General features: G+C 39.8%; 3 protein-coding genes across 3 annotated transcripts; 1 reads left to right on the top strand and 2 right to left on the bottom strand.

The window, feature by feature from the left end:
* Positions 1-28708: 28708 nt before the first annotated feature.
* On the bottom strand, positions 28709-41720 carry LOC128112373 (serine protease inhibitor Kazal-type 10-like). The gene is made up of 8 exons (XM_052741401.1): positions 41657-41720; positions 41041-41094; positions 40593-40630; positions 38266-38381; positions 33689-33765; positions 32475-32512; positions 29745-29860; positions 28709-28754 (listed from the first exon to the last, which is right to left on the bottom strand). Exons 1-8 carry the CDS (start codon positions 41718-41720, stop codon positions 28709-28711), a joined length of 549 nt encoding a protein of 182 aa, XP_052597361.1.
* LOC128113062 (U6 snRNA-associated Sm-like protein LSm1) lies at positions 29893-32347 on the bottom strand. Its single transcript, XM_052742745.1, is given in 4 exon segments — positions 29893-29904; positions 30665-30819; positions 30993-31233; positions 32333-32347. Coding segments are annotated over 4 exon segments (423 nt in total).
* A 20565-nt stretch (positions 41721-62285) lies between the features above and the next one.
* On the top strand, positions 62286-68573 carry Spink13 (serine peptidase inhibitor Kazal type 13). Its single transcript, XM_052741479.1, has 4 exons — positions 62286-62364; positions 67068-67105; positions 68129-68256; positions 68525-68573. The coding sequence occupies exons 1-4, from the start codon at positions 62286-62288 to the stop codon at positions 68571-68573; spliced, it is 294 nt and encodes a 97-aa protein (XP_052597439.1).
* The last annotated feature ends 3516 nt before the right edge of the window (positions 68574-72089 follow it).

Below are 72089 nucleotides of genomic sequence, written 5' to 3'. Positions count from 1 at the left end.
CAGACATTCAACACCATGCCCAGATCTTTTTTTATTAAGGTAGGGAGAAGGCCTTTGTAGCCAATATTTTGGTATTTCTAACTTTCTTTTTTCAATTAGTTTTTAAATGTGTTGGTCTCATATGGCATCTTTCGGAACCATATTCGTTTATTGCTGTTCCTCCTTTTTCTTTCCCGACCCCTTCCCTCCCTTGCACTCTCTCTCCTTCTTGTAGACACTTTCCCAGTCTCATGTCACATGTGATCTCCCTACCAATAACTCTTCTTCCCCTCATGGTCTCTTATCTAGTTTCATAATCTATACTCAGTCCGTTATCTATCTATCTATCTCTATATAGCATTAAATGTAGAATCTACATACAAAAAAGAACATGCAATGTTTTACCCCTGAGACTAGGTCATCTCACTTAATATAATACATTCGAGATTCATTCATTTTCCTATAAAAATCATTTTCCTTAAAAGCTGAGAAAAATTCCATTGTTTATATTCTAATTTCTAAATATGACCTATTTCAGACTGTGCCTTTGATAGGTCTCAGACGTAGGATTCAAGGAGGACACTGAGATGGATTGTTGGGAGTATTAGTTTTATTGAAAGGTTTACCAATACCATGGACAAACAGACCACAGCATTGCAGGGACCTAAGGAGATGCCAGGCCAGAGCACCATCACAGAGGAGGGGGCCCTGAAGAAGGGTCCATTCTTATAGCTCTCTGAGGAAGAGAGTGTCTTAGTTAGGGTTTCTATTGCTGCAATGAAACACCATGACCAAAAAGCAAGTTGGAGAGGAAAGGGTTTATATGGCTTACACTTCCACATTGCTGTTCATCATTGAAGGAAGTCAGGACAGGAACTCAAACAGGGTAGGATCCTGGAGGCAGGAACTGATGCAGAGGCCATGGAGGGGTGCTGCTTACTGGCTTGCTCGGCCTGCTTTCTTATGGAACCCAGGACCACCAGCCCAGGGATGGTCCCACCCACCATGGGTTGGGCCCTCCCCCATTGATCACTAATTGAGAAAATGCCTTACAGCTGGATCTCATGGAGGCATTTCCTCAATTGAGGCTCCTTCCTCTCTGATGACTCTAGCTTGTGTCAAGTTGACACAGAAAACCAACCAGTACAGAGAGGTTTCCCAGCAAGAGCCTGTAGCTAGATATTCTGATTCCTCAGCAGGCAGCAGGGAAGGAGGTTTGGGAAGAAGGATGCATGGTCACAAGTACCCATCTGATGTGTCTGAGCCTATAACACTGCCCCCCTTCCCCTGGTGAGGAATAGAACACGAAGGAATGGGAGCGCCTGGCAATCTGTTAGCTGGCGATTCAAAGGCACTGCTTTCATTAGGCTGCCCATCAGTATCTGTGAGGGCGACAGGGCTGCTGCAGGTGTTGTGACCTCAGTTGCAGTCTGGCCTGGATGGTAACAGTCCTCAGAGTCCCATTTTCTCCATTGAATTCTTGGTGGTACATGGGAATCCTCTTCCCTTCCAATCACACCTTCTCCCCTCTTCCACCCTTTCCTCTCTGTTTTGTTTTTGTTTTTTTAATCATCTAGAGGACCTGATTTTTCCCTCTGGCTTTTGTGTCTGTGGAGTGGCAGGGGTACCACTGACCTGAAAGCTGCCCAGAGAGAGTTCTCTGGGTGGCTCCAGCTTGGCCAAATTCCCTAGGTACCTACTATTCTAGAATCCCCCTGCAGAAGGTTCTTAGGGTCCGGATAGGAGAGGACCATACCAAGAACAGAGGAGAACCAGTCTGGAAGCTCCAACTCCACCTTCAAAATCATCCTTCCGCAGGGCTGCTCAGCTCAAGGGCCCCGCAGCCTTCCTCAGTCCTATAGTAACCTGGCATCCAGAGAGACAGCTCTCAGATCTGTGTGATCTTTGCTGAAGCAGAAGGACAGACGGACTTCGGGATTTCTCAGGCTGAACAAAGACAACTGGAGGCAGATGCTCTAGCTAGGGGAGGCGGGGGTCCTGTTTTCACTAGAGAGACAGAAAGAAAGATGAGGAGGGGCACAAGGAAGAAAGGAGGAAGGGAGGAGAGTGTGGAAGAGGCCATGGAGAGTCAGGGTGCACCAAGGAACAAGGAGCAGGGGTAGCATCTGAATCCTCCACAGGCTGTTCAAATCCTCTTCAATCCTCGACACAGCATGAGATCCCAGAGAAATGGCTGATCCACCCCCCTGCCAAGGAAAGCAGGTCTGGGACAGCTTTAAGATGACATCATCCAACCCACCTGTGCTCATGAGAGGTGCTGGCCCTTCTCTACAAGTCTCCCTCCCTCCCTGCCTTTTGTGTAAAGGGCCACCCAATACCTTTACACTGGGTACCAGGAGCTTCAACAACACACAGCTACGTGGAGCATCCTTTCCTCCTCGTAGTCAGCAAATATTCACTGCCTAACTAAAGCTGCATCATCTTGTGGGTTCAAGTCCGTGTTCAGAGAAGAAAATGATCCCCTCGGACAGGTCAGGATTGTTCATTGTTGTCCAGCCTTGAGGGACTGAGGCATTTTGGAAGCTCAAGCAGAAGTCTGTGGAGGTGGCTTGGTGACCGGTTCTGTGCCACAGCACAGATAGCAAAATACCTGTCCTTCCTTGGACAGCTTAAGCAACAGGCTTTCAGCCAAAAACAACTAGTATGTAATATCCAAAGAACTCCAGTAAAGATCTAAAATGAAATCCCAGCACTCAGAGAATTTGATACACAAGCATAGTGGAATTTTATTCCCCAAATTGGATTGAAGATATTTGCACAGTAGCGGATGGAAAGAGAAAACATATAAGTGAGGTGACCCAGGCTCTGAAAGACAAATACAGCACATTCTCTAATATGCCTGGTTGCCCCCTTTTGTACATGTGTATTTACACAGTAGTGAGTGTGGTTTCTAAGTCATGAAAGTAGTAAAGGAACGAGAAGGGGGGGGGTTAAGGAAGAGAAGGGGTGGGGCAGTAGATCTCACGTGATGTGAAAGTGAAAAGGGGGATGGTGAGAAGGCTAACAGTGGGGAGAAGGGCAGGAAGATTGGAGGGAGGAGGGAGGTGGAGGAGCAGCCAGAATGAAGAGTTTGCAAACACCGTGAGGGGTTGGAGAGCCGGATCAGCCATAACAGTACTTCCTGTGCTTGGAGAAGATCTACTGTAACAGTACTTCCTGTGCTTGGAGAAGATCTACTGTAACAGTACTTCCTGTGCTTGGAGAAGATCCAGGTTTGCTTCGCAGCAGCACCCAAATGGTGATTCACAACTGCCTGTGACTCCAGTTTCATGGCACCTGATGCCCTCTTCTGACTGCCTAGAGCCCCTTCACGCATGTGGTGTACACACACACACACACACACACACACACACACACACACACATACACACACACACACACACACACACACATACACACACACACACACACACAGGAATTTATTGGTTTTTGAAGAAAGAAAATGACACAAGGAAACTTGTTACTTTCTATCCTAACTTCTAAGAGTTTAAAAAGAAAAGAATGTTAGCAGAAGAATAAACTGTAGCAGGAATTTAAAAAATATGTATTGGTTGCCAGGCAGTGGTTGTGCATGCCTTTAGCCTTTAATCCTAGCACTTGGGAGGCAGAGGAAGGTGGATCTCTGAGAGTTGGAGGCTAGCCTGGTCTACAAAATGAGTTCTAGGATAGCTAGGGCTGTTACACTATCTCAAAAACCCGTATATATATTTATGGTTGCATGTATATGTGTGTATACATATGCATACAGGCACACTGTTTTCAATGACAGGTATAAATGTACATATTTCTATGTAGCTACTAATATTTTTGTTTTATATTTTCATTTTCTTTTCTATTTTTCTGTTTGTTTTCCTTTAACTGTTCACTCGGCGCTTGGGATGGAACCTTGGGCATCACACTAACAGCACTGATTCCACACGACCACCCCCAGCCCATTCTTTTCTGCTTTGTGCCTTAATTTTGAAGCCTTCTTTTTCTCTTTGCAAATATTTGATTTTTCCACATCTCCTTTCTTTCTTTCTTCTTCCTTTAAAACATTTTTATTATTATAGAACTTGTAAATTCTATATTGCCTTTTCTACCTTTCATGAATGGTGGTAGTGTGTCACTTGCTATTGGATTTATAGAGTTCCTACTCTTTTGTCTAATTTGTTTTGATTTATCATTGTTACTGTCCTTTGCCATCCTCTTGTAAAGTGTCAAGTTCACCACTTCTGACTGGACAGAGCTGGCTGTCCATGCTCCATCCTGGGCCATTCCACAAGCTAGCAGAAACAAAGCTGATACCATTGGGTCCACAAGTGTAATGCTCAAAAACTCTTGGTATAGACATCACGGATGCAGAGCAAAATGCATCCAGGCATGGGTCACACGTAGGCTCAGTCCAGAAAGGCGATGCTATGCCCGACTCTTGCTTAGGAGAATAGCCGGGGGAATGGAGCTGAGCATGGGCAGCCCAGGCCTCAGCTGCCTGGCGGGTGAAGAAGCCACACCTGGGCAGACTGCAGAGCTGTGCAGGAAGGCTATTCTTCTTGTGGTCCTGGTTCCTCTTTCTCACAGCCCTCTGCCTGCCCTCCTCTGTAGCATACTTTCAGCGGAGCCCTTACTGGGCTCTCACCTCAAGTAGTCCAGGGGTTGCAGGGAGGCAGACCCTGGGCCACCTTGATCAGAAGCAGCAGAGACAGTGCCAGCACAGCTTCACATTCCCTCCTTAGCCACCCCCCTTACCCCCCACTCCCCCCGCAATGGAATCTCTAAAGGAAGTGCCCCAGCCCTGACTGGCGCTGCTGGTTGCCTAGCCAGCTCTTCTATACTGGCCCTGTTGGCCACCATCTTGGAAACATGTTTTAGTAGTTTTCCTTATGTAAAAACTTCTTGCAGAGCCGGGCGGTGGTGGCGCACGCCTTTAATCCCAGCACTCGGGAGGCAGAGCCAGGCGGATCTCTGTGAGTTCGAGGCCAGCCTGGGCTACCAAGTGAGTTCCAGGAGAGGCGCAAAGCTACACAGAGAAACCCTGTCTCGAAAAACCAAAAAAAAAAAAAACAAAAAAACAAAAAACTTCTTGCAGAAAGTAATGGAGTGCTTTCAGTGTGGTGTGGCAGAGGAAGAATGCATACAGAAGATTAGGGAATTTAATACTTAGTAACCATTGTATATGACAGTTTGAGAAACTTGGCAAATAAGGACACTGTGATAAATACGATCCTGGCATCGCTGTCAGCTGTGGCCCGGCAGACTCACAACTCCAAGCTGTTGCCCGCAGCAGCCTCTGTGGCCCTGGACTCCCATCAATCCAGACATTTGACTTTGATACAAATCATTTCAGTAAGAGCCAGTAGGAAGCAGAGTTGGCATTTATCAGCCTGAGAGCATGGCTGTGGCTTCTCGAAGAAGGGGCTCTCTTGCCTAGCATTAGCCACGTGCGCCATTTCTAGAGCCCTCCCGTCACCATCTCTAAGGGGTGGTGAGACGTCTTCTCCCCTCCTCTTTGTTCTTCTGTTTTGGTAAAGTGAGATCACAGGGCGGCCCTGGGTGAGAACACAATGGCCGAAGATAAAACCTGGAGCCACCACGATTGCGCAAGAGCTTGGTGACAGAGAAACACAACTGTCATCTCAAAGAGGATGACAGATAGCTCATTCTGGAGCCAAACGTGAGGGACTGTGGCCCAAACCACAGGTTTAGGGTACCTCAAATTCCATGTTCCAATGTGAATGCAGTTTTCTGCTGTTTTTATGGTAGCATGACAAAGAAAGCCACGAATCAAGACTTTTTAAAAAAAATGTATTGGTGGATACGTTAGGTAGGCAGTTACAGCAAATCAGAGGAAACTGCTGGGGGCCGTTGATGCTATTTGACAGTGTTCTTAGCCCTTTAATGTGTGGAGACCAGGTATCTGTTCATATATTACAAAAGATTTGTGTCTCTTAGCCTGTGAGTGATGTGTGCATGTGTGTGTGGTGTGTGCATGTGTATGTAGTGTGGGCACGTGTGTGGTGTTTTGTGATTGTTTGCAAGTTCTTGTTGTATCTATCCAGTCCTCAATTACTCATTTACCTCCATGATCTAACCACAGCCTCATCACCTCCAGTACTTCACACAATTGGAAGCAGAATCCTAAAAGCCAGATGATTGGACTTTTGAGCTCATCTTCTTCTTCTTTTTTATTTAAAAGGTTTTTTTTCCATTTTACATACCAACCACAGTTCCCCCTCCCTCCCCTCTACTCATTCACCCTCCACCTTCCCCCCACCCCACCCCCATCCACTCCTCAGAGAGGATGAGGCCTCTCATAAGGAGTCAACACAGTCTGGCATGTCAAGTTGAGAGCCTATCTTCTTGTTGACTCTTGGGGGTTGAGGGGGCAAACAGAAATAATACTTTCCTCCCGTGGCACCAAACTGTGCTCACACAGTGAAAAGCCTGCTCCAAGGTCAACACAACGGATCCCCTTACTAAGCCAATGGTGCTGCTCTTCCGTGGCCACAGTTTTCTTTTGTAATTATTATTGTTGTTGTTAATGATATTGTTTTATATGGTGTGTGTGTGTGTGTGTGTGTGTGTGTGTGTGTGTGTGTGTGTGTGTGTGTGTGTGTGTTTATGAAGATGCATGTGAGAGTAGGTACCTGAGGAGGTCAGAGGCTTTGGATCACATTGAGCTTGAGTTACAGAGTCTGTTCTCAGTCATCTGACATGGGTGCTGGAAACCAAACTCAGGTTTCCTGCCAGAGCAGTAAGTGTTCTTCCAGGCTGAGCCATCTCTACAGCTGCCACAGGGCTTCTTTTTGCATGGTTCCTAAAGGAACAGGGTTGACAGGCTGTATCTTGGGGAGTGTGGCTGAGGAATGAGAGAGGGAGCTGTGTTTGGAATCTGCTGGTTGGCCTGGTGTCTAAACAGTTCTAGTATCTTGGAGAGCTGGAGTGAGAAGTACTTGGTGTCCAGGGAGAACGGGCCCCACTGCTCAGCCACTCTTTGGAAAGCAGAGATGTTCTTGGAGCTTCCAACACAGAGCCTTTGCCCACTCAGCCAGAGCCCTGGGTCTCATCACCTTTGAAATCTTTGTATGAGTATGTATCCAATGTACATCACCCTTTCCAGGACCCTGAAAAGATGCATTCTCTTTTTTTGAAAATATTTTAAATTTTATTTAAGTATATTTTACAATTAAAAATTGGATTTAATTGAGAGGCAGGACTTCCTTCTTTTTCTTTCTTGTTTTGTGTGAGTATAAGAGTATTTATTTGTACTTGTGTTCATGTGTGAGAGGGTACAACAGTGTTCACATACATATTGAGGACAGAGGTCAACCCCTGGTGCCACTACTCAAGTGCCTCTACTCTTTTATGAACCCAAATACATTATTGGCCTAGGCTTGAAGATTAGGCTAGGCTAGCCCACCAACCTGCTCCCACTGATCTACCTGTCTCCACATCCCCAGGGATTCCAAGGGCATGCCATTCATGCATTCTGGGGATTTGTGGATCCTGGTACTCACACAGCAAACACCATACCAACTGAGCTATCTCCAGAGCCCCGATTTCCATTGTTTTAAAGGCTGCATATTCAAAAATACAATTTGATGATTCAATATACATGTGTTGGTTTTGTTGTCTCTGTTATCAAAATACCTGATGACAACTGAATAGAGCAAGAACCAACTTAGGCTCATAGTTTTGAAAGTTCTGGTCCATCATGATGTGCAGGGCACCGTGGGACAGAGCAGAGAAGTTCATGCCAAAGACAGAAAGGATCAGAGAGGGAGACAGGAAAGGATCAGGAAAGACAGGCCCTCAAGGACACTCCCCAGCAATCTGCTCCCCTACATCTCCCCCTGAACAATATGAAATACATTTTTAATTTATGGACCAAATTCCCATATTTTTATAGACTAGATTCCCATATTTACAAGGTTCTGGTTTTTTAAGATCCATTTACACAGTTTCTAGGAATGGATATGTAAATACTACTAAACTAAAGAAGCAGTAATTACATTTGTTTAACTTAACATTTGTTGTGGCCTCTGCCAGACAAACGCTTTTACGAGGTTCAATTTTCAGTCTCAACACTCTAATACGATGCAGTAGTCATTGTTTTTAACAGGATTTCATGGAGCCTAGGCTGAGTTCTGGGGCTATTGGAGAAAAATGGTAATTAGAGGAGTTTATCTCAAAGTCCTGATGCATTGTGCCCCCTCCTTCAAAATGCTTATTAATTTAAAATTTTTCATTTATTACTGTGTATGTGCAAATATGTGATGATTCCCAGTCCTTCCTCTCCACCATGGGTCCCGAGGATTGAACTCAGAGTATTAGATTTGTGTAGCAAGTTCTTTTCCCTGCTGAACCATCTTGCTGATATCCTACAAATGTGTGTGTGTGTATATACACTCATATGTGTGTATAAATATGTGTGTGTGCATGTGTATTTTTCATACAAACATGTGCTGCTGCAGGAGAGCCCCCGGACCACACTATAGACAAGATGCTAAATATGAGGCTACCCTGAAGGCTATTAGCCCATGACTACATTCTGAAATGTTTTCCTTTGTTAACCCTCTAACAGTGTCAGAGTGGCTGGCCTTATGTTAAGGCCTATGGTTTGGGTTGATTTTCACGGAAAGTGTTTAATTTGGGGCATATGGTTCCAGAGGGTTAGAGTCCGTGGCCATCATGACAGGGATCATGACAGCAGGCAGACAAGCATGGTGCTGGAGCAGCTGTGGAGCACTCACGTCCTGATCCACAGGCAGGAGGCAGAGAGAACTAACGGAGATAGTATGTGCTTTTGAAACTTCAAAGCCCACCCTCAGTGATGCACCTCCTCCACCAAGGCCACACCTCACCATCCTTTCCTAAACATTTCTAACAGTTGGGGACCATTCAAACATTTGGGGCTCTGGGGGCCATTCTCATTCAAACCACCATGTGCTGTATTGTTTCCTATATGTATTTTTTCATCTTCATGAAACATCAGGCTGCTGTATTCGTAGTTGGGTATTCTATTCCAGTCTCTAGTCTATTCCATCCATTGATCTACGTGTCCAAGCAGTGAATTCATGCGGCCATTTCTCATGAATGATTTCATGTACATCTGTCTCATTCAAAGTCATCAGTTACCTTGTGACATCCAAGTGTTTAAATTCAGTGTTTGTAAGGATTTGGGTTACTCTGATATAATGGACTCTCCTTCATCTTTGACCCCTTTAAAAAGAATATTGGGGTGGGGTTTCATCTACCTCTTACTTTGTCTTTTCCACAGGTGCTCCAAGTGGTGGCTGGCAGGCATGAAACCAAGGGCTGTTTCTAGCTAGCTTGAATCCCACACTGGTTTACAGGACAAGGCACAGCGGGTTGCTACTGTCAGAAGAAGAAATCCCCCATGCCCAGGGTCATCAGGCTAAGAAGCAAGCTTGCAGACTCACCGCCTCCTTGCTCTGAAAGCGATACTCCTCTGCCCCCTAATGGCAAAGACCCACATCACACGGACTGTCAAGGCAGAGGCCGCGAGGAGGGCTGTTCTGAGACAGTGGCAGTGAGCAAACCAGGAGCAAAAGCAGTGTCCCTAGGGTGCTGTCACTTGTGGAGAGAGGTTGGGATGTATGTAGTTACAAGTCTGCTTGGGTCTGTGGGATAATGGCAGGGGTTCCTAGGAAGAATCCAAAATGATCCGTGGAGCAGGGAAGGATGGAAGGGAAAGGTATATTATGGAAAGGGGAGTTCCAGAACATACATACATGCATGCATACATACATACATACATACACACACATCTATCTATGTATCTATGTATCATGTATCTATGTATCTATGTATCTATCTATTTATCTATCTATCTATCTATCTATCTATCTATCTATCTATCTATCTTATTTAGAATTAGACATGAAACTCAAACAAACCATGGAACACTGTCAGCTGAAGCAACTTCTCCACAGGGAAGCAGGTGGCTCATTGTGCCCTCCCTGGAGAGGGGCCAGGTATGCCACCTGGGAAGGAGAGAGTTTTGCCTGCAGGTGGCAGTACACTTTGGGAACAAGATCACATGGCACTTCATGTATTTGTACGTGTGTGTGCCACACAGACAGTAATAACAAAAATGAATTTTAAAAACAAAAACACATGGAGTCCTTGTTTGATATTTTTTATGATGTCCTTTTGCCTTAACAAAAACAAAACCCAACCAACTAATCAAACAAACAAAAAAGCAACTGTACAACTAACTAACATATAGTAATGCCCAATCAGCTTGCAACCTTTCCTTACTGTTGACAGTGGCTTTTTCATGAATGTCCTTGTGTTTTTCAGAAATGGTGTCATGCTACCTGCAGACAGAAATAATCCATCCATTCCCTTTCTATACTTATTCCTCTCTATCAGAGAATATTTGCTAAAACTTTCACTATAACATTGTGTAATAGAACAGACCGCCACGCCAGCATCTCATTTATGCTTATTTATGAGGCTTTAAAAACATCACCTTCCTCCCTCCTGACCACAGGTCTGTGCATCGTGTAAAGAGCATCCCTCACGCAACAGGTGGGAGAACTCAGAGTGGTGGTCTTGCACTCTCTTCTGGCAAAAGGTCTTCACGCGAGTATCAGGATGTGCAAAGCAGGCCTCGCTCGCCACCTTGTGGAAGGAAGATTTTAGTGCACCCAGACAGTGCTGCCACACTTGGCTTTAGTCCATTCTAAAGCTGAGAGTCAGGGTAGAGCTGGGTCACCCTCACCATGGGCACATAGCCCCTCTCACACCCAGAAACCCAACCCTGGCCAAGAGGCAAAGGCACACTGGCTCTCTAGTGAGATCTACGCTCACCCCTTAGTCAGCCAAAAGTTCAAAGATAAGGCTAGGGAGCCCCAGGGCAATAGGCATTGGAGAACTTAAGGCAGTGTCTTCTGTGAAATCCAATGGGACATTGACCTCCGAATAGCCAACTTGACCTTCTCACGTCTACAAGCCATGCCAGAAGTCACAGTGGAGTTCAGTACAAAGTCAGTTATCCCGAATCCCACAAATGGCGTATTTTATAATGAGTTACGGTGGAGGCTTATGAGTTTTCTATTTCTTAAACTTCACTGTACATAGGAGATGGAAGTACATAAACACCATTTCACCTCAAAGAGTATTTTCATAAATTTCATGACAAGAGATAGGAGTACATAAACATCACTTCACCTCATAAGGTATTTTCATAAATTTCATCTGAGTTCGCGTTCAAGCCAATAGGAACTTAATCATCTATGGCTGTGGGACACTAAGAAGAAACTCCATGCAGGCATGATGGTTAGTCCCCCAGCTCTCAGGGAGGAGGGTGGGGCAGGCCAATCTCTGGGATTACAAGGCCATCCTGATCTATGTAACACATTTCAGATTAGTTACAAAAATGAACACAAACAAAAAGGAAGTCCTTCTGCTCTAGGATGTATTTTTCAGTAAGTGACAGATGAACTTGTCACTGCAGATACTGTGAAGAGAACTGGGTGCCGTTGTAGGCAGAGAGACTGGATTTCATCTCTGAAGCTAGACAACATTCATGACACATTTAGAAACCTAGCAATCACTGCACTGTCGGCAGAAATACAAACAGACCTCTTTTGATGTCAGTTCTATCCCCCATCCACCAGAGGTGACAACACATTAATATAAGAATGTAAAGCTTTGCAAGAATTGAGAAGAACTTAATAGCTCCACTCTTTAGTCCTAACACTTGCAGGCAAAGGTGGATTAATCTCTGTGAGTTCAAGACAACCAGAAATATGTAGTTGAGACTTTATCTCAATTTAAAAATATTACATACAGTCTTTCCTAAGCCACATCAGCTAAATTTATAATATAAGCAGAAATAAACTGACTAGAGAATTTTCATGTGTTTGCTTAGAAACATAACCTATGAACACGCCATTGCCCACTTAGCTTCAAATAAGGAAACGGGGTTGCTATTTACTTAAAGAATGACATTGATTATTCCCAATAATAAAGAGCACAACACATAGGAAGGACCAAGACAGTAATAAAAACTACTTCCAGTGTGGCAGGATCCATTGCCATTCATACAGGAAGAGTCTTCTGCAGGTTAGGGTGAGTCGCTGTGCATTCAATTTCCCTGCAAGCAATTCCAGCTATGTAAATGAGGACAAATCTGTGGTTTTGGATTGCAAGTAATTCTGATTGGCTGCACAATTCTGCCATTCTGTGTCTCTAGTTAGGCAAAGGGCAACACCCCATCTCCCCTCCTCCACACTCCCCAATTCTTCTTCCTAGGGAGTGCTTTTTGGATCATTTGCAAATGGGGCCTGTATTCTATCATGGTCTCTTTAAAATTTTTATTTTACTATTTTATGTGCATGGGTGTTTACTTTTATTTCTGTGAACCCCATTTGAGCCAGGTGCCCACGAAATAGAAATCTGTCTCCATTACTGCTCTATTGCTGTGAAAAGACACCATGACCAAGAAAACTCTTAGAGAAGAAAGCTTTTAATTGGGGGCTAAATGAAAAAAAAATAAGTCTATTGTTACCTTTTTTTTTTAAAGATCAATAGTATTTGGTTTTACCCTAGGTCTCTGGACTATCCAGTCTCTGGTTCTTGGTCATCCAAACAGTATTGGGTATGGGTTTCATCTCTTGGAATGGACCTTAAATCCAACCAGATATGGCTGGTTACTCCCACAGCTTTGTCCCACCATTGCACTAGAATAGCTTGCAGGCAGGACACCATTGTAGCTCAAAGAATTTGTAACTGGGTTGATGTTTACATTTGTCCTTCGGTAGCATGCAGAGTAACTTCCTGTATCAAAGACTCTAGAATGTAGGGGTGAAGGCTCTATGTAGATACTAACTTGACTTCTCCATGTTCTGTGAGTGTAGTGATATTTTAATTGTGCTGAAATGTGATTTTATTTGTATGTTAATAAATAAAGTTTGCCTGGAGATCAGAGGTCACATAGCGAGGTCACATAGTGAGCCATAAGCAGAGTCAGGCGGCGGTAGCACATGCCCTTAATCTGATCACATGGCAGGCAGAGTCTCTGTGTGGTCTAGGACACAGCCAGTGCTAACCATAGAGACCTGGAGGTCTATATAGACAGGCAGTGACAAGGAAGTCACGTGGCTGGGCTTAGAACCAATGAGAAGGCAGAACAGAAAGGTAATAAAAACACAAGTCAGACAGGAAGAAGCTCTCTCTGGGGAAGCAACGTCGGTGAGGTGGTAAGATAAGGTAGTCGTGGCTCTCTGATCTCTTTGGCTATTACCTCTGTATTTGGCTCTGCATTTCTTGTTTACTAAGACTGTTTAGAAATTCATCTACATGTGAGTTGTGTTAAGTGTTGTCTCCAGCAATGCAGCCCTGTCATCAGTTAGTGGAGAGCAACCCATAGTCTTGGCAACAGCCTGGCTTGTTTGAGGATTCCCTTGGGATCCCTTTGGCCAAAACTCAATTAGATGTAATCCAATCATTTGGTGACAAGAGATGTCCATCTGAGGCTCAGACTTCTTATTATTTGGCAATTTCAGTTAAGATTGCTTTCATCTATGTATATATTTTAGGAAGCTTCTACTGTATTGTTTCTATATTACCCTTTAAATGGCCCTTCATTTTAGATGTCTCTTCCTGTGTTCATCCATCGTGCTCCTTTCTCCCTCCCCACATAATCCTTCAATTCCATCCACCACGCCCACCCGTAATTATTTGTCTATTTCCCTTTCCTAAGGGGTTCTATATGCCACCACCACCCCTGCCCATGGAGCCTTACTCTATATTTAGTCTCTGTGGTTCTATGGATTGTACCTTGGTTATGATTGAATTAAGAGCTAATATGACATATAAGTGAATACATATCATATTTCTCTTTCTGAGTTGGGGAAACTTCATTAAGGATTATTGTTTTCTAGTTCCATTCATTTACCTACAAATTTTATGGCTTAATTTTTTTTTTAGCTGAGGAGTAATACTCCAGTGTATAAATGCACCTTATTTTCTTTATTCATTCTTCTGTTGAGGGACATCTAGGTTGTTTCCAATTTCTGGCTATTGTGAATAGAGCAGCAATGAACATGATTGAACAGGTGTTTAGTGGTAGGATGAAGCAGCCTTTCAGTGTACGCCCAAGAGTAGTATAGCTGGATTCCTATCTTCCCGGGGAGTCACCACAATGATTTCCGTAGTGGCTGTACAAGCTTGCATTCCCACCAGCCATGGATGAGTATTGCCCATAATCTGTATCCTCCCAGCGTGAGCTGTCACTTATTTTTGGATCTTAGCCATTCTTATAGGCATAAGATGAAATCTCAGAGTAATTTTGATTTGCATTTCCCTAATGGCTAAGGATGATGAACATTTCTTTAAATGTTTTATAGCCATTTGCGTTTCCTCTTTTGAGAATGCTCTATTTAGAGCTGTACCCCAGTTTTCAGTTGGGTTATTTGTTTACTTGAAATCCAGGTTTGTTTGTTTGTTTGTTTGTTTTAGTCTTTATATGTTTTAAATATTAGCCCTCTATCAAGTATGTGGTTGGTAAAAATCGTTTCCCATTCTGTGGGCTATTGCTTTGTCCAAATGACAATGTCCTTTGCAGTGCAGATTTTCAGCCAAGTCCCTGTTTTGATCTCACAATCAAATACTCAGTCACACCCCAGAATTACTAAAATGAACCAATTAAGTATGTGTTGAAACATGACCAAATAACCACGGACTGTTCTGTTTAAGGTGATAAATGTTTTCTAAACCTGGAGCTGAAAGAACAAAAATGTTCTACCAAGTTTGGCAAAACCACTAAAAATTTTAGTCAGAGAAAGGAGAATTCACATCATTCTATATCAGTGGTTCTCAACCTGTGGATTGTGACTCTTGGCAAACCTGTGTCTCCAAACATATTTACATTACAATTCATAACAGTAGCAAACTTACAAAGTAACAATGAAAATAATTTTATGCTTGGGGGGGTCACCACAGCATGAGGAACTGTATTAAAGGTCACAGCATTAGGAAGCTTGAGAACCACTGTTCCATATTATATTGTTTCAAGTATAAGATGTTTTCAAACTTAGTTTGATTCTGATCTGGAAAAAATTGATGTGTTATGAACTAATTAATTATGAATTAGTCATAACTATTCTTTTGAGAGTTGCTTTTATTAAAAATGTAATTATAGCTGTCTGGCATGGCTTTTATTCCCAGTACTCTGGAGGCAGAGGCAGGCAGATCTCTGTGAGTTTGAGGCTAGCCTGGTCTACATAGTGAGTTCCAGGACAGCCAGGGCTACATACAAAGACCTTGTCTCAAGAAACAAGCAAGGAAAGCAACTGTACAATGCCAAAAAGTCAGATGATGCAATGTAAATTTTTTTCTTTTTATTGGAAGGAAGTAACTGTGAGGAAAGTGCTCTTAAATTTTGCTTCACTCTTCTCTGTCCAAAGTTTAAGACAACTTATACTAGAGGGTTCACCTCACCTTAGCTAGAAAACCACAAATATCACTTTTCTCCCAGTCTTAGCCATATTGGATACCATGTGTCAAGTGCTGCAAGTGACTCCATCAAAAAAGGTGTAACGAGTCAATACAGCAGTGTTGCATTATAACTGTATATATTGCTACACATAAAATATTATGTGGCCATAGTTGTGTCACTAGGGTCAAAATTGTGTTTCCCATCTCTCTCTCTCTCTCTCTCTCTCTCTCTCTCTCTCTCTCTCTCTCTATCTATATATATATATTACATACATATATATTTAATAGAGTAGCACCATATGGCACAAACTGGCCTTAAACTTCTGGTTTGCCATGGCTTCACAAGTACTGGAATTAAAGCCAAGACTCACCATGCTCAACTTGTAATTTCTCTTACCACTCTCTCAACTTAGCTCCCAGAGCTTGCTGGTGTTTCCCTAGAAGAATGAAAAAAGAATTTTTTAAATACCCAAAATTCCAACTCCTTCTGAAAAAGTCAACAACATCTTCATTTTCCAAGAAAAAAAAATCAAATCTCTTTCATTTAAAAAAGAAAATGGATTTTCATGGTAAAAATGTGTGTTGCATACAATCTGCAATGATTTCATTTACACATGAAACCAATCTTGGCATCTGGTCTTTTTGCTTTTTTGCCACATGGAAGGTTTGTTCTTGTCCAGTAAACCGGCTATATGATGAGCCAGAACTTATGTGAATGTAACTTTTAAATGTTTCTTTCATTTCAAATCATAATGAATATTTTATCTTACTGCCGCAGTTTCAGCTGTGCTCATCATAACAGTTTTCAAAGCTGGAAGACATTAAAAAAAAATCCCAAAGCCACCTACACGTGGTATTTGTTTGGAGGAAAAAGGAAAGAATTCACAGTTACTACAGCCCAAGCACCCGTTTCAAATTAAATAAATATTCTCCTTTCACTTGCAAAATTATTTCTTTATAATTAAGCAAATAGTGGTATGAGACCCATGTTAATTATCAATTTGTGTTTCTTCCTGGAGGAAAACTGCATCCCAAGAGCATCTGTTTGTTGAATCTGAGAAGTAGAACATAGAGAAGCTGGATTTTCACCCTAAACCATAGGGTACTATGTAAAGAGGCACCTACATTTCACTAGGGACAGTGATGCCATGAAAAAATGAGGAATGCTTCCTGAGACCACAGCATACAAATTCTTCCTGAGTCCTGAGCTCAGAATTTTGAGAATATAAAAACAATGACTTATTTCTAATGCCAATATGTCTGAAGTATTCTTCTATGTATTACCATGTACCTTTTGTGAGCCACATTTTTTTGCAAGGTCAACATTTTTACAAAGAAACCACATGATCTTTTTTTATTTTAGCAATAGAAACTTATTTTTCCAATATTCATTAAATATAACCTGACCTTATATTTTTATAGGTTATTTTTAAAAGTACTTTATTGCAACTGATATATATATATATATATATATATATATATATATATATATATATATATATTTATACACACATACACATATATATTTATAGATAGAAAGATAGATAGATAGATAGATGATAGATAGATAGATAGATAGATAGATAGATAGATAGATAGATAGATAGAAGAGTCTCACTATGTAGCCCTGAATGGTCTAGAAACTCTAACATAAACAGGGCAAGGCTCTAACTCAAGGAGATCTGCCCTAAGCTAAATGCTGTGAGTAAAGGTATGGACCACCCTACCCATTCCCTATGTTAAGATTTTAAATACTTTTCTGCTCCCATTCAATATTTTACTTACCTTAATAACAGCTTCTTTTGCTGCATTGGTGGTGCTGATTCCAGCCAAAGATACAAGTCACCCCCACCCCCATTTTCCTTGGTATTCTGTATTGAGGCAATCACTTAATGAGTATTTAAAATAATGTTGAAGAATCAATACCCTTGAAACATGCAAGAATTTTTTATGCAGTTCAAACAAAAAAGTCATAGTAGTGCCTGGATATGCTCACATAAATTTTGAAGTTACAATGAATTTCAGTGTACATAATTTAGACATCAGTACAACAAATTACAGAAAAAGCTACTGCAGTACTTAATCCTATCTATCCAGAACAATTGACTCCTTGTCAAATTGACATGCAAACACATCCATGTTAAACTATAACCATTCATTTCTTGCTGTCCCCAATATGTCATATTAATAAATATCACAATATAAGACATATTATGAACTTTGAAATCCTACAGTTTAAACGTTCCATCTCTTTAAACTGTCCAAAGTCTCCTTAAAAGTCCAAGTCTTGCTAAAAATGCAAAATATCCTTATAAGTTCAAAGTCTTTTAACTGTAAGCACAACCAATATATTGATCACGAGTAATTTTGCTTCTCACTGACATTTACTGCACTTTCTACTCGAGATGCACATTTTTGTAAGGAACAATGAGATGATCCCTACACCCAAGACACTTCCCACATTCTTTCCATCACTGACAAAAACAAAGACAAATGTCTTTTATCCTCATATGGTTTTAGTTTTATTTGCCTTTTCTCTCCGGAATGACAAAACAGTAAGAATACCTGGTGGGAAAGACATCAGGAAAATGAAGCTATCCCTTTTGCCTCCATTATTTCCTTTATATCGTCTATTCAATTATCTTTCCCCAAGAACCTCTGCCTGTTTTTATGAATGTGGATGCTTTAATCAAATGGAGAAAAAGTCAATAGCCTTCTGTGGTAGACTTTGAGCCATGCTATAACCTGCGCTAGAACAAGATAAATACAACTACTTCAACACAGGGTGTTTTTAGGAATATTTACATATGTGCATTATATATAATGTGATCTGCATCTATGACTTTCAGAGTCCTTAGTCATTTAAACCAAGATCCTTGACTCCTAGTCACTTTTTCCAAAAGAGCACTTCAAAATTTGAACAAGTTCATTCCAGTTCTGAATATTTCCTAAGTTCTTGGATCTAAAAATCTCTTCCCTCTACCAACAGTTTAGGGTTGTAATCGATCAGAATCTCAAAGATGCCAGGAGCAGTTCAGGAGGCAGCATCAGACAAATGGGAATTGACTGTGTACCAGGTAAAGAGGGGTAATGATGATACTAAGTAATTGGTGACTGATCCTATTTTAGACCATTGATACCATTTACAATTTACTATATTCTCAAAGACCTCCACTTTAAGAACATTACATTTTACTACTTATCTTCACACTGAAAAAAATGGTACTTTAAATTTTAAAAATAGATGGAAAGAGGTTTAGAGTATTAAATTTCATCTAGTTTGAATAATTTTATTTCTGCAGTCTTCTATGTGTGCATACAAGTGAAAGGCATAGCTTTCCTATTCAGACTGCTAAGACAAGTGTTATTTTACAATAACTGAAAGTGGTCAAGTGATAAGAGTGCCCCTGAAGAGAAGGGTCTCTAAGCTTCGAGAGGTCAATCAGGAATGAACCGATGAATAGTAAAGCCATAAGATCAAAATTCTACAAGTCATTTATAAAAATTAAAACTACACATCCTTCTTAGTAAGTATCTACTTAATTAGGGGAAAACATATTTTCAGAAACTGGAACTGTGGCCATTCACATATAAAAACAGTTAAATAATAAATAACAGCACAGAGAAGACCATCCAAAAACTGAGAATCCCAGAGTCTTCCATCTTACCATATTTTCATCTTCAATACATTCTTCTACAATGAAGAATAAAGAAATACACCAAATTTGGAACATCAGGGTTTTAATATTTTTACCAAAGACAAGTGATTAAATATTTAAATAATGATAGTTTATTACAGACTTTGGTAAAGTTAGTAATAAGAAATATCCATTATTTTATACACAGAATAAAGGTAATTATTTAAAGTTTTATAAAAAAGACTATTTGGTAAATTTGTTTTGTTTTGTTTTTTGGAGACAGGGTTTCTCTGTGTAGCCCTGGCTTTCCTGGAACTTGCTCTCTATACCAGGCTGGCCTCAAACTCACAGAGATCTGCCTGCTTCTGCTCCCGAGTGCTAGGATTAAAGGCGTACGCCACCACTGCCTGGCAAATAAAGCTTTAACAACCTCTTGTATCATCAGTTCAAGAAATATTTTAATTGAACAAATCAATTATAATAAAATAGGCTTGTACTTTTATTTAATTTAATGTGAGGGAAGATAACTGTCTGAGCTTCCACAGCGAAAACTTTACCCACGAATACTACAGAAACGGGAATTTTCCCACAGGAGTTCCCAGATGTTCTTTCAAAGTAGTTCTAGGTTTAAAACATTACACACACACATACACATGTACACAGGGGCGGGGGTGGGGGGGTGGGGAAGAGAGAGGAGGGAGGGAGGGAGGAAGGAAGAGAGAGAGAGAGAGGGAGGGAGGGAGGGAGGGAGGAGAGAGAGAGAGAGAGAGAGAGAGAGAGAGAGAGAGAGAGAGAGAGAGAGAGAGAGAGAGAGAGAGAGACTAAACACAGATTTCACAAGCCTTTCTAGGACTGGAGCTGTTGTTAACCGTTATGGTGGTAAGTAGCCCACCATCAATCTGTACAGTTCTAACATTCAGTGTTTTCCACGTCCACAAAGTGCTGAGCATAAGCATAGAGTAAAACTGCACAGTGTAACTTAAAGAGAGGGCAGTAAAAGGCAAACGTTACTACTGACTTCCGCACCTTTTCCTGCCACTGACTTGATTTTAATTTCAATCCTTTATCAGGTGATGCTGAGACTGAGTATGCAACGGAGCCTTGCCAGCAGATGGTGCTCTTCTACAAGATCCACCATCACCTGTCCGGTGTGTCCAGTGGCAGTTCAGAGCCTCGCAGAAAATTCCATTGAGTATATTCTCTTAGACTTCTACCACACACACACACACACACACACACACACACACACACACACACACACACACACTTACAATTATCTTTGTCTTTTTTTCTTCTTCTTAGAATTTTTGTTTCTACAAACACTGTAGGGGAAACTTTGTAATTTGCATGATAAATTATATAGTTTTCTAATGGGCAAATATTCTCTGTAAGTGTAGCATAATGATTTTCCAATAATTCTACTATATCCATCATTTATATTATGAAATCAGTGCTTCAAATAAGTCTAGGACCACAAAGCTTTCATACACAGAAGGATGTTTTATTGTTCTGCACAGTGTTTGACCATGTAGTCCAAGCTTGTCCTAAACTCACATCATATTGCTTCAGTCTCCAGAGTGCTGGGCTTATAGGCATCTGTCACCAGCTTGGCTTTATAAATACACACAGTGTACAGTGTATTTCCACTTTATATAGAGCAGTGTTACACACATATGCAGGTTAAGAATTAGAACATTGCCGGGTGGTGGTGGCACACGCCTTTAATCCCAGCACTCAGGAGGCAGAGCCAGGTGGATCTCTGTGAGTTCGAGGCCAGCCTGGTCTACAAAGTGAGTTCCAGGACAGACTTCAAAAGCTACACAGAGAAACCCTGTCTCCAAAAACCAAAACAAACAAACAAACACCCCAAAACCCCACCCCCCCCAAAAAAATTAGAACATTACCAAAATGTCAAATGCCTCTGCACTTCCCAATCTCAGCTTTCCTCTCCTTCCTCAGAAATAACCATTTATGCTCAGCATGCTTTTCCATTTTGTCTTATTAAAGTGGTTTACTAAAATGGCTTACAGGCTGAGGTTCAGCTAGTCCAATAATGGTTATTTCCTGACTGAAAGTTCAATAATCCAATAGTTGTTCAATCTATGAGGCCGGATTGCTGTGGGATGGTCTGTATGTCAAATTGCTCTGATTGGTCAATAAATAAAACACTGATTGGCCAGTGGCCAGGCAGGAAGTATAGGCGGGACTAACAGAGAGGAGAATTAAGGGAACAGGAAGGTGGAAGGAGACACTGCCAGCCGACACAATGACAAACAGCATGTGAAGATGCCGGTAAGCCACGAGCCATGTGGCAAGGTATAGATTAATGGAAATGGATTAATTTAGGCTGTAAGAACAGTTAGCATGAAGCCTGGCACGGCCATACAGTTTGTAACCAATATAAGTCTCTGTGTTTACTTGGTCGGGTCTGAGCGACTGTGGGACTGGCGGGTGAGAGATTTGTCCTGACTGTGGGCCAGGCAGGAAAACTCCAGTTACACCGGATGCATCAACTGGTCTTCACTATACATCAGAATTTTAGTGACGTATGCTCTAATACCAATGAAGGAATTCCTCAGCCTCGGGATGTGTGAACTTGCCCATGAGAGCAAGGACAAGCAGGCAAAAATCAAAGTTTCTTTTTCCATGTCTTTTATATAGGCTGCCACAAGGAGGTGTGGGTCATTTGAGGTAGGAAGACCCACCTACCTCCAATGACCCAGTTAACTAAAATTCCTCACAGGTGTGCCCAACTGCTTGCGTTTTTAGTTAAATGCAGATGTAGTCAAGTGGACAACCAAGAATAGCCATTACACCACATCCCAACTTCCCACTGTTTCTACTTGCAGGGACAAGAAGCTAGTATCTTGGGGATCTGAGAATATAAATTTCTCCAGTTCTTCAAGAGGCAGGCTGGCAGGAAATCAGAAACCACCAGGGAAGCATTAGTTCCCATTTGTAAGCCAAAGCAAGTGGGCAAATTTGGTGGGGGAGTTGAGTGCTATTTTCCCTTTCTCCTTCCCAGCCCATTGTCTCTAGACATTTTCAAGCTTAGAGTATGGAAGACCACAGGACAAACTGATGTGACTGTACCTTCTGGACTCCAGCTTTGGTCAAGCTTAGAGTATGGAAGATCACAGGACAAACTGATGTGACCGTACCTTCTGGACTCCAGCTTTGGCTGCAGGATTGGTCCGTGTTTACCTGTGGCCCACAGCCCTGGTCACTAACAGCTTTGTCTATACCCCTTGTGAAGTGAAACTAAGATGGGAGAGATCTCTGGATGGTCACCTATGCCTTTTGCACTCTCTCAGTCCTATGTCTGGAGCTGGGGCTTTCATCTATGAAGAGGGTCATGATCACGATCGGGTTAAATTTTCCTCAGGTCTAGTACCCAGGATGGGAGTGACTTGCTTACCCATCCCATGGTTTTAATGCTTGACATTTTTTCTTGGAAACATATGATTTCCCTCCTAACCTTTTCCATGAAAGGATAGATCATGGAAAGGAGAGCCTGATGCTTGAAAGATATATTGATGCAAAACCACAACCCTCACCTCAAAGAGGATGAGGTAGTTTATGCTGGAGCCAAATGGGAGTGACCATGGCCTGGGTACAGATATTTAAATTATTACAACATCATAATCCAACATGAAGATAGTTCTGTGACATTTCTATAGCAACAGAACAGAAAGTCATCAGTCAAGATGCTGTTCAGATACAGTGGTGGAAACACTAAATGGGTGGGTATAAGACATTAGAGAAACCTCAGCTATAGGCCTCAGATGCTGTGTCAGATGAATCTCCATCTTTGGTTGGTAAAAACTGTGGTTTTGTTAAGTTAATACACTCCAGGAGGTTTTCATCTGTTAGTCATGGGTGGGGTCTGACACACAGGTGGGCGAAGATGGCCGAAGGTAAACTGTAATTAGCTTTGCATCTGCAGTCCCCCAATCTCTCCACATCACTGCAGTTCTAATAAATCAATCTGCCTTTGCAGACACAGCAGCTTTCCAGGAATTTTCATTCACAGCTAGAACTCTTTCCATTCTCCTGAAGCTACATAGTAGTTTAGGATCCTAATATTTGAGGAAAAGTAGACTAAAGTGACCTCCTGTCTCATGAAGAGGGAAGTGGGATCCTAGGGCATTACAAATAGTAGCCGGAACAACTCATAGCCTGTCATCACTCTGGATGCAATGGGACCTGGGAGGATGGAGCCTGTAAATGAGGCAGCCTAAAGTCTTAATTGCAGTAGCCAGTTTTATTCAGAACATCAGACAATTTGTACTTGGAGGGTTAAGAAAAATCACATAAGTAAGATTCTCATGAGCTCAAGTTGTATACAGTCACAAGGATATGCCACACATGCCAAGAACATGTTTTTCCATAGAGGCATATAAAGGATAGTTTGAACATTTAATTGAATAATAGCAGCAAGCAATAATGAGTCATTAGAAGTAAACGCACCATCGGCTACACCTGGGAGGAGCATGAAACCCTGTCCCAAGAACTATTCCATGTTTTGAAGAAACTGAGGTCATAAGACTCTTGTTTTTTTGGAGTGTTCTCACAAGTACTCATAATTCTCCTCATATGAATCCATCCCTGGACTGTGTTCTGACAACAGCCAATACGAAATCACCTGTGGGACATCTTACTCAGCCTTGGTGCAGGGAGGGGGGCTTGGACCTGCCTCAACTGAATGTGCCAGGCTTTGCTGACTCCCCATGGGAGACCTTGACATGGAGGAGGTGGGAATGGGGGAAGCGTTGGGGGGAAGGCTGGGGGAGCGGGAAGAGGGAGAAGGGGGGATCTGTGGTTGGTATGTAAAATAAATAGAAAATCTCTTAATAAAAAAAGAGACAAAGAAATCACCTGTGGGTGGAAGAACAGACATTTAGAATGTAGTTAGGGGGTATGCTGGTTTAGTAGGGTGGTAGTCATAGGTTCATCTCCAATATCCATAGCTTCCATGGCCTTAGCTAGATTCATGTCGGCAACAACAGCCATAAAGTCTCATCAACACAACTGATTGTCCCTGAGATGAACAAGGACAAGAACAATAGACATGACAAAGTGGACTGGGGGAAGACCATGAGTTCTCAACACTACATAAGAATTACAGGTGGTTAGCCCCTACCCGCCTGCCTTTCAGTGATGAGGTGGCAGAGGCCGTGGTGGAGGGGGCAGCTTATGTCATCACCTGCCCCCTCCAGGTGCAGCGCATCCCCTATGCAACAAGTGCACCTCTTAAAAGGGTCCAACAGTCACAGTTTGCTCTCTTGATTTCTTGTTCTCTGTCTGTCTGTCTGTCTGTGTGTCAGGGACAAGGACAGAATCTCTAGTTAGTGGAAAAATACAGACCCCCATAAGACAGGGAACTAGATCATCTTACAGTCAGGTTGCCTAGCAACAGGACATTGAGTCAGAGCCCTTGATCTTTCACCCTGTAAACATCCTACATAAACATCCTGTTAGCTTGCCCACCCTATGCAGATAACAGCTTCCTGCTCCCCCTACCCTGCAGGAACTATATAAACCCTCCCAGAGAAAAATGAAGTTGCACCTTGATCAGAATCTTGTCTTGGTGTATTTCCTTTGTGTCTCCTGTCCCTATCATTCTGTCCTTAGGGTGGTCGAGAACCCGTTGAAGCCCTGCTGGCTGGGGCATCTGTGTCTCTCTCTTTTATGTCCCCACTCTGAGACAGCCTCTCTCTTTCCCCTCTCTCAGTAAACCTCTTGTATTAGATCTGCTACAAATGGCATGATCTTTTAGTGGCTCACCCTGGCCAGCCTTCCAGAGGTACCATTTTCATTGGTTTCTCATTACACAGGCAACTAAGGAACATAGAGAACAAGAGAAGTATTCTTACTAATGGAAAAGCACAACAATTGGTTGTCTAATGTCAAATGGTAAGCCATAAAACATGTACACAAATAACATCATACAGACTGAGCAGTTTATATTTAAGAATATACATGTATACACAATAGACGTACATGAACATATATGCATTTTACAAAAAATCAGTGGAAAAAAAGAGGCCATGAATTTGAAAGAGAGCAAGGAGGGGTATATGGGAGGATTTGGAAGGAGGAAAGAGAAGGGGGAAATGAGGTAATTGTATTATAATATCGAGAAGAAGAAGAGGAAGAGGAAGAAGACGAGGAGGAGGAGGAGGAGGAATGTACCCTACTCTTGGCCTGTACGTGGTGCCCCAGGTGAAATGGAACAGGGAGAGAGCCTGATGTCTTAGGGTCCCTGGATCTTGTGTCCATTCTCTTTCAGTATTGCAGAAAGGGTAGGGGATATAGGAAGTTTAAAAGAAAGCCAAGGTTTTTCTGTTTCTGGACTGTTTAAGGACTGCTCAGGAGTCCTTAAAGAACATTGACCCAATGCCATCTTAGGCAATGTGCTCTCCCACTCATTTTCTAAGAAAAGGAGCTGGGTGTTTGTTTTTGTCCTTTCTCCCCCTTTATGATATAGGCAATGTGCCTTCCCAGCCATCCAACCCTTGGCCCTGGATCTGAGGCACCTCTCCTTCCAGCACCTGAGTCAGGTTGTGCAGTGTGATCACACTCTAGTGTGAGCCAGGCCTTAGCTCTATCTCTGTCCCAACTCTTTGGTAGGAATATCAAACTACATTAATATCACCAAATGGTTGACTTTCTTAAAGAACTTTTGCACATCCCTAACCTCCTTGTTAATAATCCCTTTCATTTTGATTCAAACTACTGAGGTGAAAAGGGAAGATTGAAACATTCTAAAAAGATTATGTGTACTATGGTGAAATAATAAAATTCACTCTCCTTTGGTGTATGTTTGTGTAGTCTCCCTGAAGGCAGAGTTCAGGGACCAGCTCTAGGACATCACCAATTTCAGCCCACAGGACTGGGTGTCAGTTGGACAGTAAGAACTTTCAGTAAGTTCTTACAGTAATTAATTTCAGTGAGAACTGTCTGGAAGAATTCTTTTGCTCTCTAGTACAAGGCATTGGAGTTAGAAGGGAAGGCCCAGGGGAGCATTTTCTTGCTAGCCTTTCAAAGAATGGAGAAGGAAAAAAATCAGCCTAAGGCTCTGCTATTAACATCTCCCTTCCCCTCATTCCACGATAACGGAGGGGCCCTGGAAGTTTACAAGGGCACTCTCCAAACCCTTTGTTGTTTGTCTTAGCAAGAACTGACCCTGTATTCATCCAGAATAGGCTCCCAACTGACTCTGTCATAGTGAGGTCACCTAGGGGTACAGGAACAGAGTATTCTTCTCCACTGATTTAAAGAATAAAAAGGCAGGAAAAAGAAAGGTCTCTCATTGGAATTTCTTTTACTCTTTCTCTTTTTCCTCTTTTGGGGGCCCCACCACCAAGCTACCAAATAAACACACAGAGGCTTTTTCTTAATTATAAATGCCCAGCATTAGCTTGGCTTATTTCTAGTCAGCTTTTCTTAAATTATCCCTTCTATCTTTTGTCCTTTTCCTTTTCTATTCCCATATATCTTTCTTTGTTTCTTTTTCAGTGGCTTGCTGTATTGCTGGGTGGCTAGCCTCTGGGTCCTCCTCCTTCTCTGGCTACTTCTCCTTTTCCTCCCAGATCTCTCCTTCTATATATTGTCTCTGCTTGCCAGTCCTGCCTATCCTTTCTCCTGCCTCGCTATTGGCCATTCAGTTCTTTATTAAACCATCAGGTGTTTAAGACAGGTAAAGTAACACAGCTTCACAGAGTTAAACAAATGCAACTTAAACAAAAGTAACACATCTTAAAATAATATTATACAGCAGGTCCCAGCACTTAGCCAGATTTTAATGAAAGCTGAAATACAAATGCACAGCAAAATACACAGATGCATCCTCCCCAAGGTGGAGATGGGACCTCTTATGGTGTCCAAAAAAGCCAAAATATTATGTATGATGATGCAATGGGCTTCCTAATCCCTCAGAATTGGCTGATGTGGGCTGTCAGAGGGGATTGGATAATCCACACAAAGAAAGGGAAGCTGATTGGTTCTCAGCACAAGAGCTACCCCAAGAAAGGCCTACCAAACAGGGGATACATCTCACCAAGTCTTTGTCTTGGAAAGATAGAAGGATCAGGAAGATGGCCATCTTAAATGTTTAAGTGAATATACATGAAACCACATGGAGCCTCTTTTCCTTGACTGTTTGCCTAACAGGGATCTGCCTGACTCTTAGGTTCTCACTATAACTAACCAGGAAGTACTTACTAGAATTCAAGTTTCCAGATATCTCACTAGAGTTCACATTAAGTATAAAGAAGATTCTAGATCTTCACTCTTGATGAATACTCACATATTGCTTTATGTATTTATTTTTGAAAATGCTTCCTGAATTTGTGAATGATAATTCCTGGAAAGAAGCTGTGTCTGCAATACTGATTCAAAACAGTGATGTGCGGAGGTTGGGATGTCATCTGTCCAGAGGCTAATTACCTTATATCAGGTAGTTTTAGCCACCTGCATACCCATTCCTTGCCCACCTCTGTGCCAGAATTAACATCCTGTGACTGATGGGTGAAACCCCTTTCAAATCTGCTAACTTAACCAACTACTAGCTTCCACCAACCCCCAAAACTAAGAATGTCATCAGATAAAATCTGAGGCTGACTTAATTACTCTGATGTTGCTGTGGCAAAACACTACGACCAAGGCAACTTGTGAAATGAAGCATTTAATGTGGGACCTTGCTTACAATTTCAGAGGAAGAGTTCATGACCGTTATGGTGGGGAGCATGGCACCAAGCAGGCACGATGGTGAGCGATATCTGAGAGCTGAGTCTGATACACAAGCATAAGGCAGAAAGAGAAGAAGGGAGGGAAAGGGAGACAGAGCTAAGGGGAACAGTATGAGCTTTTGAAATCTCAAAGCCCATCCCGAGTGACATACCTCCTCCAACAAGGCCGCATCTCCTAATCCTTCCTCAAATGTTCTACCAACTGTGGACCAACCATTCAAACATATGAGCCTCTGAGGCCATTCTCATCCAAACCTCCACAGAAGCCTATAGAAAAGCTTCTCCAGTCTTGCTGACTGTAACCATCTCTCTGATGTATCCACTGATTTATTTTAAACTTGCCTTGGTTTGTGATTTTTTTTTGTTCTGTAAGACTATAAATTTTATGAAATTGCTTCCATGTTGGATCATGGAATTCGGGGTAACCTAAATCTGTTTTCACAGTTACCCAAAAGGACTCCAGAAATATCTCTTATTTCCTTCAAGGTGAGAGCTATTTTATTTTGCATCAACAAATTATGATTACTAAAAGTATTTATTTACCTTAACCATCTGCCTCCAAGATAAAGAATTCCTAATAAAGATGAAATTTATTTAACATTTTATTGAATGAAACATTTATGATTACAATCACACTGAATATTATCAAACACAAAATTAAGATAACAATTTTTAACACTATCGTCAAATAACTGAAATAAAATCCTTCCATCACAGGTTGGAGAAATTCTTTAATATCCTATATTCCACTCTATGAACCACCGAAGACTTCATTTGTTGCTAGGAATCTGAAGCACCAATTGAGAAAATTTTACTTGATTGCAGGATCCACTATGGAAAAGGATGTATGCGTGACCCATACAAAATTCAACAAGGACCATGATGCAAATAATCAAATTTATCTTTAGCAGATCTGGAAATAAAGAAGTCAGAAGGAAAATACAGAGTTGAGCTACCATTTTCAGTTAGCACTTGTAAATTGTATTGCATTCATTGCTGTACAACAAGGAGGCTCTGGCATGTATTGACACAGAGATGCTGCCTCCTACCAGCAGCTACAGCTCACCAATTCTCCACCCTCACACGTGTCCTATCTCTCATGTTGGAGTTCTTGACTTTTCCTAAAAGCCCAGTCCTGACTCTGCCTTGCAACTATCTTCAATCCAAAAGAGAAGAGGACTAGAAATTGTCTTAGTTCTCCTCTAGAAGCTGAATACATTTTGGAGATAAACTACACAGAAATGTTTATGGAAGGAAACACTTGGGAGAGAGAAAATGTGGAGTGAGGTAGGAATACAGCTGAATTAAAGTTTAAAAAAATGTATGAATTTATTACCATTCATTAAGCAATTTTTTACATGCTCCTTATATGATAAAAGAATGTGATTCAGAATGATATGGCAGGGAGGAGGGAGAGAGGAAGTGCTCCCAGACTGCCCTGGTCCTTAGGAACGTTAGGAAGCTGTCCCCAAGTTCAGTAGACAAAGCGGATCACCAGAGACATCCCTCCTTAGTACTAGATTCAATTGTGATGGATTTCAGAGTTCTATACTTGAGTATTCTGCTCATACAGCAGGATCATTATTATTCAGCATCTGCATTTGGAATTACGTTATCTTGTTTACCAGTATGCTGTTAGCAGCTCATCAATAATTCATTTAAATTAACCAGTGGATACATTTGCAGAGTATTCTTCAGAGTCACACTGAAGGGTCAAATAAAAAAGCAAGTTTTGCAAATGAGAAATTAAAGGAGGGGTGCAAGCGAGTTCCTACGGTCTTAGGAATAACAGAGTTTACTGTCTGTATGTTATATCTGAGTTATCAGAAACAGGGTTTTCTATCATGTCCTTACAGTTTCCTCATTACTTAGGAAAAGCCAATATTTAATCATGTGTTCTTACATCATGGCATTGCAGAAAACACATTCATTGCTATAAGTATGTCCATTAGTTCCACAAACTGGATTCTTCTCCCTGGTACACTTATTTGGGACTTTTCTGTACATTTCACAGTCAGGCTGTGAGAGATAAAGAGACAATACAAGATTTATCATATAGTGATCTTTGTGGGGAAAAAAGACACACAACAGAACAGTTTAAATATAAACACTGAGGTGCCTAAACTTAAATATGTTATACATACACAATTACATTTATTTATTTTGTGTTATGTGTGCGTGTGTGTGCACACAGGTGTGTATGTGTGTGTGTGTGTGTGTGTGTGTGTGTGTGTGTGTGTGTGTGTGTGTGTTCATGCAGGCATAACTACATGCATGCCACAACATTCATGTAGAGATCAGAGGACAACTTGCTGGTATCAGTCTCTCTTTCTACCATATAGGCCCTGGAGATTGAACTCAGGAAATGGGGTTTGGAGGCAGGCACCTTTATTCACTAAACAATCTTGCTGACCCAAATACATTATATTATTGATATTTTTTTATAAAATTGATTTTTATTTTTACTTTTTATGGGATTCATTCTTTATTTACAAATAAATGAAGAAATATCTTTTAGAAAGAAATGTAAACTCTGAGATAAGAAAAGCTATATAAAGACGTGATTCTTGGCTCCACAGTGACTTGTGTGAGGGAGGGTCATGTCACTGTTTCTTTAAACAATAAAGCTGGGCATGGTGGAACACACCTGTAATCCCATAAGTTAGAGGCCAACCTGCTCTACATAGTGAGATTCAGGTTAGACAGAGCTATATAACAAGACTGTTTGAAATAGAAAAGCAAAACAAAACATACAATGATTTTGTTTAAAAAAAAAAATCCCATGATTTCTTCATGGTGGCCTATGTGAATGACTAAGACCACTTTTGGGTCCAGAGTGTCTGCCCGAGGGATGGAGAGGCCCCGATCTTTAAGGGCCTGAACCTTCAGCTCCTCTGCCTCCCGTCTGGCCTGCAGTTTTACCCGCTGTTCTTCTAGGATTTCATCAATAGATACTTGCTGGAGGGGCATGTCACTCTCTTTTTCTTTTTTTTTTTTTTTTTTTGGTTTTTCGAGACAGGGTTTCTCTGTGTAGCTTTGCGCCTTTCCTGGGACTCACTTGGTAGCCCAGGCTGGCCTCGAACTCACAGTGATCCGCCTGACTCTGCCTCCCGAGTGCTGGAATTAAAGGCGTGCGCCACCACCGCCCGGCCACTCTCTTTTTCTATTTCTCCTAGTAGGACCACATTTTCTCCTCTGACCACAAAAACTCCTCGAGGAATATCACCATTCTTTTTGCCCACATGGATGCACTCCACAGTCTGATGCAAGACTGATGCAGCAAACTGATCAATGCTTCTTTAAAAAAACCTTTAAGTCCTTCCACATCAAAGTAGGACCAAGTGCTTTTTGTCCATGTCCTCGATGAGCCTGGCAGTGCCGGGCATATAGTGCTGGGCATTTTGAGCTCAGGCAAGGCTGCACTGGACAGCCGTGGTCGGCGAGGGCATCCAGTTGCACATCGGTGGGACACGGACAGGGTAAACCTGATTTTTTAAAAAGCCGTGCATTTGAATATCTGAATTTTAGAATAGAGTTTTCCTGTCTCTACTTCTCTTCACATTTATGTCAAATCTCTCATTATTTTAAGTCATGAGAGATCATAAAACTTATTTACCTTTTAGTCTCTTGCCCTTCTGAACCATTCACGACAGACATATACACTCATATATGTGAGCCTTTGTATAGATGTAAGATCTTATACTGACATAGATAATGAAAGTATTGGTGATTTGCAGAAATAGACAATAGTTTTTTTTTTTTTTCTGGTGAATTTGCCTTTCAACTTCTTTGTAACTTTTATCTATTCAGTTGTTTAGGACTATAGTTCTTCACATCTATATAACATAATAGTGTTAATATTTGAAAAATTATGATTAATCCACCCTTAAATATATCATTCAATTACTTTCAATCTTCTTTCCTTGCTAGAATAAACAAGTCTACTTTAAATATCTTTTTAAATATGTTAGATACTTGTATACAATAAGGATTTGGTTCATTAATGGAATTTTTGGATAATAGGATATTTTATCGTGTCTATAATGCTAAACAATGCATAGTGTTGGCAAGACTATTATTATGTATGCATATGTGTATATGTATGTGTATGCATATGTGCCTGGGTGTATATATGTTCACCACACATGTGCAAGAGCCCACGGAATTCAAAAGAGGCAGTTGATCTCATGGAATCAGAGTTACAGATAGTTTTGAGTTGTCAAGTAGGTGCTGGGCACCAAATATGGTTCCTCTGCAAGAGTAGTAAGTGCTCTTAACCTCTGAGTCATCTCTCCAGCTTCTGGCAAGACTCATTCTTGTCTTTCGTGTAATGACAATGACATATCAAGGTTGAATGAGAGAACTCATTAGGAGGAAAAGGGTCCCAAGAGCAGGTAAAAGAATCAGAGACACCCCCACTTCCATTGTGAGGAGTCCCACAAAATGCCAAGTTAGCAAGCATAACATATATGCAGAGGACCTAGAGCAGACCCATGCAGGGTCCATGATTTTCATTTCAGTCCCTGTGAGCCCCTATGAGCCCTGTTTAGTTGATTCTATGGGCCAAGTTCTCATGGTGTCCTCAACACCTCTGGCTCCTACAAAATTGACAAATTAATCACTGTTAACTTACCTTATGACGGGCTTCTGTTGAAAATGCACAAGTAGTTTCTGAAACCAGCAGATAAAAGAAAAGTCAAGAATAAGAAGGGAAAAATACAGTACTTAGCAGAAGTAACCTGTGCAAATTGCTTATTCATGATCTTCAAAGTAAGGTGAGGAATTGTGGTAGCAGTAAAATAATGTATTTGCAGAATGGTTTCAAATCTGAAAATGTTTGTTATTGTTAATTAATTTCTAAAACTTTCCTTTTAAAGATACCATAGTTTTCCTTTCTATGTGAAGGAGCCTAATCAGAGGGAAAATGCCTTGTAAGAAAGTCACTTAATTTGCTTTGCATAAAAGACATGTAGAAAATTTGATTAATAATTATTAAGAGTTATGCCGGGCGGTGGTGGTGCACGCCTTTAATCCCAGCACTCTGGAGGCAGGGCCAGGCGGATCTCTGTGAGTTCGAGGCCAGCCTGGGCTACCAAGTGAGTTCCAGGACAGGCACAACACAGAGAAACCCTGTCTCAAAAAAAACAAAAAAAAACAAAAAAAAAAAAACAACAAAAAAAACAAAAAAAACCAAAAATAATTATTAAGAGTTAGTATTTTGGATCTAAATCTTCCTCAATTCCTTTATTTATTCTACAATTTAGGATGTGTCAGTGGAAGAATCAATGAGTTTTCTCTGTAAGCACAGAACTTGACTTACAGGACTCAGCTGACAAACAACGATTAAAATGTCAAGGAACACCAGATCTGGAAGACACCATGTAGCTCACACATGACATTTAGCAATGCTGGAATGCGTCCTTCAAAATGGGATGAGTGTAAATATCTCTAACCAAAGATCAATAACACCAACATAAAAATCCAAAGTATTATTTTTAAGATTGCTTTTAAAGGAGATCATCTCTCTAACTGTCTTGTCCAAGTTGGCCTTGACCTCCGCTGGCAATTGTCTTTCCTTGTGCCTTTGAGTAACTGGCTTTATGGGCACACACGGATATGCTCAGCTTCTGCTACATATTCTAATTCAGGTTCTATGCTCCAGTCTTCTAAGGCAGGACAGGAGTAAAAGCGATTCATTGGTATAAGTTCTGAAGAAATTCTAAAGAAATTTTTCTTTCACCAGTTTGGTGCTTCTAACCCCAGTGTAAAAATCCATCTGTTCCTGAATTGCAATGGATGCTTCCAGCATTATATGCCTGGAAAGGGAGTAGTAGAATATTGACTTACCATAATAAAGAGGAAACACCAAGGCCAGAATGAAAACGATTTTGATCCATAATAAAGAGGAAGACATTTTATCAAGTCTGAGGAACAATCATTTAAGAGCATCTATAACACATTTCCAAAGGAAAGTTTCTTACAGACCAAGGGACCACCCCCTCCCTCACCCCCCTCTACCCCCATCCCAGATTCCTAATATGGTTAACACGAATCTTCCTCTGTTCTTTTACCAATCCTCAAAATCAATAAGACACGGGTAAGAGAAGTGCAGAGTCCCCCTGGAGACGTGAAATGCCCTCCCGGAACCTATTCTCCCAGCCACCAGCTCAGCTAAGCAGAAGGCTCGCTGCACTTCAAGAAATAACCACATTGGAACCCCAGATTTTCAGAATTCTTTTAGAAAGAAAGACCTTGGAACTCTAGGCTCCTGGACAGTCTCCAGCCACCTCTCCGTCCCCTGCCTGGAACAGCAAAGACAGTGGAGAGACACCAACAGCTCTGGACAGTAATGTTTTCCTTGTCTTCTCTTTTCAGCCGCTTCTCTCCAGCCGCAGTTCAGATTGTTTTTTCCCTTGAAAATCTTGTTCAGGAACGAGATCAAAAGCCCAGAGCAGATCAATCATAGCAGTAGGCTGTGTTCCTCCTGGAGGCGGCAGAATAGCTCACGAGATGCACCTCACTCGTTCTTAGTAGTTCTCTCAGCAGGAAGTTAAGTACAACACGACCCAATGTATCCAGAGGAGTGGGACAAAGAAAGAAAAGGCAATTAATACTGAAGCAGGGCTGGGGGAGGGGAATTCCAAATTGTTGGAGAAGAAGGAACAAGAGAATAAAAGGGGAAAGAAAAATAAATTTCAAGAATGGTGACCAGACAACTCCACTTCATGGTTTTGTCAGAAAAATTAGAACAAACACTAAAATAAATAAAACCGATATGCCTACACCTAGCAGACTCAACAGGAAATTTTATTTTTATTAGGTGTTTTGTTTTGACATGCATACCAGTGTCCTGGTGGGATGTTTGTAAACCTACAGTACAAATTTATATCCAGGAACAATCATCCGCTGGAGACTTTTTACCAATGTCCTTTTCCACAGGCCAAACAGAAAACCTGTTGTGTCTCTAAGAAGTCAGGGCTGTGGTATGCTTGAAAAGGTCCCAGAAGAGTCGCCAAGCACTCAGCATGAGGGAATCCTGGCTAGAGGATGGAGATAGGATAACAAGGTGGTGGCGGTGGGGACGGGGGAGAGGGGGGATTGAGGCCACAGTGGGCAGTGTCCTAAGTTATAAAAGTTAATGATCTGATAAGTCCTAGAATTAAGTGGGAGGCACAGTGAGACATGAAGTTGGGATTCTGTGGAGTTCTTTACTGAACTTTCTCACAGCTTGGCATTTGGGAAAGTGTTGGCAGTTGAAATCCTTGAATTCTAACCCTGTCTCTGGCCAAATGACCACTATACCATATCCAAGCTTCACAATGGTCAATGGTTTCACTGTGTAGCACAGGCTGGGCTAAATCCACAGTCCTTGCCTAATGACTCCTGAGGTTACTGGCTTACAACGCCATGGCCATCCTAGCCTTTAAATGGGTTGATTGGTAGAAGTCACTAAGAAAAGAAGCCAACGTGAGTCCCATGAGTACACACATATGTATTTGTTAATTAATTTAAAATTTTCATCGTGCGCACTCGCTGTATATGGGACTGTGTTGCATAGGATAGCTCTATAAAATGTATTTTATCTCATACCTCTTGCCCTCCTTTCTCTCTCCCCTCCCACAAGTTCTTATTGTTCCCTTAGACAATTTCTCTTGTAATTTCTATATTTTTCTTAATTTACCTTTAAACAGAAATATAAATAAAATATAAAATGGTACAAAATAATGGAATATGATGCGATGTTTGCATAATACATCTATATATTGAGTAATTTTAAAAACGGTTAAACATATATTACCATACTTATAATGACTTTATAGTGAAAACCTTCAGAGTGCTCCTAGATTTTTGAAATATATAGTACCCAGCTGTTGTTTTTATAGTTCCCCCCCTGTACAATAACACAACAGCCCTTCTCAATCCTCACCAGAACTGAGCACTCATGATTGGATTTCTATTCTACCTGCTATATTTTCATTTTGATTTATGGCAACTGCATGCATTTGTGAGTAGATATATCCCCCAAAGCTTAGAGGCTAAGTCAATGGTTGAAACAGAAACCCTCACAGGGACAAGGGACAGATAGAATTTTCAGGCACTTATTCACTCTTCTATCACTTACAGAAGAGTGGTAACTAGGAGTTGCTAACATAGAGTTACTAACTATGCATCTGTCTAACCAACTTTGCTACCAGTCTGTGACATGTGCTTCCTTCTATTCTCAACTCTGACCCCAGGGAAGAAACCACCCCTAACATGGGAACACCATCATGTCTCTAGGACAAACAGGCCCTGGTACTTACCTTATTCAAGGAAGAGCTACCTTAAACTGATTTTTATTAATGTTAAAAAAATTTATGCTGAGGATGAGTGGAAAATTATGAGATCTCAGCGAACATAAGTGATCAGATAAAGGACCCATTTCTTATCCTTTTAGTTGGCAGCCTGAATCTCTTCAAATTGGTATTGTCCCATTTTTCTCAACCTGAACCTCCGTCCCTCTCTAACTAAAGGTTTTTGCCAGTGAGTTCATGCTATTTGCCTCTTTCTTTTCTACCTTGACTGAGATGAAGCTATGTCTCATACCATCATGATTCTCCAAGGTTCATGAGAATCTAACCTGAGAGACCTCTCAGACTATGAACTGCTCAAAACCCCCCTCTGGATGTTCTGAAACTTGAGAACTAAGAGAATCTAAGATGTCTCATTTATTTAAAAATTTCTCAAGTAATGTGATATTTGGGAATATCTCTAAGATAACGGGTACCAAAATATGTCTTTTTTTCAGATAGGATTTCTCTGTGTAGCTTTGGAGCCTGTCCTGGAACTCACTCTGTAGCCCAGGCTGGCCTCGAATTCACAGAGATCTGCCTGCCTCTGCCTCCTGAGTGCTGGGATTAAAGGCGTGAGCCACCACCACCCTGCCTTAAAATGTATCTTAAGTCATTATACACTCAAATGAAAAAAAACCACTCTAATACATTTAATAACACTTTATTTTAAAGTATTTAACATTTTATTCAGCAAAATATTTAGATACTTAGAGCTTTAAATTGAATCAGGGCTTACATTATTGAACATAACTTTAGGCTAAGGGTTTTGTTGTTTGTGATCAAATTTCTCTGTAGCTCATGCTCAGACTCACATCAATGAGTCTTGCCTCAGCCTCCAAAGTGTTAGGATTGTACGGGTAAGTATCACACCCCGCTTGGACATTGAGATTTCAAATTGTCATTTTATTAGTGAACATAGGAAATAGAAATTCTGAAATATTATAGATTCCTATTGTTGAGAGCAACCTTGAATGCACAGTATTTAATCCTCTGTCATATAGTGTGATTCATCTGGTCTTCTATGCATGGAAGACTTTGACCAAGAAATTCTAATTTTAGAACTCACTGCAGAAAGGTACCATAATGATGGCCATTGGGTTGTTTAGCTCCAGAAAATGTCAGCATTTACCATAATGAGAAAATGAGAAAACAGTATCACTTTTCCTGGAGAATCAAAAGGAAAAAGGAAAAAAAAATCATTAAAAGTTAATCACACTTTTTGGATAATTTACATGCTTATACAAATATTTATAAGTGAGGATTTGAACTCGGGACAAGTTGGAGATTATGATTTATTCTAAAAGCGGCTGTGTCCGCTTGCTTCCTTGCTCCTTTATATGCCCTTTCGCTACTGTGGCGGTCCTTGACAGCTCTCAGTCAAAAGCCACACCAGATCCATGTAAGAAGAGCTCGAGGGAATTCCAGGTCTGCCAAGAGGCATGTACAACTTTGGAAGCAAACAGGCAAATATTTGAATTTTTTCAAGAGGAGATACACCCACAAGGGAACGAAAAAAGAAGGCTGACGAGCCTTCAGACAACCAACACTTAGAACGAAGGACAGAGGGACAGGAGCTCTGCTGAGAAGGCTCTGTGCTCTGAGCAAGGTCTTGAGGGACATCGCAACTTCAAGAGACAAAGTTGACATTATACGCGTTTCTTTTGAGCGTTAATTGGCTTATTGTCCACAGTGAAGCTCAGCATTCAGTCTGATTCTTGATCTGTTATGCTGCCTGTAGCTAGAATTTTGCAAAGCGGATTCTTGTGGCATCACAGAGACACACTGGTTAATGTTACAGTCTCCGAATTACATCATCGTAGCTATTACTCAACCACTAGTACTTTACAATTCAGCAAATTAAGTTAAATTAATCCATTTACACATCTGCAGAACACTTAGCATGTATATGTTGACGGTTAACAAGGAATACGCTTAAGAGGAGCTAGAAGCACATTTCTTTGGCTTTTATAAAACATAGCTAACTTTGCTACATCCCATGTGCCTAGATCACCAACAATATGAATCTTTATTATCATTGTGTAATGCTTCATTCATGACTGGAAGACCAAGTATTTACTGCTGCATTCTTACCTCAGTGCATTGCAGAAGATACATTTATTGCAATAAGTTTTCCCATTACTTGCACAGATTGGATAATACTCTTTGGTACACATGTCATGAAAATTTGCATAGGGTTGACAGTCTATCTGTAAGAGAAATACAGTAAAAATTATTTAATAGTGAGCATTTGGTTACAATATTATTGAAATATGATATATCATACATTCAACAAGAGATAGCATAATGCATATTTAGGATCAAAAACAAATATCTACACACCCACTATCCTAACTAATAAAGTAGTCTCAATACTTTTGTAGAAGTCCTCCAAGGCATTCTATTCTTTTGGCAATATTATCAACGGTTAGAGAACACAGACTACTCAATTTCTAAAAACAAACTAGAACAGAAAAGTTAAAAAATTGATGTCAGGTAAATAAACATAAATGTATTGAGATATATAAAGCCAAACCTTAAGTTGTTGTTCTTTATTATGTTTTGAATTATATTTACTTATGGTCATATACTGTAGATATTGAGATGAACCATATGTACTTATTATCTGAACCATAGAGCAGCTGAGTGGACATTTCTATAAAGGGCTAGGTAGGAAAATCAGACTTTGGGGAGCCAGTGGTCTTTGGTGCTGCTTTCACTCTGCCATGATGTAGGAAAGCATCCAGATAATATGCAAACAAGGGAGTGTGGCTCGACCCTTCATTTTTGGACTTTGAAATTTGTATTTTCTATAAGGTTCACATACAAAGAAAAACCTTTTGTATTTTTTTCTATCTACAAATTTTAAAAATTATTCTTGGCCTAGGGACCATACAAATTTGGCCATTGGCCAGCTATGAAACTTAGTAAAGAAGTCTCAAATTTGTGACTACAAATATTTACTTATAAAGCAAGATAGTGAAAATCTGCAGCACACCATTCATTCTAATCATAACAAAGCATGAAAGAGAAGCCAGTGGGTCCAGTGTGGGTGTTCTACAGCACTGACACCTATTTTAATCATATTTTAGATATATGGGTATTAAGTATGTACACTATTATCACGAGTCCTTTAGTCATGCTAATATTATCCTTTGTCAAGACCTCAACAACAATATCAACCGATTTTTTTATCTACAACCTGACAAGTTTTAAAATGACCAACTAAGTTTTACTAAAACTAAAAAGTTGGATGTTATTAAATCTTTGAGAAATGAAGTTCACTAATGTTTTTAAGTCATAATCTCGGCCATTGTGGAATTGCCATTTAAATGAAGAACCTTCCTGAAGAGCTCTGTTCTGTACTTACTAAAGCAGTGGTTTTCCAGTGCTTGCTCTCAGTTCCCACTTATTTAATGAAGTGCTGTCACCAGTGTGGGCGAAGGCAGCAGCTTCTCTCTGTGTTTGTATAATGTTGTGGCCACCCCCCTTCTCCAATGGCCTCGCCTTCTCTCTGTGTATAATGTTGTGGCCACCCCCCTTCTCCAATGGCCTCGCCTTCTCTCTGTGTTTGTATAATGTTGTGGCCACCCCCCTTCTCCAATGGCCTCGCCTTCTCTCTGTGTTTGTATAATGTTGTGGCCACCCCCCTTCTCCAATGGCCTCCCCTTCTCAGGTTAGATCTTCACCACTCCCACCACCTTAACAAAAGCATGAAGTCGGATGTGTGGTTTACTATTCCATCTCTCTTCAAATTTTTGCTAATTAATATTCATATATTCACTACATTTACTTAGTTTATATAGCTTTAGAAATCTTGACAGTTTTGTGTGGTGGAATGCTAGTTGTGTTTGTATATTATTTGTTTTTAACATAACCTTGTGACCTTTATATATGCTGACATTTAAAAGTAGAGTTTATTTCTACCATAATATGATATAGTACAATACAGAATATATATGCATACATTTTCTAGCATGTGATATATTATGTATATATATGTATACAGATACATCTATACACACACTGACATATATATATATATATAAAATAGAGGTCATTACTATTTATTCTCCTAAATATTGATAATTGGTATGCTACTTTATTTCTCTTTGTTAGGATGAACAATTTTACTTAGAGTATGCTTTTGCATCTCAGTTTTGTAAAGAGCAGCTAATAATTGCCAATGGCTTTTCTAGATACATTTCTATACACATTATCATTTCAATCATACCTAGATCATACCAATGTGGTTTTATACTGCTCACTTGCTTGTGTTACTTGACTTTGGTATAATAATACACGCATAAACCGTATTTTCTTTTTTACCTTTTGAAACCCTGTATACTTTAGACAGTCTTACTGAGATTCCAAAACTTGACAAACATTTAAAATCATATTTCAAATTCCAAGTAACTTACTTGCATTCCGAATGTGGAATATTTTGAGAAAGCGGTTTCTACAACAACAAGAACAGTTTTAAAAAGAAGCACACCACAGACACAACAGTGGCAGAAGTGTGCCTCAGTGATCCAGTCCAGGAGGTCCCACCAATGGGATGAGAATTCTATGCTAGTAGCAAAAATCAAAATTCTCAAACGTATCTACATAATTAAGAAAAACAGTTAGTAGCCAGGCACATGCAGCTCCGTGAAAAATTATTTATGTTTTCAATAACTTCCAGTGAAGTCTCCAACAAACGTGAAAATGCCAGCTTTTAAAAGATTTACAGCAGATACACCTAATTAGGATAGAAGAAGATGCTGTACAAAGGGTGACTTTAGAACTCTGTCTTCTGTTATCAAGATATTTGTCAGTACTTAACATCTACTTCATTATGAAATATTAATGATAGAGAGGCAGTATCACCCGAGGTGTCAAGAGCTCTTTCCTTATCCATATCTTTGATTTCAGGGTTGGCAGCTGAAAGCAACAATTCAGAGGGGTGAAGCATACCAGACCTAGAAAAGAGGATTCCTTCCCTGCACTTTGCATTTAACAAGCAGGCTATAAAATCTCCCCAAAATATCAACTGTAAAAATCAGTCGAAAGTTCCTGAATTTAGTAATGTGCAAAGTACTAAATTCTACTGTACACAGTAAACCAGCATTCTGTCTCTCTTTCTCCACCATAGGAAAAAAGACAGGCAGCTTCTCACATGGTATTTAGAAGGAATTTATAACCTGCTTTTTCTTATTTTACCAATGTAAGAAACGAAAAGGCGGCCGGGCAGTGGTGGCACACGCCTTTAATCCCAGCACTCGGGAGGCAGAGGTAGGTGGATCTCTGTGAGTTCGAGGCCAGCCTGGGCTACAAAGTGAGTTCCAGGAAAGGCGCAAGGCTACACAGAGAAACCCTGTCTCAAAAAACAAAACAAACAAACAAACAAAATAAACGAAAAGGCAATAAAACAACCATACAACCATTCTAGTCCTATCTTCCTACAGCAGCACATCAGGCAGTCTTCCCAAGTGTGAAAACTTACCGGAATAAAGAGCAAAAGTCAAGGTGATGAAGACAGCTTTGGTCCATAGTGAAAATAACTCCATTTGACCAAATCTGCAGGAGAAATCATTCAGAATGTTTGTTAAGAGGAGTCTGGCTGCATTAAAAGTAGACATGATCATTTGAAACTGGGTTTTGTTTAGACATTTAAGACAGTTATTTCAGAGAAGAGTATCTGAAACAATACTGACGTCAAGGTTGCACACTGAGCCTATCTTCCTCTGGAGCAAAACTGTGAGTGATGTCCACTGTACTCTCCTTCAAACACGACTAACGGCAGTGCTGGGTACTGGGGCTCTCTTTCTCTGAATAGTGACAGCAGTGTAGTCTACTAGGGCTGTCTTCCTCTATAATATCACAGCAATGCTTGTATTGTGGCCACCTTCCTGTTGCCCACCTCACCTACCTTATGCAGAAAGGTGGTGGATTTAAGGACAAACCTCTGGAGACCGGCTCTCTCGCTCACGCTTCTTCAACTATAGCCTTCACGCTAACTCTTGTTTCTGGGTCCTTGAGTGGGGAACTTGAAAAAGGTAAATGGTGGCCTGGGGCAGGTAAGACACCTAAGTATGCTGTTTGTTCCCTAGAGGCTGTAAAATAGGTCATGAGAGTTACCTACCAAATGCTTCCCAATACTGATAACTAGATCAGTATCTATATAGATCATCCCTCAGCAGGAGGTGTGGGGACAATTTGATCTCCTGTACCTAGAAATACGAAGAGAGAAGCCAGTGAGTGCAATTATTGATCCTAACATAGATAAGGAATATGAATACATTTTTTTTCATGCTAGAGAATAAAGTAGGAAAAAAGAGAGCAAAATTTGAATTTAACAAGGCTTCATCTCCTTAATAGTTTTGTAAACTAAATATATATTAGGATTTTTCCAGAGAAATGTTAAAGCCTATGGATTCAACACTCCAGGAACACTACAGTGAACTGATTGTTAATACATGTGCTCTGATGGTTGATGTGTTTATAAAGTGCAGATGAGGTACAGTCAGGTACGGAATTTCAGAAAACAGAATTCATGATAAATACTACTATTCTATTGCCTGCTAAATAATGAATGAGTTAAAAAATAATCAGAATTTAAATCATAAAATACCATGAGATGAATGACAAATCAAAACATCTTTCAACATGCAGCTAAAACCTATTTCCAAGGCGATTTAGAGCTCTCCAGGCCCAGAGTGGTGAAGAATGAAGTTCTGAAATCAATGAGATGAACTTCTATATTAGATTCTGAAATATGAGAAAATCCGATGCAAATCTTGTGGGAGGAAGGAAGAATGATGCAAATATAGCCTAATGAACAGAACAGAAAGACGATACATAAACTTGTAGCATTAATTCGCTTAATCTTTGCCGCTGAACCAAAAGCTTGTTGCTCGAAAAGAGAAACAAATCTACAAACTTTAGTGAGTTTGACCACACAAAAGGAGCGATAACCGAAATTACTTCACTCGGAGAGAACAGAGGCTTTGTCGCCAGTCATACGTGAAAGAGGAAGAGGCCACGGGGTTGGACTGTGAGAGAGTTCAAACGCTCCTTCCATTCCTGGCTTGCTCTCTCTGTTCTGTGCTCGCTGTGTGAGATGAGAGCTCTCAGCTCCTAGCTTCCAGCTCCGTATCGGCTGTCCTCTGCCATGCTGTCCCTGTCACGACGGCTCCCAACCCTTTGAAACTGTAAATCCAAACAAACCTTCCTACTGTATGCTGCCTTGGTCATGGTGTTTATCACAGCAGCAGAAAAGGAACTAATACAGCTGGCTTCAACTCTGATAGCAACAACAACAACAGCAAATTACAGATAATTTGTAATATAATAATTAAATAAGAAATGGTGAATTTAGGAGGGAGAGGTGGGCACACAATAGCATTAGGGTAGAAGGCAAGTTGGGAGTTATAGAGATATATCTTCTCAATAATAAAATCATTTAAAAATAAATAAAGCTTAAAGATAAATGATGGAAGATTCATCAAACTATTCTAAGACCAGTATTACCTGATGCTAAACCATAAACATTGTTAACAAGGAAAATTAACAATCAGTATCCCTTATGAATTTGAATGAAAATCCTCTGCAAAAATACTAGCAAACAGAATCCAGCAACACACAAAATATTGTACAACAGGACCCAGATGCATTTCTCACAGCATTGAAAGATGGGATTAATATCTGAGGACTGATATTTTATCAATATTTAAAAATACATATTATCATTTCAATTGATGTAGAAAAACACCTAGCAAAAAGTCGACACTCTTGTATAATTTCAAAAAATGCTCAATGATCTAGACTGGAAATACAAGGCATCTACCTGATAAGGGTGGCTGTAGATATTACACACTACTACCGTCTTCCCTGGTGAGCTATGTCATACTTTCTACCCATGGTTCAAAATAAGGCAAGGAGGTCTTTTCTGGCCACTTCTATCACACATGGTTGTTCTAATTGAGTGGTTACATTATAGAGACATACACTATCGTGGGCTGACCCAAATGAAACATTTCAGCCTCTTGTGTAAGGTCACATGTAGCAGCAACTGCTCTCAGACCGAGTGGTCATCCAATCACTTTAGACTAATTGCTTTGAAAATTATGCCACTGAGACTTGAGGTAAATCCCAATTTTGAAGAAAGAATACTGAGTTTTATGCCTATGTTTTCCATAGCGTTAGGCTAAAAGGGTCATCCAAGTTTGTTGAACCCAAAGGTGGCTTTTTAGCCTAGTCTAATCTTCACAGTTTCAACAGCTTGCTGACCCTTGGTCATTTAGCCCATATGTTCTCAGGCTGCTTATTTTAGGGCCTAGTGCAGAGGCTTAGCCATGAGACAAAATATTGTTTACAGATAAAATAGAACCTTGCCATTTCACCAAACATCAATAATTATCACTGAGAGTAGGTACTGTTAGGTAAGCAACAGACCTTTTATACATCCGGTAGAATTTCTTTGTGTTACTTTGAAGTAGTTAATCTTATATACAATCTGCTGGTGACAATTTTGAGCCCTTTTCTCTGATAATATGTATTTAACCTCTTTCAGACAATTCAGTACCTTAAGGATTATTAATAATGCACCATTTATGTGTGATATTAGCAGTCTGTTAGTTATCCACATATTGCAATATTAATTCTTCTGCTAACTCAAGGAAACGCAAGTCAATAGCTAAGGTTTTTCTAGATAGAATGGGGATAATGTTTAACCCACATGGGAGCATAATCTAATGAAATTGTTGTGTGATAGAATGCCAAGGGATTTCCATTTGGAAACAAATAAAAATGGAGACTGTTCTTCCAACAGCAAAAAGAAGAGGCAGCCCTCAGGAGGGAGCACAAAGAATTATTAATATGGTCCCAGGACATTTGCAAGCAAAGTATGAGAGCTTAATACTACTAGTGGAGATTCTGAACACTTTTATTTATGACTTGTAGGTACTAGGCAAATCAACATTAATCATGTTGAGGCCTTTTAGCTGGAATTCTTGTATCATATGGACGCTAGCAGGTGCTAATCAAATAGCATTTAAAACCTATTTAATAGATGATTCAGAGACCAGCTAAATACCCCTTTGGGCTCCCTGCTTTAGCAGATATTAATTCCGGTTGAGAGTAGAGCCCCCTGTTGTCCCTTTAATGTTATCTTCATAAGTGTGAATTCTTTATCTGACCCAGTGTACATGTTGTCTAGTCATGCCTTACTTTTTCATAGGCTTGGGAGGAAGCAGCTACGAAATTTCTTTCTTTCTTTCTTTCTTTCTTTCTTTCTTTCTTTTTTTAATAGAAGCACATCTATAGCTTCAGAGAACATTCCAGAATAGCCTGCATTTCTAGGCATTTAACTTGCAAAATAGACCCAGTCAAAGAAGAAGAATCAGATACCCTGGCACCTAAAGAACAATGTATGCTAAAATCATATCCCCAACTGATATTTAAGGAGCTGAAGAAAAACAAATCTGTCTTTAATTTTTTTTTCCCCAACACTCCTTTAACTAAGGTCATGGTATGTATCCTTTCTCCCAGTTTGTCATTAAATCAAACGAGTAGCATTGAGGTCCAAGAGAAAAATCACTGAGCCAGTTCCCCGTTGTCAATTGTATCTGGGGTTGCCGTGGGGAAGTACAAGCAGATATTTCAAGTCCATGGAAGCCTTCAGGCCTCTTCAGTCCTTATGCACATCCATCGCTCCTCACCATTGGGGGGGCCTGCTTCCTGGGGTCATTTTAACACTGCGGGAAATTCCTTTTCCCAGTGGCTTTCCTCTTTACAGAGGAGACACTTTTTTTTCTCCGTGAGCGCTGCATTCTGGGTAATCTTTTCTTCCCAGTGACCTGTTTAACCTACAGCACCACAACCAAAAAGCAGAGCTTCATTCCACATCTTGTCTTCTGTGTTTCCTGCTGCTAAAGTCTTGAAAACAATATTCAAAAATTGAAAAGGTTCACGCCAAGGCCTAGTCTAGCTTTTTGTAATGATTTTCACATGTCTGGAGCCTTGGGTCTTATAAAGGTCAGATTAACCACATCAAGGTTTCCTGGGTCTTTGTGATCTGAGTCTCTATCTGTCAGAGTAGCCTAATACATTATTTCCAGTAAATAAGAAGAATCCTTAGTAGGCATTTGTTGTATTTTCTGTACCTTATAAAGACTCTTGTTAAAGGTTCCTCATCTTAAATTGTGTTGAAATGCTTCTGTAATAACGGTCTAACCTGCGTTAGTCATTGCCTCATTCGTTCATAGAGTGTTACCAGGATTTCTAAAATGAAGTCTGAGCAGTTCTTCCCTTACTTTGCTAATGACCCTTCCCTTTACTTCCCATGAGCATGCAATAATATATAAATGTCAGTCCAGGACAGATGATGGATAGTGGAAATAAATTGTTCATGTGTGGGATTCTTTTCATGGGGAATTATTCTTCTTCTGATTGTACTCTGATATAAACAGCTAGTTGCCTCTGAGCATTTGCCTCTAAGGGATTCTGACATAATAAAAATTCCCTACTTGGGTTGGCACCATGTCTGAATTGTGTTCTCTGCAATATCTGAAGAGGAGAAAAACCACGAAAGCAAAGGCAGAGTGGGCTGACATAATATGCCCGAATCCAAAGTCGCAAATGGAGATAAAAATCTAGATTACAGATTCTCAGTAGAGGTCCTGCAATTACTCTAATTCCATGTGAATACTGATTCAGTTACCCTCACCTTTCTCTCTTGAGGTGACAAAGAAGAGCCAGAAACAGAGGGTGCCCCTCAGCATACAACTCAAGGTTGTCCAGCTGCTTGGAAGGCAATCAAGTGACTTGCCTAGAAGCTAGTCCTTAACATCAGCCTCAAATAATATAAAATATGTTTGGGTAACTCTAACCAAGCAAGTGAAATTTTTAAAACTTCAAGTCTTTGAAGAAAGAAACTGAAGAAGATATCAGAAGATGGAAAGATCAACCACGATCATGGATCAGTAGAATTAACATAGTAAAAATGGCCATCCTACCAAAAGCAATCTACAGATTCAATGTTAGCCCATTCAAATTGCAACATAAGCCTTCACAAATCTTCAAAAACCAATTTCAGCTTCATGACGAAAAACTAACAATTCAGGATAGCTAAAAACAACCTTCAACAATAAAAGAACTGCAGGAGGTCTCACCATTCCTGACTTCAAGTTGTACTACAAAGCTACAGTAACACAAACAGCATGATATTGGCATAAAAACAGACACGTTGATCAATGGAATCAAACTGAAGAGTCAGACATAAATCCACACATCTATGGACACCTAACATTTGATAAAGAAGCCAGAAATACACACTGGAATGCTGTGGGATATTTTGATCGCACTGTGACAGTCTAGACTGTCAATAAAGTTTACCGTGAATCAGGGAGTGGAGCTAGAGACTACCTGACTTAAATTAGCCATAAGGAAACCAGAAATTTGCTAGAGAAGACATACAGGAAGAGAAGGGCAGGGACTTGAGTTTGAGTTTCCTTTTGGTTCTGGGACAAAGGAAGAGATGCATCTCTGGCAGTGTCTCCAGCCAAAAAACAAGGTCCACTAGTTGCTACTCAACCTGTCTCCAGCCTGAGTGGCTAGAGGGGTACTGACTGCAGGGCCGTGGGACTGCAGATGATAATTACAATATCAGTAGATTCATGGAGAGTCACTAAGCTGACAGAAAAACATCCCTGGAAAATAGACGGTAGGTTTTAGAGACAAGATAATGGCTTGTTCTTTTATATTGTTTGTATTTTTGCAATGAGATCTGGGCACGTGAACTTCTTTTCTTAGCCTGAATTCTGATTTGGGCAGAGCAGCTTGGATGGGCAGAGAGGATATGCAAGTGAGTTGTGCCTAGAGTTTGGAAATGGCTTGGGTGGAATGAAGTCAGGTAGACAGAGGCTACTGGGCTAGTCTGCAGGATGTGGCTCCTGGCACAAACCTTGAGTATGGGGGTTGATTTGGCTGGGTGGAAAGACTGGATACAGCATGAGGAGACTCTGGGGAATAGAGAGGGTCATAGCAGAAGCTTAGGGATCAGTTGGAGCACAGGCAGGGAAGGCTAGACCAGGCTGTGGCACTGGTTGTGGGACCCAGGCTAGATCTGGCAGACTGGGGAGAAGGCATAGACTCTACACTGTCAATGGAGAGGTCAGGGAGACTCACAGGGATAGACCCTGGAGAAGGAGGTGGGACGTCTGGCTAGGTGAAGTTGGACGCAGTGCAGTGTGATAAAGGTTTTGATCATACATTTATCCACATATCTCTTGGACATCTGAGGGTTTTGTTAAATGTTCATATTATTTACAAGTTCGGAATGATGTCATTGCTTCATTTGCCCAATGTATGGTTTTTTTTTAGTGCTTTTAAAAAAATATGTCAAATTTTCCCCTTACAAACTTTGATGTTAATTGGCTAAACTCAGGGAAAAAGGCCTGTTTTATTGCACTGACTTTAAAGAAATACTTACAAATTATCATAGGATAAGTTGACCTTTTAAAGATGTTCCATCACCACATGGAATGTTTCCCCAATTGCTCAAGAGCTCTGATGTTTTCCAGGACTGCTTTTTTCTCTTTAAATGAGCTTTATACTCTGCCTCTTAAGTCCATCCCTTCTGTCCTCTTTATTGTCATTTTTAAAAGACTTTCTCTACTTTTAATTATAGCTTCCCTTTGGTTATTTCTAGTACATATCAAGTAACTGAGTTCTACAAATTAATTCCATATCCAAATAATATACAGAATAGTCGCAATTTGATCTGTTTTTTTTTTAATGAAAAGGTTCATTTTGGAGAGTTTCATATATGTATGCAATAAACTATGATCATATCTGTCTCCTCCCTTCTAATTCCTGAAATGTACCTCTCAGGTTGTACCACTCACAACTTCATGTCTTGTGTGATTGGGTTTTCTTCTTCTTTTTTACTTTTAAAACTAACACACAAAGTCCAGTTAGTGCTAACCTCATGTATATCAGTACGGGGCCAACATTTGGAGCGTGGAAAACTTATCAGTAGCCACATCCTCAAAAAAGAATGATGCTCCCTCCTCCAGCAAATATCTACTGCCAATAGATCCTCAGTATATGGCAGGGCTGGAAGATTATCAACACTTCCATGCTAGAGTTTTGGCTTGCTTGATCTTGTGTGGGTCTTCTTCAGGTAACCAGAGCTGCTATGAGATCATGATGGTGGTAGCTGGGCTATGTCCAGAAGACAGCACTTCACAGTGTGCTCTGTATCCCCCAGCTCTTGCATTATCTTTCCACCTCCTCTTGTACAGTGTTCCCTGAGCCTTGGTGGTGGTGAGATAAATGTAGCCAGCTCCTTTAGGGCTGATTGACTGTGGACCACTGCCAAGAGAAACCCCTCGGAACCAGGTTAAGAACAGTCCATGCCTATGGGTATAAGCATAAATATTCATAAGGCAATTGGACATTGTGGTCAGGCCGCAAAATAACAATAGTATGCTCCATGGGACCTCCACAGCTATGGGCTTTTGACCAGGGTTCGAGTACTGGACATGAAATTTCTTCCTGAAGAGCAGACTTTAAATCCAACCAGAAAGTAGTTAGTAACTCCATGAGAGTCGTTCCACGGTTACACCAGAAGACACCTTATCTGGCACATAAGTACTGAAATATTCATGATTCAGGGCAGAGCTAGACCACAGATCTCTTTTCTCCCCCTTCAGCCTTTACAACACCTTCCAGAACTATGAAAGCTGGTCATCTGGGAGCAAGTTTCCTGTTCACTTGAGTTTGATTTCCTTCTTTTATAAAGTGTGTGGTGTCTTTAGCTATAGGATCTTACTATCTGGTTATTTTTGGATATTTCAAGACACTAGCAATAGCTTGTATTTTTGTAGACCTCTGGGGCCTCTGTGACCAATAACAAATAGGGAGGTATCTCATGCCTTGTATTGGGATTTTCATTAATGACCCATGTCTTCTGGGAGACACATTGTCCACCCATGCAGAGTTATTCCATTGAAACATTTCCCCTAAAAGTGCCATTTTGAGATTCGCTTACTAATTAGTGAGTTTCATCAGGCTTTCATGCACCATTAGTCTTGGTTGACCCACCCACTGTACTCATCTGTCCTGCCTCCATTCTTGCTCAATCCTTTAATTCTCAATGGTCTGTCCTCTCCTCTCTATGCTCTCCACTACCCCTCCATGTTTTTAAGTTGGGCTGTAGATAGTAGACTTTCATATAACTTTTCATGACCTCTTCCTCTTGGATTAGGGCTCCCCTTCATCCTATGATTTGATTTTTAATGACTATTGATCTTCCCATTATATTGTTATATTTTTGGCATAATATGCAATTTTGAAACTTTATTTTTGTGTTTTTAATTGTAGGGCCCTTGATAAATTCTCAAATATGGTATTGGAGATAGTGGACATCTTTGCCTCTTTTCCTTCTTTTTTAAAATTTAGAGTAAATGCCTTAAGCAAGATGTTGATTAATAATGCATTTTCATTGTGATAGAAAAGGGTCCATCCAGTTTGGATTTTATAGATATTATTAGAAATTTATCAACTCCCTTCATAACATTTATAGATATATAATCACGTGATTATTTTACTAAAATTATTAATATAGGTTATGCTTGTGGATTTCTTCCTAATACTAACTGAACCATGTAAAACAACAAATAAATCATGCTAAGTCATTAAATTTTTTTAATTTTGTTTACTAATATTTTATTCAAAAATACAAGCTATGTTAGGTTAAAATTTTATTTTATTTTGGGGTAGAAGATAAGGTCAAGATTTATTGGAAAGTAGAATTTTTTTCCTTTTTTCCACTTATTGAAAATAGATTTTTTTCCTCACACAATATATCCTGATCACAGTTTCTCCTCCCTCCACTACTCCCAGTAAACCCCCCCCAAGCCCCCACCTGCCCAGCTCCCCTCCCCTCTGGATCCACTCCCTTTCTATCTCTCATTAGAAAACAAACAGGCTTCTAAGGGATAATGATAAAATAAAATAGAGTAAGATAAAACAAAACCCAACCCATTGGAATTAGACAAAACAAACAGAAGGAAAAGAGTCTCCCCAAAGGGCACAAGAACCAGATACAGATGCAGAGACTCACTCATTTGCACATTCAGGAATCTCATAAAATCACTAAAGCAGAAGCCATAATATATACCCAAAAGACCTAGTACACACTCTGTGCATGCCATATCAGGCTCTGTGAGTTCATATGAGCTTTGATCATGTTTATTTGGAGTGCCTTATTTTCTTGGTGTTCTCTATTCCCTCTGGCTCTCATACTCTTTCTGCCTCCTCTTCTCAGGGCTCCCTGATCTTGAGGGGAGGGAGTTGATGGAGACATCCAGTTTAGGGCAGAGTGTTCCGAGGTCTCTCTCATTCTCTCCGTAATTTTTGACTATGGGTCTCTGTGTTTGTTCCCATCTGCTGCAGGAAGAAGCTTCTCTGATGATGGCTGAGCAAGGCACTGATCTATGAATAAAGCAGAATGTCAAGGAGTATTTTATTGCTACATTTGCTTGTTTTTAGAATTTAGTTTTATCCTAGGTCCCTGGGCTATGTAGTCTCGGGTTCTTGGCCACACCAGCAGTGTTGGGTATGTGTTCCATTTTGTGGAGTGTCCCTTAGGTCAAATGAGGTCTTTGTTGGTTACTCCTACAAGCTTTGTGCCACCATTGTCCTAGCACCTAACAGGCAGGACACTATTATCAATCCAATGGTTTGTGACTGGGTTGGTGCTTATGTTTCTCGAGTACCTTCCTGTACCAAAGACACTAGAACATACAAGTGAAGGTTCTATGTAGGCACCCGCTCAACTTCTCCATATTCAGTGAGTTGTGTAGCTGTTGTCTTCAGTGATGGGACCTTGCCATCAGTGTGTAGAGAGCAACCTATAGTCTTGGCAACAACCTGGGTTGTTTGAGGGCACCCATGGGACCCCTTTGGCAAGCAACTCAGTTAGATGTTGCTCATTGCTGTTACTGGAAGCTTCATTTGGTGATGAGAGAATTCAGGTTGGTGCTCTGTCTCCTCCATTATTTTTTTATTCAGTTAGATTATCTTCATATATGTATATATTTTAGGAAGCTTCTACTGTATTAGGTTTCCTTACCACCCCTCAAATGCCCCTTAAAAATAGCTGTCTCTTTTCTCATATTCTCTCACTTCCCACCCTCTTCCCCTACTATCTTATTAATAATACATATGTTAGGTTAAAATGTTATTATGGTACACTTTTTATCAAATGTAAATTGTATCTGCTTCATTTGCATATAAAATTTTCTTAATTTTTCCATTCTCAAAACTATTTCTATGATATTGAGCTCTCTGGTTATAAAGGTTGAATGATTTCTTCTTTTAATGTTTTGAAAAGTTGAGAATTTCATATAATATAGTTTTATACTTTTCTTTCTCCTAATTGCTCTCAGATCTTCCCACCCTCCATATTAACCCAACTTCATGTTGAATTCTCTTTTGAAATTCTGGGGCCCTGTGGTGATATTGTATCCCCAAATATATTGTGCACCCTAATAAACTTACCTGGGGTCAGAGAACAGAATAGCCACTAGATAGACATAGAGGCCAGAAAATGGTGGCACACACACCTTTAATCCTGTCATTTGGAAGGCAGAGATACATCTGGATCTCTGTGAGTTCAAAGCCACACTGGAAACAGCCAGGCATGGTGACACACGCCTTTAATCCCAGGAAGTAATGGTAGGAAGCAGAAAGTTATATAAGGCGTGAGGACCAGGAACTAGAGCCTGGTTAAGCTTTTAGCTTTTAGCAGCAGTTCAGCTGAGATCCATTTGGATGAGGACTCAGAGGCTTTCAGTCTGAGGAAACAAGGTCAGCTGAGGAATTGGCAAGGTGAGGTTGGATATGGCTCATTCTGTTTCTCTGATCATTCAGCGTTCACCCCAATACCTGGCTCTGGGTTTGTTTTTATTAGTAAGATCTTTTAAGGGCCCTGTTCATTGTTTGTTGGATTTACCTTAGAAGACATTTATACTTTTTAAATGGATATACTTTTAAAATCAGAAAGTAGTTAGTTACTCTATAACAGTCATGTGACCATTGTACTAGAAACTTATTGTCTACACGTCAGGACTGAAGTATGCAGTATTGATTTATTTTTTATTTATTTATTTATTTATTTATTTATTTTTATTTTTTTTTTTTGGTTTTTCGAGACAGGGTTTCTCTGTGTAGCTTTGCGCCTTTCCTGGAACTCACTTGGTAGCCCAGGCTGGCCTCGAACTCACAGAGATCCGCCTGGCTCTGCCTCCCGAGTGCTGGGATTAAAGGCGTGTGCCACCACCGCCCGGCTGATTTATTTTTTTTAAAGGACCCTGATTTTGACATACTATTTATTGATTTTTTAAACTAATTGTGTTTTTTAATTTTTCTAATTATCTTTGTGCTTTTCTGTTTAGTCATTTGTTATTTCCAGCTCTTGAATGGAGATGTAACATTTAAATTTTTTTGATGGTATACGCTATAAAGGCTATGAGTTTTCTTTTAATCACTACAATAAATCATCAAAATGATTTGAGCAAGGTTTGTTATCGGTTTTATATGCATTTAAATTTTATATGTGCAATGTGGTTAAATTTGATAAATTACATTTTTGTAAAAGCATTAATTTCTTATGGAACTTCAAATCTGTTTTTAATAAAGTATAGAATGTATACAATTTTATATTTTTCTAATTTTCTGTATTTCAATGATTTTCTTGCTTTCCAGTCTGTTGTAACTATTTTCCTTATCAATTTAGCTTTTTTTTAAAGGATCTTGACTTTGTCTTATTATTTATTAAATCTATTTTACTAATTGTGGTTATCTTTCTAATTATCTCTGTGCATTTTGCTCATTTCTATCTCTTTGAATGGAAACTTCTTTTTTTTAGTTCTTTTAACTGAAAATAGATTTTTTATGCACTATAGTCTTATTATTTTTTCCCTTTTCTCAACTCTTCCCAGATCTTCCATATGTCCAAACTCACCCAAATCCACACCCTTTCTTTCTCTCTCTTATTAGAAAACAAACAAGTTGACAACGATACCTAAAAATCAAACAGAAACCCCAACACTGGGCGTGAGAACCCTCTTTTAGGTTGTTGGTCAAGGTTGTCCAAAAGAATCTAAACATTAGAATATTCCTTCTGCTTTTGCCTGCCCCTGAGAGGTGGAAGCTAAGTACCTATTGCTGAAGACACATGTACTTCAGAAATGTGGTTCAGAAGCCCCTGGACTGAAATGGACTGAAATGCTTCTTCCTTGAGAACTAGCTTTCTTGGTATCAGAAAACACCTATCAGGGGCCTATTAGAAAGCCTCCTCCAAGGCCATCTCCAGGGTAATGCAAGAAAATCCACAAAGGCAGCAAGAGCTAGACTTTTTCTATCTGAGGCTATTTACAAATAAGTTTCCATCTGACTGGTAATACATAGGAAAACACATGCTTTCTGATGTTAACTTTCTCTTTTACTTCATCTTAAGAGTGGTCTCTGACTCTGTCTTCATGCAGCTATATATCTCCACATTGCTATACATACAGCTACATGTTTTTCTTTATGTACATACATACAGCCATACATCTCTCTACACAGTTACATCTGTTTTCGCATGTCTACACATCTATCTTTTACACACATTTCTCTTCTATATCTCTTTTCTATACAGCTTCATCTTCCTTGCCTCCACACAATCACAAATCTTCACACATCTCATTTACATAACTCTCTCATGGTACAGCACTTTACACAGTTCCTAGGCACAGCTCCTCCATGTAGCAGCAGCTCTTTCACACAGCCCTCTCTCATACTTACTCACACACACACATACTTCTACATTATTCACTCACTCTTTACTCACTCACTCTATCACCTACTCACTTCCTCACACTTCTCTCATGCTTCTTCATCTCTCACTCAACACACACACACACACACACACACACACACACACACACACACACACACACACTTCACTCACATTCTGCAGCGGCTCTCACAGCTCTACACAGCCGCCTCTCTCCACACCGCCGCCACTGCTGTTCTCGCTCAGCCAAACTCTGGACAATTGTAACTTACATTTTCAGGGCCCTACCCGTTCTCAAAACACAAGGTAAGTTATTTAGTTTCTCTTAGGCTAGTAATGTCACACTGACCCTTACATGTAGCTCTAAGTGGGTGAAGGGTCCCAGACATGAAACAGCTGGCTGAACCTTGAGTAGTCAGGGTACGTGCAGAGAGGGAGCTACTGCAAGGACTATGTCTTATGGTGATATTTTATTTGTATTAAAATGTTATTTGTATGTTAATAAATAAAGTTGCCTGGGGGTCAGAGCTATTAGCAAGCCATAGGAAAGCAGGGCAGTGGTAGCTTACGCTTGTAATTCCAGCACTTGGTAGGCAGAGCTGGGTAAGTCTCTGTGTGTTCAGGGATACAGCCATTATTGGATACACATGCCTTTAATCTTAATACCAATCATGGAAAACCTGGAGGCCTATACAGACAGGCTGTGAGGAGGCGGTCATGTGGTTGGGTTTACAACCAATGAGAAGGCAGGACAGGAACTCTATATAAAGACTTTAACACAGGGGTAGCTCTGGTTCGGAGAGGTAGGACCACCTCAGGAGGAAGGGTAAGGTTTTAGCTCTTAGCTCTGACCTCTTGGCTTTCTTCTTTGCATTGGTTCTGTGTTTATTATTTAATAAGAAGGTTGGATACATCTACAATGTCTTGATGTAGACAGCCTGGCCTTGATTTAGCAATAAATAACAGCTGGAAATTAGTCTTTGTGTATTTTCTGCAGGGGCAGCTTGGTCTGTTTTGGACTAGTTCTAAGGTTGTTGCAAAATGTGTAAAAGGCTGTCTTTGAGACTGAGAATACTGTTACTTTCCTGTCTCAGTAAAGAAGAATATTCTGGTAATATTTCTGGTCATCAAAATTATACAGCTTAAACAGAAACCCACAGCCAAATGTGTGCCCAGAGATGTAAAACACACTACCAAAGGGCTGTGGAAAGCGCCCCACAGTTGTTCTCATAGGGAGGTATAATGGTGGTACATGAGGAAGTTACAGACAGAAAATAACCTATTTCCACAGCCAGTGACCCCACATCTTTGCCAGCTGGGGCTCCCTAACAGGGAGTTATACATCCGGTGTGTCGACTTGTCAAACACTAGTAGTCACCTGCTGTATGCTCCCACAGCCCTCGGCAGTATCCAAAGAAAGAAAGAAGCAGTCCTACCCAACTTTGGTGACTATGAGCCCAATAACCAGCATGGCATGATAACCCTGATATCAGTACTCATACTTGATGGTAACCAACAGCTGTCTGGTCTTAAGACAAGAGGGAACCCATGCTTGCTACTGGAAAAAAGGTTAATGAAGTAATGGATATTGGAGGAGATTGTACAACCAGTACTTTACTAAACCATCATGACCCGTAAATACATTCTAAATATGTGTCCTTAAATCCACAAGTAAGTATAGTCTTCATCCCTTACCAAGAAATGGATATATCTACAATACAATTCCCACACCTAAGGATCATAGAAGAAGGGGGCTGGAAAGATTGTAAGGGCCAGAAGAACAGGGAGCTTGCTGTGAGATGTGTTTCCTAGGAATGTCAGAAACTGTACCCATAAAGTCTCATCAACATAACTTTCTCTCTCTCTCTCTCTCTCTCTCTCTCTCTCTCTCTCTCTCTCTCTCTCTCTCTGTGTGTGTGTGTGTGTGTGTGTGTGTGTGTGTGTGTGTGTGTGTGTAAAACAACAATTAATTAGAAAAGAAGCCATGAATTTGAAAAAGACAAAGGAGGGATATATGGGAGGAGAAAAAGGAGGAAATGATGTGGTTACATTATAATCTCAAAAAAAACCATTTAAAGCCTAGGAAAGGGAGAAGTCAAAGTGTGTTCATTTGCAGATGATATGATTCTACACATAAAACATTCTACAGACTGCACCAGAAAACTCCTACACCTGACAAATACATTCAACAAGCAGGATTCAAAATTAACACACAAAAATCAGTAACCTTCCTGTATACAAATGGCAAACATACCAAGAAGGAAATCAAGAACAATACCATTCACAATAGCCTCAAAAATAACATCTTCAAATATGTCTAAACAAGGAAGTGAAAGATTTATATAATGGAAAATTTAAGATACTGAAAAACACTTCACATGCTCATGGATAGGTATGATTAATATTGTGAATATGGAATCTTACCAAAATAATTCAGAGTCAATACAATTCTCATCAAAATTCTAATGCAATTCTTTACAGAAACTGAAAAATTATCTTAAATTTCATATGGAAATACAAGAGACCCACGATGACCAAAACAATATTGAACAACAATAACAACAACCAAACTGGTAGAGGTATCATCCAGATGTCAAGTTATACTACAGAGTTATAGTAATGAACATAGCATGATGCTGGCATAAAAACATATTCTTTGATCAGTAGATTAGAATTTAGGACCAACATACAGCCCACACACTTCTACAGCCACTTGATTTTTGACAAGTAGGCTAACAGTGCACATTGCAGGGAAAATATCATCTTCAACAAATGGTCCTGCTCTAGCTGTGTAAGCTACACACAGAAGAATGAAACCCTTTCACTATCTCTCCCCCTGCACAAAACTCAGCTCCAACTAGATCAACTCTATCAACATAAGACCTGATACCCTGGACCTAATAGAGGAAAAATACAGGGAATGTTCTTGACCTTCTAGAAAGAGGAAGGAACTCTCTGGAAATGACCCTAAGAAGTGCAAACATTAAAATCAACAACTGGTCAATGGGACCTAATGAAAGTAAAAATCTTCTGTATAGCAAAGAACACCATTGCCCCATTAGGGAGGCCATCTAGAGAATGGAAAAAATGTTTACCAGGCAAACATTTGTCAGAAAGTTATAATCTAGAATATATAAAGAACTGAGAGAGAGAGAGAGAGAGAGAGAGAGAGAGAGAGAGAGAGAGAGAGAGAGAGATAAGAAATCCAATTAAATGATAAGGTATAGAACTAAACAGTAAGTCATCAAAAGATAAAATAGAAATAACTGAAGAACACTTTTAAAAGGTTTATCATTCTTAGCCACAGGAGAGATGCAAATTAAAAATACTTGGAGATTGCCTCTCGAAGGCTAAGGTCAAAACTACAAATGATAACAAATGCTGGCATGAATATGAGGAAAGAGTAATATGTATTCACTGCTGTTGAGAAAGAAAATTGGTCCAACCATTATGAAAACCACTGTAGTGGTTCCTCAAAAAGATAAAATTAGATCTATTACATTATCCAACTATACTACTCGGGTATATACCCAAAGAACTCCATATTATATTATATCATAAAAATACATGTTCATCCATATTCATTGCTTCTCTATGCATGATAGCCAGAAAATGAAAACAATCTATATATCCATTAACTGCTGAATGGGTAATGAGAATGTGGTATATTTTCACAATGGAATATTAGTCAACTATTAAAAATGAATTATGAAATTTGTAGATAAGTGGATGGATCTAAAAGCAATCATTCTGAGTGAGGTAACCCAGACACAAAAAGATAAACATCCCATATTTTCTCTCATCTGAGGATGTTAGCTTTGAATCTTCAGATATGTTTGTTTGATTGGGAATACCCACAGAGGTCAGGGAATTACTAAGTGGCCATGGGAGAGACTTTCAAGATAGGGGAGTTATAAATCACTGGTATAAAAGGTAAAACATGAAATAATTAAATAGGAAAACTTAGGAATATTCACAGCAGAGGGTAGGATGGAGGAGGGAGTATGATGAAGGATAAATAACACTGAAGACCTTTCAAAGAAGACATGGAAACCTGCAACACCTGAAGCTAACACCAAAAGCTAACATTTAAAAAGCCAGGAATAGGTTACTTCTTTTGGAATTGTTGGTCAATGAGGGCCTATAGACCACTCTCCAAAAAATATTACAGGCTATTGTAATTGCTCTTAGTTACCCTTCAAAACATGAAAATAAAACCTTAGTGTTGAAGATACCACCACTTGAGTTGTGAGCTCATGGTATAATAAAACTAGTACAGACCTGGAAGCTTCATACCTGTAAGATATCTTTAATAATGTTGGAAGATGCTATAGAAGCTACCAGAGTAGAGAAATCATCATCATTCATGCCCTGCTGTAAACCTTGTTAGCTACAACAGTGAATAAGATTTGGGAAGACATGACCACTGGTGCAATAGTGGCAGGAGCATCATGGGAGTAACCAACCATTTTCTAAATGGATTTAAGTCACACTCTGTAGGAGGAAGTTTCTGTCCCATCAGCAACTCCCAAATATCCAGCAGCTGCTTCCCAAATTACCACACAGAGGCTTATATTAATAATAACTGCTCAGCTGGTAGCTCAGGCTTATTACTAACAACTCTTACACTTAAGTTAACCCATAATTCTTATATATGTTTAGCCACATGGCTTGGTACCTTTTCTCAATACGGCATTCTCATCTTGCTTCCTCTGCATCAGGCTGGCAACTACTGACTCTGCCCTTCCTCTTCCCAGCATTCTTAGTTTGATTGATCTGCCTATACTTCCTGCCTGGCTACTGGCCAATTGGCATTTTATTAAAACAATTCGAGTGACAAATATTTACAGTATACAAGAGGATTATTCCACAGCAATACTCTACAAGATAAAACCCACATATGGCACAAATATTGGGCCAAAAATCTATGTCTAGACAGGTTATAGGCCTTAGGGGAGAATCTGATACTATTATACTACTAAATGAGGATAGTATTAAAGTGACTCCTAATGGCATATTATTATACCCATCCTTCGGTGAATCTTTTAACACTCATCTGAGAAACTTCTGTTTGCAGTAGATGGTATAAACACAGAGACCCACAAGGCAAATGTGGAAAGAATAAAGAATAAGAGACTACAGAATTCTCAGCCCTAAAAGGAACACAGATACTCCACATCTCTTGCTTCTAATGCTCAGGCAACATATCAGAAGAGGGGATAGAAAGAGGTGATGGATTATTAAAAGGAAACTTTTTTTGGACACAGCAGGGCAGCTATACATATGAACTCACAGAAATTTGACATCATGCACAAAACCTGAGCAAGCCCAATCCAAACCAAATACCAGCATGGAGAGGGAAGTTGGGCATACATTCCCACCCTTAACCATGGAGCAAACGGCAATTGGTAACTGGTGGGAGAGGGAGAAACAGTTTTTTTTTCCTAAGAGTGTAGCCCTTGGTAAGTCAATCACGTTTCAGGGACGGTCCCTATCCAGGGATATTTGAATGGCAGAACTTTGTTCTGAAGGGTTGAAAAAACATGGACATAAAGTTGGATAGGAAGGGAAATAAGGTAGATTTGGAAAGAATTGTTAAAAGGGAGGTAAATATGATCAAAACATGTTGTATGAAGCTAAACTCTCAAAGAACTTATAGAAAGGAAGGAAGGAAGAGGAGGAGCAATGAACTAGCAGCCCCCCGTGCTAACCCACATAAGGTGAAGGATGGAAACAGAAGGAAAAAACTTGATGACATGATTTCCAGAATTTGATGGGAAAGGAGTAGTGTTGTAGATCATGTGTCCTGTGTTTGTTTGTTCATTCAGTAATAAAAAGGTGACATTCTCTACTCACAGAAGTACAGATGGGATGTGGGAAAGAAAGAAAAGCAGGTGCATTAGGTAGCCTAACAACAATATGCCATTAAACGAGAGGCTTTCTAGGGAATCTCTTGCAGAGTGGGATTGTCAAGTTCAGTGTGTAGATTTTTTTTTCTATCTTTCACCACTAAGGTCTGAAAGAAATTACAGTCGAATTTACTCCAACTTAGAAGAAGGACAGAGAAAAATAGCAAGGTCTCAACAGGTTGATGGACCCATCAACGGACTATCTGTGTCAGGCCCTGAGACTTGGACACATCCAGGACACAAAACAACAGAACGTGCCAATGGCACCAGAGAAGCTTAAAGTGTGAGGTGATGTTTTTTAGATAAAGGTCAGTTTTCTGGATTGCCTATCTTGAGGTATTGTTGAGGGCAACACATACAGAAATTGAGAGAGTAGCACTGGAAATATTATTGATTAGAAGAATATTAGGCTTTCCTAGGTTAGCAGAGAAAGAAAGAAACCAAAGCTTGAGTATAAAACAGGTAAGACTTCTAAAAAGTAAAGACAGAGGAATGTGGGAAGACTGGGAACAGGCTGCGATTTGCCAAGAACATTTACCAATTAGCCCGGAATGTAACAGGTCATTAATCCACTTTGCAAACTTAGATATTTAGGATGCTTTTATTTCTTATGTTTCATAACCAGAAACCACAGCACAGATCTCCCAGGTCTGGCCTTGCCTGCTGAAGCGTGAAACATCTGAGGGGGTGGCTTGAAAGAGGGATCAAATTCAGAAACAGCCTTGAGAATAAACTCATGCCAAGTTTGGAACCCACCTCAATGGCTTCACCAGCCCCTAGCCAGCTCCTCTTGAGGCCAGCTGTGACTTCAAGCTAACAACAGAAAGTTCGTTCAGGTAACTTCTTTTTGTTTCCTTTATGCTTTGTCAAACAAGGTCAGTGGTGGTATGTCTGGTTTCCCCATATCTCAGATCCCCACTTTCCATTGTAGGGTTGTCAGCGGTTGATTGGCTTATTTTGTTTTCCTCCAACACCTTCCTTTAGTTTTCTCTGCATGTGAAAATAGAAAAGCTTCAGTTATTGTGGGTCTCACTCAGTTCTTTGTGTGCCATTGGCTACAATTTTGAGAAGAAACAGCAGGAATGCAGGATGAAACTGATGATATAGACTTGGAAAGTGTGGAGCCTAATTTCTATTCTAGAATGTAATTTCAGGCACACATGAGGTGGGGAGAAGGGGTTGTTGGTATAGTTTTCCTGTCCTCTTTCAGAGCAAAGAGAGTCTCTCACGTCTAAGTGCCTGGAGCCTGTGTGAGACCACCATGGCCAACTTGGTGTCGATACAGCATCCCCAAGGGCCTTGAGTTAGGAAAGTTATCTGTACAGTTGACTGGGAATAAACTAATGGGCATTTTCTTAATCTTCACAACAGAAGACATGAGGAGAAGCAGCTGCTTGTACCAAATGATCACACTTTCTCTGCTACTCTCTACTTTGACACATGTTACTTTTTCAGGTGAGCAATCTTAGAGATAAAAATTTGATTTTCTTAAAGCTGTAGAGAAAAAAAGTCATTTTTTTGTTCTTTGGATCAGTGTTTTTCTGAAATATGAAATGTTGAGCATGTTAGTCCAAATGACATATTATTAAAATGTATTTTCCTAAGAGGAAAAATCAACGTTGTTTTCTACATTGTAGATTCTAATCTGCTCTATGTTTGGAACCAAACCACGTCTTCTAGTGCAGAGAACACTTTAATGTACCCATTATAAGTAACACATTGTGTGAACATGATACCTTTTCCTAGAATAGATATGCATTTCCACGTGGAATTAAAAATTTCTTTGAAATACGACAGTGGGGGAAATGCCACTGAAGAACACAGGCATTTTATGTGAATGCTGTTGGTGTGTGTCTGAGAATTGTACAAGAAAAAACCAATGATTTAACACAGTCTAGATCATAAGTTCCCTGCCAGGTATATTTCTTGGAAATGTTTACCAGTCTGTGGGTAGGCTTTAGAGCTTTATTAAGTGACTTTCAAAGAGCAGAGGTTTCGAAATTTGATGAAGTCGGTTTTTCTTTTCATGGATTATGCTTGTAGTGTAATATCTAGGTCACCTTTGCTTCCTTTAAGATCACTAACGTTTGTCTTTATTGCTTCTTTCAGGAATTTTTATGGTATTGAACTTGGTTTATGTTTGTCATCTACACTGAGTTAGTTTTTCTGTATGCTGTAATATAATATAGTTCACAGTTCTATTTTTTCCTTAAAGGTACTTAATTGTCTCAGCATCACTTGTTGAAAAGATGGCCCTTCCTTTTCAACTGGATTGCCCTGTTACTCTTTTCTTAAACTCATTTCTCCGTAGTTGTGTGTGTCTTTGGGTTTTTAATTCTGTTTCATTATTTATCTAGTCCTATGCTATCAAAATGCTATGCTAATTTCCACAGTCTTTATTTTTGGACCAATGTTATAACTCACATACAAAAAAATGAACTAATGACAGTCATGGGGAGGTATGAGATTGCTCATTAAATAAGGATTTTTGATCCCATGGCTGGTGACCTGAGTTCAAGCCCCAAAACTCACATGGTAGAAGAACAAACTAACTCCTGCAAGTTGTCCTCTGACCTTCAAATGTGTGCTGTTGCTAGTACTAGGTAATAAATAAGTAGAACCAGCATGATGGATGTCCAGATGGCTTACAGGGTAAAAATGCTTGTCACCATGTCTGATGACCTGAGTTTGATTCCCAGGACCCATGGGGGAAGGAGAGAATTGACTCCTGTAAGTTGTCCTCTGATTTCCACATGCACATAGTGGCACATTTATACAAAAAAAATGTGCACAAACACGCATGTGTGCATGAGCACGCACACACACAGACATATTTGTAATTTTTAAATAAACACATAAATAAATATATTTTAAAATATTTCCTAAAAATCTAAGGGAATCAAGGAAATACCACAAAAGTGAAAACAAATAGAAACAGTGAGAAGAAAAAACATATTTCAAGAAAAACATTTTCCCCACTAAAATGGACATAGTAGAACTAACTCAAATCATCCTTGAATATAGGATTTCAGTGATAATAATTTCATTCTAAAGAAAAATTAAATATGTATTTGTACTGGTCAGTTTTAAGTCTTAACATGACACCTAGAATCACCTGGGAAGGGAGTCTTAATGAGGAACTATCTACATTAAGTTTGCCAGTATGTGTCTTGATTGCTACTTGATGTATGAAGACCCAGCCCATTGTGGGTGGCACCATTCTCTAGGCAAGGTGTCCTGAAAAGTATGTGAAGAGAAAGCTCACTGAGAGCAAGGCAAAGCAAATGAGGATGCACTTATTCTTGCTCTGATTTTGATTATTGATGTGATGTGACTGCACTGGGTGATTTCCTGTCTTGATGTCTCGGAAATGATCAACTAAAATCTTAGAATTGTGATCCAAATAAAGCCTTTCTTGCCAAAGTGGTTTTTTTTTTTTTTTTTTTTTTTGGTCAGGATATTTGTTACAGCAACAGACATGAAACTAGAACAATATTGAATTCTAGTTTATGGAGTTCTTTTTCATAGAAGATGAAATGTGATTTTTGTGAGCTATTTTGTGCAAATTTTAAGTTTGAGCAATAAGTAAATATATAATGGATCATGAAAGACAAATTTTTTACCAGCAAAGGAAGTTACTCTAAAAAGTCCTCTGATAGTTGAAAACTAAACAATACACTTCCGCATAACGCATGGGTCAGGAAAAATCAGAAAACAATTTTAGAGTAATTTTCTTTGTTTTAATTTTTTCTTGTATTATTGTTGTTGTTGTTGTTAGGTATTGAATAAGGCAACTTGAAGATAAAACAAAAGGATGCCAGGCACTCTAAAGGAAGATACAGGGGAATCTCTGTGAGTTTGAGGTCAGCCTGGTCTACATAGTGAGTTTCAGGACAGCCAGGGCCACATAGAAAGACTCTGTCTCAAAAACATCAAAATTCATTAATTAATTAATTGGGGGAATCAATCTCTACAGAAGCAGATTGTCCTTTATTAGAACAACGAAGGGCAGGCATGAAAAGAAGCCGTGCACCAAGGTGCAAGAGTCTTGAGGGTCTTACAGGGCAGGGAAGGGAACTTTTCAAGTGGAAAATGCCCTCTGTCGGTCTGTTTTCTGCATCACCAAGCTGTAAATCCTAACTGAAGTTTTTACCTGTATGTCGAGTTCCTTGTCAAGGGTTTCCCAGCTCCTAACTGCCTGCAGATGTCATCTGAGTGTAAACTTTCCTGTCAGGAGTTTTGCTGCTCACCTGGAGGTTTTAGGTCATTGTTTCTTTTGTTTCTTGTGTGAGTGTTTGTATACTGTGTGTGTGTGTGTGTGTGTGTGGCTGTGGCTGTGGCTGTGGCTATGGCCATGCGTATGTGTGGAGGCTAGAGAACTACTTTCAGGAATCAGCTCTGTCCCTCCACTGTACACTCTGTGGTTTGAACTCAGGTCCTCAGGCTTGGGCAGCAGGTGCTTGAACTTCCTAGGTCATTTTGCCAGCCCGAATTTGAAATGATTTTTAATGAAAGCAAAATGAACAAAAAGCTACATTCAAAGAGCTAGCTTGCCCCCATTCCATTATCTTTTCCTCTCTACCCACACACCGTCTTCTTTGTATTCAGTTTCAATTCTCTGGGCTTCCTGTGTTGATTTTTATCCAAATAATAGTTACACGTCACTACCCTCTAGCCGCCTACATGAAGATGGCATACTATAGATATTTGTTTACAACTTACTTTTCCCAACTTGTGTTGAATCTTGGAAGTCCATGAGATCATAGTTCATAGACTTCCTTTCTGTTGTTCAGTTATATAGAATTTCACTGAGTAGATGCAACAAACCACTTGGCAACTGTTCTACTAGAGATTTCATTTTAATGTATAACAGCAAATAGTGCTTCAATAAATAATACTGTACATATGAGTTTTTGTATTGTTGGAGGTGTATCTTCAGAAGAAAGTCTTGAATTGGGAGTGATGAGTTAAATGTAAATTCAAATGTTACATGTTCAATATTGCAAACTTCCTCTTTATAAACAAATGCTTTTGTATTCTCACTATTAAAGAATGAAAACACCTCTTTCTAAGGAGCTGACGTAAGAGGTGATAAGTGGCGTTTTAGTATAATTTTAAATAACTCTTATCATGAATTAAGTTGACTGTCTTTTACAGATTTTGCTTCTGTATCTTTGTTTTGTGTGTGTGTGTGTGTGTGTGTGTGTGTGTGTGTGTGTGTGTGTGTGCATGAGTTATATATGCACATATATTGCCTCTTCTGAATGAATTTTTCAATATTTCATTCCATTATTTTTCATTTACTTTTGTGGTATTTGACTTTTGGTGAGGGCACACAGTGAGTTCAGGGCATTTCACGTGTTGTTCAAATACGCTATTACTGAGCTGTACTTCTAATCCTATGTCCTGAGGTATACCTTGTAATTTAGGACTATTGTTCCTAGTTCAAATACTGCATGGTATTTTTAAGCCACCTGAAATAGAAACAGAACCATGGTAGGCCCCATCTTCGTTCATTCTCACACAGCAGTTCTCTGTCTGTGGGCACCAAGAGCATCTGACAAACCTGCTCTCAGAGTCAGTCTCCTGAAAGCAAGATGCTTGTTCTACTTGCATGTTCTCCATCCATGTACCCAAATTAAGTTAGCATCTTAGCAGGGCCTGCAGGAATACACTCCTTATATAGCATATGCAATTTAATAGAAGTCTGAAAATGCATATAATTGTCCTAATTGTAGAAAAAGGAAACTTACTGGACATAACATTATACCTCATATAACTCCAAACTGTTTTTATTTAATTGATTAATTTATTTATATTGCAATGCTGGAGTCAGAACCCAGGATCTCACACATGCCAGACAATGTAGCTGAGATACACACGCAGCCCGGTACTGTTCCCCCATTGAGGCAACAAATTTGCAAATGAAGTGTGAACTGTGAAAAGTATATACAGAATAGAGAGATGAATAAATAAATAAATAAATAAATAAATAAATAAATAAATAAAATAAAGCAGTCCACAAAGGAATATCACCTATAAATTCTGTTGCTCTAAATTTTTTACATGGCTTTATGAGAGTGAGTGACTAGTGGGTGAGGTCATATCCCATCATGCACTTTTTCTTTTAACCGATTGTGTTTGTACTTTATTTGCAGCACTTATCAAATCACGTAACCTTGCTAGCTGGCCTAAGGTAAACTTCAGTTCCTCGCTTCTAGATTCTCCTTCTCACTGATCACTCTCTTCACTGGTGTCTAAAACTCCACAGAGGTGAAGTGCATTTGCTGTGGGATGTTCTGTATGCTCTGAATGCATTGCTCTGATTGGTTAATAAATAAAGTGCTGATTGGCCAGTAGCCAGGCAAGAAGTATAGGCGGGACAAGGAGAGGGGAGAAGGAGGGGAAGTGAGAGGCTGAGTCAGCCGCTGTGAGAAGCAGATGTAAGCCATGAGTCACGCGGCAACTTATAGATTAATAAAAATGTGTTAATTTAAGATATAAGAACTAGATAGCAAGAAGCCTGCCACGGCCATATGGTTTATAAGTAATATAAGCTTCTGAGTGGTTATTTTATAAATGGGCTGCAGAACTGCAGGGGCCTGAGCGGGACTGGAGAAAACTCCAGCTACATGCATTGACAAATTTTCACATGGCCTTGGTTGGACACACATCTTAATCTCTCTAGGCTGGACTTCCTCCCATGTATTATAATCCTTATAACATATTAATATGTTTTTAGTAAATGTTATAGTAAAAAAACCACAGATTAAATATAGCTGAGCATTTAGCAAAATAACCATTGCTTGCTCAGTCACAAACATCACTTATCTCTAGTCTCTGTACACATTCCTCATTCTTATCAACTACATGGGAACCCTCTCCCCTCTAAGGTCACAAACACTTATTGAGTAAAGATATGTCTACTCATTAACTTCTTATACAATAACATACTGGAATGGAGATAAGGTCAAAGGAAAACTTGCACTTGGGTTTTAGCAGGGATTCTATTATGATTATCATTCAAGTGATTATGGGACACATGGAGTCACTACATTAAAAAGAAACAAAAACTCACCCAATGGAAGTCCAGAAGACAGGAAATCCTTAAACATACAGCTAGTAGGATTTAATATTATTTCTATGTGGGTTAGAAGTGGAAGGTAACCGATAAATGAGGGAAAATAAACTCTTATTCCTGGCATGTTCATGTTTCCAGCCCCCATGCAAAATGTACTACCCAACAGATCCTGACTATGAAGCATACTGTCCAGATGTGGTAGCATATGTTTGCGCTACAAATGGCTTAACCTACAAGAATGAGTGCTTCTTTTGTATTGATCAGTGGTAAGTTCAAAATAAAATATAACTAGTGTATTTTTTTTACTCTATACTGCCTCAAGATGCAAAAAACTATGTTGACACATTATGAGTAATCAGCACATAGATCAGGCATGTGTAAAATATGACATGGCACCAGGATCAGAAAAGGTGGGCACACATGGAATTGTAGAGACATCCCCAACTTCAGGACTTTATTATGAGGCAGTGAAAGTGCATTTAAGAGCAACGTCCACCTTCTTTAAGGAACTAATTTTCTGTCTCTTTTCTTTAGGGAATTTGGTCGTCATATTGCATTTGTCAAATATGGAAAGTGTGACTAGCAACTAATGAAACACCTTCACTTGCTTATTCTTTTCATTACTTCATTCTGGAAATTATTTCTTTGGAAATTTGAGACATTTAATTTGCAAACTATATGGGCACTTGTGCCAAACCCAAATTTCAAACCAAATGCAAAACCAACAAAGGAATCCAAACAGTGGGGGGAAATGTCATATTTGTTGCAAATAAACATCTTAATAAATGAAATGATTGCTATTCATTTCTGAAAACTGATAGTTTAAAGTCAGCTTCCATGTGAAGAGATCAACTGTCTGTCAGTACAGTGAGATTGCTACTTCTCTCTTGAATTAAACTCACCAGGTCTCTCTGTCTATGTTTTGCTCCACTGATTTCACTTAAGGAAGCCATAAAATGAAAGAGAAAACATCCTTCCCATGAAAGCTAGACTACAGAGTAGGAAGTTATGGGGTTACCCAGGCTTAGCTTTCAAAATCCCTAAATCGATGTTACATTTCCCATTGTTGGAGGATTAAAATACCAGAGAGAGATGAGGAGTGATACCCTCATGGATGTCTCTTACTCAGAGAAAGAAAGAATAAGAGTGTGGAGGTGAGATCAGAATTTGCCCATCAGTTTTGCCACTGACTGTTTAATTTAGGGTCATATCACTGTCCTTGGCCATGCAGAAGGATGATCTGTTCAGCTTAATTAACTTGCACCTTAAACCTGATTGTATGCCCCGATAAAAACCAATACTGCTCTTCCTTTTTGTAGTAATTAAGATGAAGGCTGTTAAACAGTGGTCCTCAACCTTCCTAATGCTGTGAACCTTTTATACAGTTCCTCATGTTGTGGTGACCCCCCAACCATAAAATTATTTTGCTACTGCTTTAGAACTGTAATACATATATCTGATATGTGACCTTGTGAAAGGATCGTTCAACCCCAAAGAGGTCTTGACCCCCAGGTTGAGACTCACTGCTGTTAACTATGAGCTTCTGACTTATAACAGAAATATCCCACCACCTGGCAATTATTGTTACTAGTGGTTGACTTAGGAACTAAGAATTTAAGAAATATAATTGACTTTTACTTTTGTCTAAATATCCACTCATTCAGAATCTAGAATCTTTTTTTTTTTTAAAGATTTATTTATTATGTATACAGTGTTCTGTCTGCATATACATCCGAAGGCCAGAAGAGGGCACCAGATCTCATTATGGATGGTTGTGAGCCACCATGTGGTTGCTGGAAATTGAACTCAGGACCTCTGGAAGAGCAGCCAGTGCTCTTAACCTCTGAGCCATCTCTCCAGCCCCCCAGAATCTAGAATCTTAAGATAGGTGTGGTGGTTTGAATGAGAAATGTCTCCAAAAGTCTCGGGCATTTGAATACTTGGGTCCACAGATATTGGTACTGTTAGGTGAGGTTTAAGAGGTATGTATGGCCTTCCTGAAAAAGTGTGTCACTAGGGATGAGCTTTGAGAGTGGAAATTCTCACTCTACTGTTAGCTTGTCCTCTCTACTTTGTACAGAATAAACTAAGAATAGTATATGAAAAGAAAGGAAAAGACACCCACACCACAACATCAAAATAACAGGAATCAATAAATACTGTTCATTAATAAATCTCTCAATATTGAGGTCTCACAGACTAACAAACTATATTACCAAACAGAATCCATCTTTTTTGCTGCATCCAGGAGACACACCTCACCATCAAAGATAGATATCACCTCAGGGTAAAAGGATAGACGAAGGTATTCTAAGCAAGTAGAATCAAGAAGCACATAAGAATGGCCATCTTAATATCTAAAAATATGCATAAAACCAAAACCAATCAGAGGGGATAGGGAGGAGCATTGTCTTCTCATTAAAGGAAAAAATTCACTAAAAGAATATTGGAATTCCAAACATTTATGTACCAGACACAAAAGAACCCAAGTTCATAAAAGAAACATTGTTACAGCTAAAACAGCATATTGACCCTAACAGAGTGATAATGGGTGACTTCACTAACTCCCAACTATTGATAGTTCATCCAGACAAAAACTAAACAAACAAACAAACCCTGGAAGTAAATAATACCATGAATCAAATGGACCTAACAGAGATCTACAGAACATTCAATCTGAACACTACAGAATATACTTTCTTCTCAGCAGCTGATGAAACTCTCTCCAAAACTGACCAAATCATAGAACACAAAGCAAGTCTCAACAGATACAAGAAAACTGGAATAACAAAAACCCCTGCATTCTGTCTGACCGCCACAGACTAAAGCTGGATACCAACAACAACAGAAAAAGGAGAAACTTTACAATCTCATGGAAACTGAACAACTCAATACTGAATGAAAATTGAATCAAGTCAGAAATCAAGAAGGAAATTAAACTTGTTTAAAATCAAGAAGGAAATTAAACTTATGTAGAACTGAGTGAAAATGAAAACATAGTATACCCAAACACAACGTGACACATGGAAGCAGTTCTAGAGGTAAGATCATAGCACTAAGTGCCCACATTTAAAAAAAAAACTGGAAAGACCTCATATTAATAACTTAATGACATACTTGAAAGTTCTAGAAAAATAAGGTTAAATAACAATAAAAAAAAGAGCAGGCGGTGATAAGTAATCAAACTCAGGGTTGAAATCAATGAAATAGAAACAAACGAGCAAGGAGACAAACAATACAAAGAATTAATGGAACGAAGAGTTGGTTCTTTGAGAAACTTGACAAGACAGGCACGCCTTTAGCTAAATTAATTGAAAGAAAATAGAGAGAATCCAAATTAATAAAATTGTAGATAAAAATGAAGACATTACAACAGACACTGAGGAAATTCAGAGAATAATAAGGATATACTTAAAAAAAAAAAAGGACTCCACCAAAATGAAAACTTGAAAAAAATGAATAAATTTCTTGGTCTATATGATCTACCAAAGTTAAATCAAGATGAAATAAATAAACCCATAGCCCCTAGTAAAATATTAGTGGTAAGGTAAAACCTTCTGGCCCATCCTTTTTTTTTGGTTTTTCGAGACAGGGTTTCTCTGTGTAGCTTTGCGCCTTCCTGGATCTCACTCTGTAGACCAGGCTGGCCTCGAACTCACAGAGATCTGCCTGCCTCTGTCTCCTGAGTGCTGGGATTAAAGGCTTGCGCCACCACAGCCCAGCCTGGCCCATCATTTTAATGAATATAGACTTTGGTGCTTTGTTTAACTTCTCTAGGCAATTCTAATATACACATGTGCCAACAATTATTAAGACTGGGTCCCCCATTTTTGCATATGTTCAACAAGATGGAGCAGAATGGAAAAATCAGGGAATGGAGGAAATGACTCTGGGAAGATTGTCTCTTTAAGAATGGAATTGTTCTCAAATGAGAATTCTAACTTGGATAATAAAAATAGCAAACTACAAGATATTCTTCTCATGAGTCCCTCCTCTTCAGCTGCTGCCTATTTCGTAGTGATTCCACAAGCTTCCTTCTTCACTTGGCCAACCCCACCGCCCAGACTCCTCACAGTTTCTGGGCTGAGGACCTAAATTT

Source organism: Peromyscus californicus, unplaced genomic scaffold (genome assembly GCF_007827085.1).
Source record: "Peromyscus californicus insignis strain IS unplaced genomic scaffold, ASM782708v3 Scaffold_17__1_contigs__length_78620276, whole genome shotgun sequence".
In the NCBI taxonomy this organism is placed as follows: Eukaryota; Metazoa; Chordata; class Mammalia; order Rodentia; family Cricetidae; genus Peromyscus; species Peromyscus californicus.
Note: the sequence above shows the minus strand (reverse complement) of the source record. Positions and strands in the feature narration are given on the sequence as shown.

Bases quoted from the DNA above. Each gene is read 5' to 3' on its own strand.
- Spink13 (XM_052741479.1), top strand. From the start codon at position 62,286: ATGAGGAGAAGCAGCTGCTTGTACCAAATGATCACACTTTCTCTGCTA. The intron at 62,365-67,067 runs GTGAGCAATCTT...CTTTATTTGCAG, and splicing joins GACACATGTTACTTTTTCAG to CACTTATCAAATCACGTAAC. The intron at 67,106-68,128 runs GTAAACTTCAGT...TCATGTTTCCAG, and splicing joins ACCTTGCTAGCTGGCCTAAG to CCCCCATGCAAAATGTACTA.
- LOC128112373 (XM_052741401.1), bottom strand. From the start codon at position 41,720: ATGGAGTTATTTTCACTATGGACCAAAGCTGTCTTCATCACCTTGACT. The intron at 29,861-32,474 runs GTAAGTTAACAG...TATCTCTCACAG, and splicing joins CAACAGAAGCCCGTCATAAG to CCTGACTGTGAAATGTACAG. The intron at 28,755-29,744 runs GTAAGAACACAT...CTTTATTTCCAG, and splicing joins GTTTTCTGCAATGCCATGAT to ATCTGCTAAAGATAAATTTG.